This window comes from Lactuca sativa, chromosome 6, assembly GCF_002870075.4.
Source record: "Lactuca sativa cultivar Salinas chromosome 6, Lsat_Salinas_v11, whole genome shotgun sequence".
Classification (NCBI taxonomy): Eukaryota; Viridiplantae; Streptophyta; class Magnoliopsida; order Asterales; family Asteraceae; genus Lactuca; species Lactuca sativa.
Window position 1 is genome coordinate 111,819,940 of NC_056628.2, and position 72,089 is coordinate 111,892,028.

Genomic DNA, 72,089 nt, shown 5'->3' on the forward strand with positions numbered 1-72,089 from the left:
CTGACCTTGTAGATGAACTCTGACCTTGTCAATGACTTGTCCATTAGATAAGGGATCTTATATTCCTCCATTCTAGATATCATATGGACTGAGATATGGATTATAATCATTCTCTCTGTCCATTTGTTGTTTCCTGATTTCCGATTTATGACGACTGACTAATTGAACAAATCAAATCAGTCCTGGCCCGGCCGAGCACTTCCATTTGTCATCATCAAATCATCGAGGGGCCCACAGATATCACTTTTATCCCGAAGGTAAAAGGAACGGATAAACTTCGACTCATATGGCTTGTTCTACTACTTGTTGAATCATACACAAAGGCACGTTTTATAGCACAGAGTTACCAAATGCGGTTTCGTGCAATCAATGTACTATCAACTCATAGTAACAACTCATATCTCTAGGTTTGAAGAATATAAGATATTATCGTCTCATGATCACTCGTGATAAAATCCATGAAGTGATTCCAATGAGCGCGGGTTGAATCCAATACTCAGAACTTATGAGCACTCATGATTGTTGTAGCCTTGTCCAACACCTTAGACCTCTACAACCCATCATGACAGTCTTAATTCATATCTACTTCCAACATATGACCGACTGTGGATAGTTTGAATAACTTAGTCATTCCAGAAGAATAACCCAGTTTATTCGGGAAGTCAAAATATGCAAAGTGAAACACAATAATAATTGAATCCAATATGGTCTCAGAACTTATGAATATAAATAAAACACCTTTTATTTATCACCATATGATTACACATTATTCATTGTATACTGTTTCAGCTATCAACTTTATTCTTGAATTTAAAACAACAGTTGTCCCATGCTCCAAGCATGTACACTATGTTTTCTAAACACTAGTCATGCCATACACCAAGTATGCATACTATGTTTGTCTATGATCTTTACTTTGTGAACTAGATCAATTGAACATAACTTCAATGATTCTCTTTTCACACTCCCAAATCCTTACTGCAAATGCAAGAATTCCAAATTCATGCCATTTACTTAAATCTGTCAGATTCTAAACTTATATGCATTGATCCTCTTGTAACGATTATGCACAAACTCACAAAGACTTGGCAACAATCATTACAGAGTATTCCAAAGGAGATCAACTCCTTGGAAATATCCTTTTTGCATTAAGTTTCCTTAATCTTACCCAGATTGAAAAAATCTTAACTTTGAAACATTTCCAGATTCCATTCTGACTTATCACTTCTGAACAAGAGTTGCCTCCTTACAGATTATGTCAATATGGTCCTTCCAGAATTATCACTATACTTCCAATTGTCCTTGAGTAACCAATCTTTAGTAAACCTTAGATTGTCCTCGACAATTGTTTAATCCTTTTAGTCATATCCAGTTCTAAACCTTTTCCCTTCTTAATGCCCCAGGCATTTTGGAAAATTTTAGAGCGGATGAATATAGCACATGTAATCGATCCTATATCCGAAGCATATGGGAATCGATTCATGATGTCTCACATAAAGACTAAACCAGTCTTTTGCTATAACATTTCCATTTCTATTTGCCAAGTTCTCATAATTCAGATTATGAAAAGGGATGCCGTAATCATAATCGAATTTTAGAACGCAAATAATGGACCCATATACAGAATTTCCATGAAATTCATATATATCCTTGACTAAATGATTAAAACCTCACAATCTAAGCTTATAGATTTGAGATGAAGTATAATTTCCTCTCCCTTAATTATAGCAAAAACAACTTTTTCCCAATTGAAACTTTTGTTTTCTATAATTAACATTGCTAACTTGCAATACTTATCATAATTATCATGCTCCCACTAACATGATGATTATTAGCATAACACTTATGCTCCCACTAGCTTTGACATGTTCTCAGAAATCACCTGGACTTCTAGAAATCAATACTCCATTGACTTTCTTACCAAAGTTTAGATTTCTGATACTAGATTGTTTTGATAAAACTTTATCAAAAACATACACCTTTCCTTAGATAACACACTTGTGTGTCTAAACAATTATGAAGAGGTATGCCGTAATCATAATGGTTAGACCTTTTTGCGACTTCTCACAAGTCCATATTAGTGTGCCGGTTAACCACACGCGCTCCACTAACGACTTTGAAAATGCAAATATCACAATTGCTATCTAGATAAAATCTACTTAGTGAAAGTGTTTCCTCACCATCATTTTCATGAATCGGAGAGAAACCTTATGACACTTAGATTTTTATGGTGTATGAGTTCTTATCCATATGAATTGTCAAAACCATAGACACAAGACAAGGATGATGACAAATCCAAAACCATATGGATTGAACTCAATCTTAACTTCTTGCCACCTGGCAGCTCAAGGGCCTACCATTGCTTCCAAGTTGTTGTGCAACCAATTGAGAACTCTAAGAACTCATATGCAAAGCCAACTTTAACTGGAATGGGCACAGAATATGTCAACACGATAGGTTCTAAACCTCAAGTCGTGTGCTAGTGAAGAACTTCAGGTTTTATTCTTGATTAGTTCTTGAGACTTTCAAGACCTTTAAGACTCCCACTGTCCTCTTGACCTATAAGACTCCCTTTGTCAAACATCCAAGAGACAGTGTGGATTCTAATCAAGACAAACACTTCACACAATTGGCCTTAGTTGGTCTTTGTTTTATCCAAAACATCACAACTTACCAATTTCAAATGTACAAGAGTAGAAAACTTTTACTTTTACATTTGACACGTGTTTTAAACCTTCTTTAAGACATGTCACTCAAATTACAATCTTGGATCATGACTCTAAGACTTGTATTGGAACGAAGTACGACTCATCTTCTTGATTTAACCACTTCAACAATTCAAGTTCCTCTTCTTAGTCATAAGAATGCACTAAGATTTTCCTTAGAGAACTAATTGTGCTATGGTTTCTTAATCATTAAGATGATCACAGAACTGATACTAAAGTACTCTCCCATCTTTTCAGATTTGAGAAACTCTTATCCTTCTGCCATATTTGATTCTTCTTATTTGCTCTGCCATACATTGGAACCTTTTCCAATGTCTCAGAATTACACTTAATCTTGTAAGTATAACCATATTTACTGAGCTTTAGTAAACTATGACGAATAGTTTTATCAATCTTTTTGTGGTGGACTTAATCAGTGCACAAGAATGTGTACTCGATCCCTTAGTCCATTACTTGACTCACACATCCATGTGAACGAGTAATTAGTCTTAATTTTCCAAAACTTGAAAGTTTTCATTCATCATGCTATACAACTTGCATGATTCCAAGTTCCGGTCCAAATGAAACTTGGATGATGAGAATCTTTCCTTATTTGGTAAATTTAGACATTACCACAAATGAAAGAATCAATTTCATATTTCCACTCTTGCTCTTATTGGAATCACATAAGCAACAATTTTTCCTCAAATGCCATTGTAAGGATATTTTAAAATAAATAAAATCAAAAATTTTCCTTTATTTTAAAAAGCTTTGCGGAAAAACTTATCCTTACAATCCATATGAAAACTTGTTGTTATCTATTCCTTAAGCAATATCTCATAACTCCTAAGAAGTAGCTCAAGAATCCGATCATCAAAAAATGCGATAGAAATCCATCTACGCGATCAGATTCAACATATTCTTTCTTTAAGTTTCTTCACTTTTTCTTTGATTCTTAAAACATCACCATGTGACCCAGTCACATCATGTATCAAGAATCTCAGAATAGAAACTTAACAGAGTTAGATAGTGGAATTTACCTGAAGTATAGTCAAACTTATTGACTTTAACATCCTTAGGTAAATTTGGCAGCTTCGCAACCAATGCCCCTTCCTTTGGCAATATAAACATATGGACCCTTTGATAATGGTACACGGGACTATCACAGACTTAGCTTTTCTCTTTACCATTTGGTCAACCGAGTTGACTATGGCCGATCCCTTTCCATTGGGAAGAGAATGCTTTCCGGGATTTCCTGTGTCACTATTGTCAATGTCCATCAAGTTTTAAGAAAGTTGATCTTAACAAATAGATAAGATCATTAAGGGTCCTGTCATAGTCTGTTTCATAGGTGTTCCAAAAGAACTCACTATGTGACTTAGAAAGTAGTTGAACCACCAACTTTCTCAAGACTTTGACACCCAACTCTCCCGGCTTGTCAATATGTGACTACATCTCCAAGAGGTGTCCACACCTAGACCTTGCCTTGCCAATAGGGCTTGAGTGACGTTAAACTTTTTTCAAGAACTTGTGGGTTGGGGAGAATAATTGGAGGAGGAGAAATAAGTATGATATCCATGGGACATCATCTTCATTAGGAAACCTTGTTTCAAGAGATTTGGGAAGATCATAGGTGTCTATTACAGACATCTTTTGGGAGATATTCAAGATAATTGATTTAAAGTCCTTAATATGACACCCAATATGAAATGTTAAGGCTAGGACCCAACAAACTATTTTATAACTTAGAAGAGGTATGCCGTAATCCAAGCTATAAAATATTTGAAGGTAGGTGAATGACGATTCACCAATTTCCACCAAGATAAACGAAATGTATTATTAGGTTTTAATTGGTTTTGAAACTCCTAGATCTTTGAGATTCATTGAACTTTTCAAAGGCATGTTTCAATCTCGAGTGTGCCCTTTAGGTTTTGTGACTGGGATGCCTAGGATCACAAAACAAGGTGTGAAGTAACCATGCAAATCACTTGGTACCCTTAATAAATTACCCCTCAATCGATGTGCCGGTTAACCACACACGCTCCATCGATACTATGATAAATATTAAGTCACCCTTTACCTACCTTGTTAAGTCCAAGTTAGTGTGCCGGTTAACCACACACGCTCCACTAACGACTTAGACAAAGTGTAAAGTGTAATTTCATGGATTAGCACCTTATTCACATTTTTCTAAGTAACTAAGATTGGGTATTATTAAAAGTTTAGTTACTTAGTATTTTCATTAATACTTTTAATGAAGGGAGAATTATAGTCCTGTCAAACCCGTTCGGCTAACGACCCTCCACCGGTCAAGCAAGCGGTGGGTGAGAGTGGACACCCATTAAGTTGCCATTTTATAGGCAACAACCTTATACCCACCTTATAGAACGGCTTCGTGAATGAGGCGTACTAGCGGTAAGACTGACTTTACTCTTATACATATATATATTATTAACTTATAATATTATAAAGTATAAGGGTTGAATTTTAACATTTAAAATTCTAAGGGCTAACTTGGAATTAAAGTATTCATACTTGAAAACTTTTCAAATTCCAAAACTTGAGGGCAAGTTTTGAAACTATTCAAAACTAATTAATTCCATAACTTATGTGTTTAAAGTAGTTTTATTCCAAAAACTCTTCAAGTTCCATAACTTGAGGACAAGTTATGGAAGACTTTAAACTAATAAAAGAACTAACTTTTTCTTTATTTTATAACTTATGGATTTAATTATGGTTACATATTTTTCTTTTAATGAAGTGACTCTTGAACTTTCATAACTTGAGGACAAGTTATGGAGTCATAAAAATTATTCAATGACCCAAGACTCTTCATTTTGTAACCATTGCCAACTCTTATGAATTTTATGAAACTTAAATGTGACTTTTCATATAACTTGAGGACAAGTTACACAAACACATTTTAGAATCAACTCTTAGATTAATTTGGATTGAAAACAACTATTTCACTCAACATTTCTATTAATCTAAGCAACTCATAAGAACAAGATAATTCAAATCAAACTTTTTCATGTAATTAGTCTAAAACTTAAACTAATACAAAACATGAATCTATTGACAATTATCTTTGAAAATGGATTAGCATGAACATTACCACATCAAAAACAAGTTTATAAGTTCAAAAACAACTTAGGGTAATGTTCCTAGTCCATTTCTAGCCAAAAACGTCGAATATATGCTGTCTGGGGCTCCTACTCGGCGAGTGCATGAACCTACTCGGTGAGTAGGATGATTTTACTCATGGACTCGGCGAGTTCATCAGTGGACTCGGCGAGTCCAGTGCCCAGAAAGCCAGAAAATCGAGTTTTTCAACATTTTTCAGCAATTTGCACCAAGTATAAGAGAAAGCAAGCCTAGGCTCTGATACCACTGTTGGGTTATGAGCATTCTAACACTCCTAAGTGTACATGCAACCCTAAATACCTTGGATCTATGTTTTCTCTATTATACATGCAAATAAGAACTTCAAAGGTATTATCCTAATCTAGCATACAAAACAATAACTATAGCAAGATAGAATACATACCTCTTTGGTGTAGAAAGTCTTCATGAAGCTTGAGTGCTTAGTGCCCCAAGTGTGACACCTCAAATGGAATCACAATCATCAAAACACTTGGAATGACTTGAGAGAATTCTACACTCATCAAAATCGGCTAGCCCTTTCTAGAATAATACTAGTCACATTCTAGTCGCCGATTTGGTCAAGAATAAGATGCTTATATAGTTAGGGTTACACCATGTAAACCCTAATTGACATGGCCTTTCATTTCCATGATCCATGGGTACAAATACACCATGGAGCATCCATGGACCATCCTATGGGTTTTAGCCCAACTTGATTATCCATGGAGCATTAGCCCACTATACAAGTATGGATGATTTACACAATCAACCCATATATTTAATTAGTCTTCTTTTGATCACTTAATTAATCCTAGATTAATTCTTGATCAATACTAATTAAATAATATTATTATTCTTATTATTAATATACTAGAACTTATAATATATTAATAACCATAAGTGTCTTATTTCTCTCATTATAGTCTATCCAAGAGCATGATGGTATGCAACCCAAATGGACCATGCCGGGTCGGGTCAAGTCTTACCAATTATAGTTATGGACTTAGACATTAATCCAACACATATGATACCACAAAATCCTCAATTTCCACTGGGAGGGTCCAGACCAGGGCCTCACATAATCTCTGCCGAAGGGTCTCAAATGTCGATTACAGCTTAGGGCCCCATCGGAAATCTACCCCCTTCCTTATTAAACGAGTGAGGGGTACTACAATCTTAGAGAAATCCTGAATGAATCTTTCATAGTACCCTACCAAACCCAATAAACTCCTGTTATCCGACTGAGATTTCGAAACTTCCCACTACATCACGACCTCGATCTTGGCCGAATCGAACAATATCACATCCTAGTCAACAAGGTGTCCAAGGAACCGAACCTCTCGTAACCAAAACTCGCACTTCAAGAACGTAGCATAGAGTCGTTCTCGCCTCAAAACTATCAGAAGCTCACAAAGATGCTCCTCTGGCTACTATCTGTTCTTGGAATAAACCAATATATCATCAATACACACAATAGCAGAACGATCGAGTATCAGCCTGCATACTTGATTTGTCAAATCCATGAATACTGCAGGCACATTGGTGAGCCCAAATGACATCACCACAAACTCTTAATGCCCTTAATGAGTCTGGAACGCGGTCTTCTCCACATCCTCCTCCCTCACCCTGACCTGATGATACCTAGACCATAGATCTATCTTGGAGAACCAAGATGATGTTGGATTAGGTGTCTAAGTTCGTAACTATTGTTGGTATGTACTTGACCTGGTTGGCATGGTCCATTTGGGTTGCATGGCATTGCAGCACTTAGATAGACTAAATGAGAGAAAGGACACTTAAGGATTATTAATATATTATAAGTTCTAATATATTAATAATATTATTTAATTAGTATTATTCAGAGAATTGATTTGAAATTAAGTAAGTGATCAAAAAGAGACTCATTAAATATATGGGGTTGATTGTGTAAATAATCTATCCTTATATAGTGGGCTAATGATCCATGGTTTGTATGGATTGGGCTAAAATCCATAAGGTGCTCCATGGATAATCCATGGAGGTTACAAACCCATGGATCATGGAATATGAAAAGCCATGACAAATAGGGTTTACATGGTGTAACCCTACTTGTGCCACAACTATATTCAGACCCCAAGTCAAGCAAAATTGGCACTACTTGTACAAGATAGAGGGCTAGCCAATTTTGAGGTGTAAGTAAACTTCTCTCAAGTCTATTCCAAGAGTTGTAGTGTTGTGTGAGAAATTTGACGCATCACACTTGAGGTGCTAGGCTCACAAGGTTCTCAAGGAATCCAAACTACAAAAGGTATGTTCTTCTTCTAGCATTTATGTTTAAAAGTTCCTCATGGTATGCTTGATAGGTTAAGAACCTTGGAAAATTAATTTTGCATGTATCATAGTAAAACATAGATCCAAGGTTTCTAGGGTTACATGTACACCTTAGGAGTGTTAGAATGCTCAAAAACCCAATAGTGATATCAGAGCCTAGGCTTGTTTTCTTGATATTTGATGCAAACTTGCTGAAAAACTTGAAAAACTGGCTGTCTGGACAGTGGACTCCCCAAGTCCATGGGGGGACTTGACGAGTCCATGCCTATATTCAACCAACTCGATGAGTTAGTTCATGCACTCAGCGAGTTGGCTTGTCAGAGTTCAGTTTTTCGACTTTTGCTGCTGGAAATGGACTAGAAACATTACCCTAAACTATTTTGATCTTATTGAACTTGTTTTAGATGGTGTAATGGTTATGCTAATCCATTTTCAATAGCTATTATCAAAATTTCAAGCTCTATATGGTTAATTTTATGATTCTTGAAATTGTTGATATGCATGTTCGTGAACTTGTGAGTTGAGAAGATCATAAGAATTATTTGTAACTTGCCTGTTAGTTTAATTCTTGATCATTATGTGTTTTAATGGAATCCATAATTTGTCCTTAAGTTATGGATTACCAAAAGTCACACTTTGATAGTCCATTAAAGAAACACATAGGTTACATAAAATGAAAAGTCACTCATTTTACTAAACCATTTAACTCATAAGTTATGAAAGATAAAAAGTTTTGAAAGTTACAAACTTGCCCTCAAGTTTTGGAACATGTAAAGTCACTTTAAAAAACTTTAGTTCCAACACCTAGAATTTTAAAAGTTAAAATTGAACCCTTATACTTTATAATATTATAAGTTTAATAGTAATTATATATGTATAAGAAAAAATCGTTTTACCGTTAGTAGGCCTCATTCACGAAGCTGGTCTATAAGGGGTATAGGGTTGCTAGCTATAAAATGGTAGCTTAATGGGTGTCCACTCTCACCCACCACTTCCTTAATTGGTGGAGGGTCGTTTGCTGAATAGGTAAGACAAGGACTTTAAATCTTCATTAAAAGTATGATGAATATAAAGTAACTAAATGTTTTTATAAATTCCCAATCTTAGTTACTTTAGGAAAATGTGAATAATGTGCTAACCCATGAAATTACATTTTGCGCTTTGCTTAAGTAGGTTGGTGGAGCGCGTGTGGTTAACTGGCACACTAGCTGGACTTAACAAGGTAGCCAAAGGGTAACTTAATGTTTATCATAGTATCAATGGAGCGTGTGTGGTTAACCGGCACATCGATTGAGGGGTAAACATTAAGGGTACAAAGTAATTTTCATGGTTTCACACCTTGTTTTGTGATCCTCGACATCCCAGTCACAAAACCTGAAGGGCACTCTCGAGATTGAAACATGCCACTGAAAAGTTCAATGAATCTCAAAGAATCTAGGAGTTTCAAAACCAATTAAAACCAAATCATTTATTTCATTTTTTATGGTGGAGATTGGTGAATCGTCATTTACCTACCTTCAAATATTTTATAGCTTGGATTACGAGATCCCTTTTCTAAGTTATAAAATATTGTGTTGGGCCTAGCCTTAATATTTCGTATTGGGTGTTATATTAAAGACTTAATTCAACTAACCTGAATATCTCTTATTGTAGATGTTTGGTTTAGACAACTATGATCTTCCCAAATCTCAGGGAAATCATACTTCTCTACCTCCACCTCCTCAATTTATTCTCCCTAACCGCCAAGCTCGAAGACTGGAAAAATTCAAGGTCACTCAAGCCCTACTAGCAATGAAACATAAAGATGGAAGACCTGTGTGCACTCATGTCTTAGGAATAAAGTCACACATTGATAGGTTGAGAATGCTAGGTGTCGTTGTCCCAAGGAAGTTGGCTATTGACTGGGTTCTTCAGTCACTTCCTGAGTCATATAGTGAGTTCATTAAGAACTACTATGTGACATATCACGACATGACCCTAATAGATCTATCTTATTTGCTTGTTGTTGCTGAGTCAAAAATGATATGGCGTAATGGTCAAGCAAATATGGGTGGAAGGTCTATTTCTCAAACTTCCATGGACATTTACAATGGTAACATTGGTAGTCCATAAAAGCTTTCTCTTCCTCATGGAAAGGTATCGACCTTGGTCAACTGTTTGACCAAAAGGTAAAGGGAAAAGCTAAGTCTGTGATAGTCATGTGTACCATTCCCAAAGATTCTATATGTTTTCATTGTCAAGATAAGGGTCATTGGTTGCAAAACTGCCCTAACTACCTAAAAGATCTAAGAGAAAAGGAAAAATCAAAAAGATTTGACTTTGCTTCAGGTAAGTCTACTATCTAACACTGTTAAGATCCTTATTGATGATTCTTAATACAAAATGTTACTCGTTTACATTTTGGTGGTTGGCAGGATCAAGCAAAGGGAAGGAAAATTAAAGAAAGAGTATGCTGAATCTGATCTTGAAGATGGATTTCAATCGCATGGTTCGAAGATCAGATTCTTGAGCTACTACTTAGGAGTTATGATAGATTGCTAGAAAATATGTAATAGCATAGTTTTCATTTAAAGTTGTAATGTAAGGAAAATGTTTTTTCCGCATTTATAAATAAATAAAATTTTGTTTTATTTTATTATATCTCCATGCAATGGCATTTTATGAAAAACTGATGTTTGTATGGTTCTTGCAATAATGTAAATGTTAATTTGATTCTTTCATTTGTGATAGTGTTTAAATTTACCAAATAAAGGATATTCTCATCAACCAAGTTTCAATTGAACCGAAACTTGAAACCATGCTAGTTGTATAGTATGATGAATGAGAATTTTCATCTTTGAAAAATTAAGACTAATTCCTTGTTTACATCTATATGTGAGTCAAGTGAAGGACAAAGGGATCCAGTACACGTTCTTGTGCACTGGTCAAGGTCCACCACAAAATATCGATAGGACTATTCGTCACGATTTACTAAACTTGAGTAAATATGGTTATACTTACCGGTTTAAGTATAATTCTGAAAACTTTGGAAAATTTTTGATGTATTGCAGGACAAATGAGAAGAATCAAATTAGGCAGAAAGATAAACGTTTCTCAAATTTGAAAAGATGGGAGAGTACTTTAGTATCATGTTTTCTGATCATCTCAATGATTAAGAAACCATATCACAATTGGTCCTCTAAGGACATCTTAGTGCATTCTTATGGCTAAGAAGAGGAATCATGAATTGTTAGAGTGGTTAAATCAAGAAGATGAGTCATACTTCGTTCCAAAACAAGTCTTAGAGTCATACTCCAAGATTGTAACTTGAGTGACATATCTTAAAGAAAGGTTTATAACACTTATCAAATGTAAGAGTAAAATGTGTACTACTCTTGTACATTTGAAATTGGTAAGTTGTGATGTTTTGGATAAAACAAAGACGAACTAAGGCCAATTGTGTGAAGTGTTTGTCTTGATAAAGAATCCGCACTATCTCTTGAATATTTTCCAAGTGAGTCTTATATGTCAAGAGGACAGTGGGAGTCTTAAAGATCTTGGAAAAGCTTCCAGATCTAATCATGATGAAAAACCTATAGTTTATAACTAGCACACGAATTGAGGTTTATAACCTATCATTTTGACATATTCCTATTTCTGTGCCCATTCCAATTAAAGTTGGCTTTGTATATGAGTTATGAGAGTTCTCAATTGGTTGCATAACAACTTGGAAACAATGGTAGGCTCTTGTGCTACCAGGTGGCAAGAAGTTAAGACTGCACAAGTTCAATCCATAAGAGTTTAGGTTGTCACTAACCTTGTCTTGTGATTATGTTTTTGACAAATTCACATGGATAGGAACACATACACCATAAAAATCTAAATTTAATAAGGTTTCTCTCCGATTCATGAAAATGATGATGAGGAAATGCTTTCACTAAGTAGATTTTAAGTAGATAGCAATTGTGATGTTTGCATTCTGAAAGTCGTTAGTGGAGCGTATGTGGTTAACTGGCACACTAACATGGACTTGTGAGAAATGGCAAAGGTCTAAACAATTGAGACTATGATTACGGCATTCCTTTCTCATAGTTCTGAAATTGTTTAGACATACATGTGTGTTATCTAAGGAAAGGTGTATGATTTTGATATATTTTTAACAAAGCATCTCGTATCAAAAATATGAACTTTACTAAGAAGGTCAAAAAAGTATTGATTTCTAGAAGTCTACCTGATTTCTGAGTACATGTGAAAGCTAGTGGGAGCATAAGTGTTATGCTAGTAAGCATCATGAAAGTGGGAGCATGATAGTTATAATATATGTTGCAAGTTAGCAATGTTAATTATAGAAAACAAAAGGTTTCAATTGAGAAAAAGTTGTTTTGCTATAATTAAGGGAGAGGAAATTATACTTCATTTCAATTCTAAAAGTTTAGATTGAGGATTTAATCATCATTAGTCAAGGATATATATATATATATATATATATATATATATATATATATATATATATATATATATATATATATATAAATTTTATGTTGGAAGGGCTCCACATGTGACAACCCGACATTTTCATTCTATACAAACAATATCACTTCAATAGAAGTTATAACAATCACAGTAAATTTTCAGACTTTTCGTATAAGTTTGAGTAATTCAGGGTTTACACTTTAGGAGATATCAAGAGAATGGATGCACTAGGGTTTTGTGCAACACTGTTATTCCAACACTCTATTATATTAGAGATCATTTCAGGAATAAAAATATTTTCTGCCAAAAATCTCAGGACTATAAATAGAATTATGAACCAATTTCATTCATTATTCACATTTTCAACTAGAGAAAAGCCATTTTCTCTCTCATGGATCTTCGGGTTTTCATCCCAAATCGTGAGTACCTCTCTCTACTAGTGTTATATAGCTCTTAATGTGTTTATAACATAGATTAGATAGCTAAACAACTAGATTTAGGAGTTTACTCCCCAACGTGTTCTTGGGCGGTAAACTTCCGAAACGATGCCTAGCCTTTCCCCCGTGTTGTGTTACTACCTTAGGGTTGTATATAGGTGTAATTAAGACAAGAAAACATCAAAGAAACACCAAAGTTTAGACGTTTACGGCCCAAGAAGTTCTTGGACCGTGAACTCCAAAAACATGGACCAAAGAGTGTTTTTAACACTCCTAAAGCTTTGGACAATTACCTAGATTTACTCCTAGCTAATTGAGGGATTTAAAACATCAAAAACCCCTCTCAAAGAAAGATTACGTCCCTAAAATGGTTCTTGGGCGTAAACATGAATGAAGGGCACCAATGTGTGCCTAAGGCCTTCATTAGCCTTAGATAAATGTTTAGAACCTATCCTACATGAGTTTGGGACTTGAAAACACAAAAATATCCACTTCCATATGAGTTTATGGCAGTAAACTCAAAAGGAAATGCCCTTTAGGCCGTAAACTCCTCAAAGGAGTGTATTAGTGCCCTAAACCATTCCATGAATTGATCCACCAAATTGGAATGCTTCTAGGAATCATTTAGAACCTTAAAACAACAAAGGACATTAGGCCTTGTAGTTCACGGCCGTAAAATCAAGAGTTTACGACTGTAAACTCCTTGTGTCGGGTTATATGGAGAGTAAAATCAAGTATGAGGTCCCTTGGAACCCTAAACTCACTAGCCTTGTCCCACGACAACTTAGATGCAATTCTTATGGCTTATAACACTTATATAAGGTGTTTATTGTGTTCTAGGATGTCTTAACATTATCAATTACTAATTTAAGACTAATTGAGTGCATACATGTGTGATTATATATTCATTAGGATCGTAGTGTGTGTACAAGTCCTCACTTGACACCTAACAATTTTACACCGTTCAGTCCATCCAAACTACCATCTACAGGTGAGTTCAAACCCCTTAATCAATGTTTTAAATGATTTTAAATGCTTTAATGGGGGGAATACAAGTAGAAAACAGTATGTTATTAAATCACTCTTATGTATTTTATAACTGTGTTTTTACCCAGTAGATTTCACATACTTCAAAATGTGATACATGAAATGGTTTTCTATCTTAAAATACCTTGATAACAAAAGTATTAGTTTTGAAATGTTTATTAAAATGACATCAAGTCACTCTTAATTATTGTTCAAAACTCTTAGATATCTTACAAAACTATTATTATTACCTTCTTGAAAAAAAACTATACTTATACACTTATGTTCATATAAATGGTTTGAGATTATAGTTTTCATCCTTCATTCAGTTTCCCACACTCTTGTGTAGTAAGGGTGTATAAACTACTTGAACAACCAATTATCTTTCAGTTAATTATCATAGGGATAGTTAGAAGATACAAACCATAAATTCTATTACAAGGAATCACACAAGAGTCAGTTCATTCATGAGTCTGTACCAATACATTACCTGATACATGAGTACATTTACATATACTTACATGATACATGAGTACGTTTACATATGCTTACTTGATACATGAATACGCTTACATGAATACATTACATGAGTACCATTACATAGATACATTATCATGTATTCACTTACCTGGATACTTGTACCTAGAGTTATGAGGAAGATTTATTCGTACCTTCTGTGTAAATTTTCCTACCTATCCCAGTTCGATGGGATGTCTAGACGGGACTAACCATTCTGGAACCCAGCTGTTAGCACCAGTGGGTGATGAACATCTACGGATGCCTATAGTTACTACTTATATTAGGAGTCAATTACGGAACTAACCCTTCCTCCTCCCTGCTGTTACTACAGAGGACAATTGGACAATCTTCGGATGTTCATTAGGTTATTCATTTCACTTACCGCGATGTTGTGTTAGTCCTAGTACCCAGTGATAACACTTACATTAGTACTTTTCCTATTTTATTTTATTTTGTGATACTTTCACATAAACAAGGAGTTAGACTAAGTACTTTAGTACTAGTCAATATAAGGGAAAAACTATCATTTTACTTATAAAACATTCAGGTCTTGGTAGAAGACTACATCTCACACTAATAGGAAATAAGGGATTTCCTAGGTTTTTCATACTTATATCAACTTTCCATTTAGAAGATTTACATGGCATTCATAACAACTTTTCAAAAACAAGACAAGGACACTTAAATACTTATGAATTCACCAGCTTTAAGTTGATACTCTCTTTCAAAATAACTTGTATTCTCAGGTCACCAGTAGACAGGTACGATGGCCAGGTTTTGAGAAGACGGAGCACAGACAAGTCTCGTCTTTTATTTTGATTATATATATTTTTGGTGTTTTATTACAATGAAAGAACACACATGTATTAAAACTTTACTTATAATGCAATGGATGATGTTGTTGTTTGTTTACTATTTTACACTGTTGTGATATTGTACATGACGTCCTCCATCCCAAAACGTTTCCGCCGTTCTTGGTTTTGGGGTGTGAAAGATTGGTATCAGAGCATTGTTTATCGTGAATATGGTATATCAACCCATAAAAGATATACTAACTATAAATACATTGGGATTAAAACATTCTATCTAATAGTTATACTTTTAAATAATAAAATATTTAAGTAAGTATACGTGCCTGCATTCGTACTAAAACCAATGACAAGAACAAAAGTATTACAATTGTTGAATATCACAAGTAAGCCTGGGGATATATGGTCAGTCTTGGGAATGGCATAGCATGATCAACTATGCTGGTCCAAGGAGTGATTAGCATATGCCCAAGAATGGTTGTGATATGGCAACAAGTCTAAAAACTTACCAACACAACCATAAAGAAATACCATAGGGGTATTTGGTTTTATGGTAATTATTTTAGTTAGTTCGTCTATTTAGCTATATCTTATATCCCTTTTCTCACGTAGATTAAAATGGTTGGATTTCACCATGGCAACCCGTACTTCCCAAGCCAAGGCAATGTTGGTTGGCTAGAGGCAGAACCAGAGGATGATCACCAAATCCCTTTGGATGATCTTCATGCTGAGGGTTTTTCCGATAGTTCTGACTCGGAGCCTGAAGTCAACAACCTACCCCCAGCTACTCAAGACCTAAAGCTGAACCCCCGTCCCGCATTTGAAGGACCCACACCTCTGTGGGCCACAAACTTGAATACATGGAGCCAGGAACATGGTCAGCCCATTCCCTACAATGGAGACCGAAGTTTCTACAACCTCACTGAAGGAGGTTCTGCTGACAGAGTCCTGCCAATCATGGTGCGTAGGATTTCATGGAACACGATAATGGCTCAAGTAACTATCAATCAAGTCTTGGAGGTTGACGCCAACTTTGGCGTTAACACTATCCATATTCGCCAAATAGAGTCCGCTCATGAAAGGACTCTGGTCTGCAATGCAAATCTGCAGAGAAAACTTGCTGAAACTCAAGCCGAAGTTAGAGAACTTCGAGCTGACAGACGTATAAGGGACATAGAACGTCTACTGTCGGGATCAAGAACTCATGCTAGCGGTTCTCGTCGCCGATAGAATCTCGACGACTCATCTTTTGGATATAACCTAGTTTATGTAAAACTTTGGTCTAATTTCCTATCTTTATAAATCTTAGACCTGTTAGGTCTTGATCTAGTCATAGTTCTGTCCGAATTTTTCCTATTTTGGTTGATGTAAGGCCTACTTCTAGGCCATTTTTCCCGAACTTGTTACATTTGTAATCCCAGTATTATTGACAGATATCTAATCATATGGAAATTATTATCCAAATGTTGTCATCTTCATTTAGTCATACTATTCATTTGATGTTGGACTATGGGGAGTTAGTCCATGAGACACATTCATTATTCATTTATTCTGATCCATGTCGTCATCTTTTAAACATATAGTTAAAGATGTCGCCACGCAGAAATCCCAGGCGTAACTCAAACAACGAAGCACCGATACCACCACCTCCACCACCACCTCAACCACCTTCTCTTTTCGATGCCAATATGTTCCAGGCAGCTTTCACAACAGCAGTTGTAGCTGCTGTGTCAGCACTCAACGCCCCAGTCCCTAGTGGTTCAGGAACAGGTGCACCTCCCTCGAACCACGGCGAAAGCCACGGACACCCTCGGGAATGCAACTATAAGGAATTCACGAACGCCAAACCCCACATCTTCGATGGTACTGGTGGGTTTATGGTGTTAAGGCAATGGATTGAAAAGATGGAATATGTCTTTGAAATCTGCGCTTGCCAAGGGGGCAACAAGGTCAAGTTTGCAGCTTGTACCTTCTCTGACAGAGCACTAACATGGTGGAACGGCCATGTTAAGTATCTGACTTTAGTGGTGGCTTATCCCATCAGCTGGGAACACTTGAAGGTCATGCTAATGAAAGAATACTATCCTCAGGGTGAAGTACAAAAACTCGAGCAGGAATTATGGGGTCTACAAATGGTTGGATCCAACATCACAACCTACAAAAATAGGTTCTGTGATCTGCTAATCCTATGCCCTGATATGGTTGCTCTCGAGAGCAAGAAGATCGAGAGATATATCTGGGGACTGTCGCCCCAGCTCCAGGCAAGTGTGTTAGCTTCCAGGCCTATCACTTTTGATAGCGCCAAGGAACTGGCACAATCTCTCATAGATCATAGGAAACCTCAGAACCCAACAATCCCTACACCAGTGCCACAAAAGGTCAACAACAACAAGAAGGGGTGGAACAAGAGGAAAAGAGGGGCTTCGCAAGAATCCTCCAAGTGACAACAACTTGTGGTAATCAATGCTGCCACGGTAACTCCCGTTGTCCCTGCGAACCCCTTACCAGCAAAAACATATGCTGGAACTCTCCCGAAGTGCACCAAGTGTAATTTCCACCACCACGGACCCTGCAAGGAGATGCAGTGCTCTAACTGTAACATGAAGGGGCATACTGTCCGTTTCTGCAAGACTCCAACAGCTTAGGCCGCTCGGGTCCCTAACGCCGGTATGGGCCCTGCTTGCTATGGTTGTGGCGAAGTGGGCCACTACAAGAGGAACTGCCCTAAAGCAGGGATGGCTGGAGGAGTAGGAAGAGTTATGGCCCTAGGCCATGAGGATGTGGTAGCTGATCCCACGATAGTTACTGGTACGTTTCTCCTCGATAACTGATATGCTTGCATACTTTTCGACAGTGGAGCAGAGAGAAGTTTCGTAAGTCACAAATTTGCACACCTGCTTAAACAAAAACCATGTGCATTAGATAATTCATTCACGGTAGAAATGGCTAACGGGAAAAACAGAGAGTACTAACTACATATACGTAGGTTGTACTTTAACTTTAGATGGCCATACTTTCAAGATTGACCTCATGCCGGTCCCAATTAAATGTTTCGACGTTATCATCGGCATGGATTGGTTGAGTCTTCTCCGCGCCGAAATCTTATGCTTTTAAAAAGCAGTTCGTCTTAACCTTCCTAACAACGAAACTTTAGTTATGTATGGCGACAAACCTAGTACGAGCCTTCGCATCATTTCGTGCATTCAAGCCCAGAAGTGCTTGCGGAAGGAATACCATGCATTCCTCACACACGTCGTTGATATGAGTCAAGAAATGAAAGACATTCAGAACATCCCAGAAGTACGCGACTTTTCCGACATCTTCCCAGAAGAACTTCCTGGTTTACCACCACAACGCCAAGTCAAGTTTAGAATCGACTTAGTGCCAGGAGCTACCCTCGTAGCAAAATCTCCTTATCGTCTGGCACCGGCCGAGATGCAGGAACTTTCCAGCCAACTTAACGAACTTCTCAAGAAGGGATTCATTCGACCAAGCTTCTCACCATGGGGAGCACCGGTCTTGTTCGTCAAGAAGAAAGATAGATCGTTTCGCATGTGCATCGACTATAAAGAACTCAACAAGCTTACCGTTAAAAATCGTTATCCTTTACCCCGCATTGATGATTTATTTGATCAACTTCAAGGAGCCAACTACTTCTCGAAGATAGATCTACGATCCGGATATCACAAACTACGAGTGTTAGAGGAGGATGTTCCCAAGACAGCCTTCCGAACTCATTATGGGCACTACGAGTTTGTAGTGATGCCATTCGGATTAACTAACGCGCCCACAGTATTCATGGATCTAATGAATAGGGTGTATCGTCCTTACTTGGATCAGTTTGTCATTGTCTTCATCGATGAAATAGTTATTTACTCTTGAAGTAAGGAGGAACATAGTCAACATCTCCGTAGAGTCTTAGAAACATTACGAGCGGAGAAGCTCTATGCGAAGTTCTCCAAGTGTGAATTTTGGATCCGACGAGTTGAATTTTTGGGCCATGTTGTTAGCGAAGAGGGAATACACGTGGACCCTTCGAAAATCAAGGCCATTGAGAACTGGTCAGCACCGAAGACACCTACAAAAATTCGTCAATTTCTAGGTCTAGCTGGCTACTATCGCAGGTTCATTCAGAACTTCTCCCGCATAGCGAAGCCTCTTACGACACTGACCCAGAAGGGCGTAGCCTTTGACTGGGAAGAGAAACAAGAAAGAGTGTTCCAAACGCTCAAGCGAGCCTTGTGCACCGCACCAATACTATCCCTCCCCGAAGGGATAGAAGACTTCGTTGTCTATTGCGATGCATCAAATCAAGGACTCAGATGTGTTCTGATGTAGCGAGGTAAAGTCATAGCCTATGCCTCGAGACAGCTGAAGACACATGAGGTTAGCTACACCACCCACAATCTTGAACTAGGAGCAGTTGTGTTTGCTCTGAAGATCTGGAGACACTACCTGTATGGTACAAAAAGCACGATCTTTACAGACCACAAGAGTCTACAACACATTTTCGACCAGAAGGAGCTCAACATGAGACAACGACGGTGGGTCGAGCTACTTAGTGATTACGAGTGCGATATTCGTTATCATCCCGGTAAGGCCAATGTAGTAGCCGCCTCCCTAAGTCGGAAAGAATATGCTGGTCGTAGAGTCAAATCTCTGACTCTAACTATCCATTCACACTTGTCCACGCAAATTAAGGAGGCTCAGCTCGACGCTTTGAAACCTGAAAACGTGGCTAGTGAATCCTTTAGAGGGATGGATAAGAACTTGAAAGTCAAGGGTGGCAGAGCCTTATACCTCATGGATCGGATCTGGACACCGAAACACGGTGGCTTCAGAGACTTGGTCATGACGGAAGCTCACAACATTCGTTATTCCATCCACCCGGGTTTAGATAAGATGTATCTGGATCTTAAAAAGTTATACTGGTGGCCTAACATGAAAACAGATATTGCTACCTTCGTGAGTAAATGCCTTACGTGCGCAAAGGTCAAGGTCGAGTACCAGAAACCCTCTGGTCTTCTACAGAAACCGGAGATACCAGAATGGAAGTGGAAGCGGATCACTATGGACTTCATAACCAAGTTGCCCAAGACGACGGGTGGACTTGATTCCATATGGGCCATCGTCGATAGACTGACCAAGTCTGCACACTTCTTGCCAATCAAAGAAACAGACAAGATGGAGAAACTTACAAGAACTTACATTAGGGAGATTGTAAGACTGCACGGTGTTCCATTATCTATTATCTCGGACAGAGATAGTAGATTCACTTCGAGGTTCTGGAAGTCATTACAAAGTTCCCTAGGAACTAGGCTGGACATGAGTACAACCTACCATCCACAGACCGACGGGCAAAGTGAGAGAACTATCCAAACCTTAGAAGATATGTTGCGCACCTGTGTGATTGACGTTGGGAAAGCTTCGGATACCCATTTACCCCTCGTCGAATTTTCCTACAACAATTTATCACACGAGCATAAAGGCATCTCCATTCGAGGCCCTCTATGGCCGAAAGTGCAGATCCCCTCTGTGCTGGGCTGAGGTGGGTGATACCCAGTTAGCTAAGGGATGACTTCCCGAAAGCACTCTCACGGGTTCAGAAATCATTCGGGAAACGACAGAGAAGATCTTTCGAATTCGTGAACGATTGAAAGCCTCTAGAGACCGACAGAAGAGCTACGCTAACAAGCGAAGGAAACCATTGGAATTCCAGGTAGGCGACCGAGTTCTACTGAAGGTCTCAACCTGGAAGGGCTTGATACACTTCGGAAAGCGTGGGAAGCTCAATCCAAGATAAATAGGGCCATTCGAGATCCTTGCCCGAATCGGCCCCGTAGCTTACAAACTCAATCTACTGCACGAACTCAGTAATGTACATCCTACCTTCCACGTCTCGAACTTGAAAAAGTGTCTGTTCGACGAGACTCTTGTTATTCCACTTGACGAGATCGAGATCAACGAGAGCCTCAACTTCGTGGAGGAACCAGTAGAGATCATGGACCGAGAGGTCAAGCAAAAAAATCAGAGTCGTATCCCGATAGTGAAGGTTCGTTGGAATGCAAAGCATGGACCTGAATTCACTTGGGAACGAGAGGATCAGATGAAACTGAAATACCCTCATCTTTTCGCTTAGTTATTTGTAACTTCTTAATTGCTTAAATTCTAATTTTGGGATGAAATTCCTTCTAACAGGGGGATGATGTGACAACCCGAAATTTCCATTCTGTACAAACAATATCACTTCAATAGAAGTTATAACAATCACGGTAAATTTTCAGACTTTTCGTATAAGTTTGAGTAATTCAGGGTTTACACTTCAGGAGATATCAAGAGAGTGGATGCACTAGGGTTTTGTGAAACACTATTATTCCAACACTCTATTATATTAGAGATCATTTCGGGAATAAAAATATTTTCTGCCAAAAATCTCAGGACTATAAATAGAATTCTGAACCAATTTCCTTCATTATTCACATTTTCAACTAGAGAAAAGCCATTTTCTCTCTCACGGATCTTCGAGTTTTCATCCCAAATTGTGAGTACCTCTCTCTAGTAGTGTTATATAGCTCTTAATGTGTTTATAACATAGATTAGATAGCTAAACAACTAAATTTAGGAGTTTACTCCCCAAGGTGTTCTTGGGCGGTAAACTCCCGAAACGATGCCTAGCCTTTCCCCCGTGTTGTGTTACTACCTTAGGCTTGTATATAGGTGTAATTAAGACAAGAAAACATCAAAGAAACACCAAAGTTTAGGTGGTCATGGCCCAAGATGTTCTTGGACCGTGAACTCCAAAAACATGGACCAAAGAGTGTTTTTAACACTCCTAAAGGTTTGGACAATTACCTAGATTTACTCCTAGCTAATTGAGGGACTTTAAAACATCAAAAACCCCTCTCAAAGAGAGATTACGACCCTAAAATGGTTCTTGGGCCGTAAACATGAATGAAGGCCACCAATGTGTGCCTAAGGCCTTCATTAACCTTAGATAAATGTTTAGAACCTATCCTACATGAGTTTGGGACTTGAAAACACAAAAATATCCCCTTCCATATGAGTTTACGGCAGTAAACTCAAAAGGAAATGACCTTTGGGCCGTAAACTCCTCAAAGGAGTGTATTAGTGCCCTAAACCCTTCCATGAATTGATCCACCAAGTTGGAATGCTTCTAGGAATCATTTAGAACCTCAAAACAACAAAGGACATTAGGATGTCCTAGAACACAATAAACACCTAGAACACAATAAACACCTTATATAAGTGTTATAAGCCCTAAGGATCGCTCTAGGATGTCTTAACATTATCAATTAGTAATTTAAGACTAATTGAGTGCATATATGTGTGATTATATGTTCATTAGGATCGTAGTGTGTGTACAAGTCCTCACTTGACACCTAACAATCCTACACCGTTCAGTCCATCCAAACCACCAACTACAGGTGAGTTCATACCTCTTAATCAATGTTTTAAATGATTTTAAATGCTTTAATGGGGGGAGGGGAATACAAGTAGAAAATAGTATGTTATTAAATCACTCTTATGTATTTTATAACTGTGTTTTCACCAGTAGATTTCACATACTTCAAAATGTGATACATGAAATGGTTTTCTATCTTAAAATACCTTGATAACAAAAGTATTAGTTTTCAAATGTTTATTAAAATGACATCAATTCTTTCACACCCCAAAACCAAGAACAGCGGAAACATTCTGGGGCGGAGGACGTCATGTAGAGTATCACAACACAGTAAAAGTAAACAAGCAAACAACATCATCCATTGAATTAAATATATAATTTTAATACATGCGTGTTCTGTACAGTTATAGACACCAAAAATATAATGTAAATCAAAATAATAAGATGAGTCTTGGATGCGCTCCATCTTCTCAAAAGCTGGCCTCGGTACCTGTCTATTGATGACCTAAGAACACAAGTTATTTTGAAAGAGTTTATCAGCATTAAGCTGGTGAGTTCATAAGTATTTTAGTGTCGGTGTTTGTTATCAAAACGTTTGAACATGTCTCAAGTGTAAGTTTGTAAAATGTATGTAAATGTTTGTAAAATTTTGAATCTCTCAGAAAAACCTATATTTTCTATTTAAAGTAGCCTTCTACCAAGGCTTAACTGTTTTGTATGTTCGTTTGTTGTAAAAGTGTGTAATTTCCCAAGTGTAACTATCATTAACAAAATATAGTTTGTACATTAATGTTTAAGTTACATAATTACTAAATATATGTAATGGGTAAATTATTGTAGTACTGTAGTGTTGTATTATAGGAACTACTGTTATACTAACTACCTAAAACCGGATTTATATTAAGGTATCATGTGATTAATTGCACCATACTATTGACTGGCAACAACGACATACGAATGGTCGTAAAACGGAATGACGTTTGGCACCCGCAGACCTGCAGGTCCGGCTGTAGCTAGCAGAAAGGTGTAGGATAGTCAATCCAGTATAGATCTATACACAAACTCACGCTCTCCCTTCAAGAGACTCTGGCTACAACTCGGACCATGACATTTAAAGCATGCTCCGATACAGTGGATCACAATTGTTAACGTATTCATGTATATGTAATGTAATGTTACTTGTTATAGTATCGTTGTATATGTTCTCTTCCTAGTATAGTTGTACATGTTCTTCTCTAGTATAGTTGTATATGTTCTTCTCTAGTATAGTTGTATATGTTCTTATAGTAATGTATATGTTTTCATAGTAATGTAATGTATATGATTTCATAGTACTAAATATGGACTCATGAATGAACTGACTCATTGATCTAGCAATAGTATAAGTGTGATTCTGTGTTACCCCGATGGTAACTTACTAATGATGTACTGGTACGCATGAATAAAGGAGTACTTTTATGTCTATATATGTACATATGATATATAATTAATATTGAAACGACCCTCAGACGGCTAACCGACATCCCACCAGACCACATCCAAATCGAGGAAAAGGAAATAGGGCGGACGACCTTCCTAAGCCTTTTAAATATTTCTTATATATCTATACATATATGGGCATGCAATTTATAAGTAATATAATAAAGTTTAAATAAAAGTATTTAGTAAGGAAAGAGTTTGTAAAACATTTTGTAAAGAAGTTCTTGGGCCGTGAACACCCAAAGCTTGGTGTTTTTGATTGTTTTCTAGCCTCAAATATACATACATACAAGCCCAAGCTAGTTACTTAACAAGGAAATGGGACTAGGTAGCATTTAAGCTTCATTTTGGAGTTTACTCTCCAAGAACGTTCTTGGGCGGTAAACTCCCGAATCTCACAGATTTGTTATGTAATCTATGTTATTAAGCATATAATAAGCATTATAAAACAACTAGAGAAGTGTACTCACAATTTGGGACGAAAACCCGAAGATCCGTGAAAGAGAAAATGACTTTTCTCTAGTTGGAAATGTGAATAATGAATGAATTTGGTTCAGAAATCTATTTATAGTCCTGAGATATTTTTGACTGAAAATATTTTTATTCCTAAAATGATTTCTAATATAACAGAGTGTTGGAATAACAGTGTTGCACAAAATCATAGTGCATCCACTCTCCTGATATTTACTGAAGTGTAAACCCTGGATTACTCCAACTTATACGAAAAGTCTGAAAATAGACTATGACTGTTATAACTTCTATTGAAGTGATATTGTTTGTACAGAATAGGAATTTCGGGTTGTCACATCATCCCCCCGTTAGAAGGAATTTCGTCCCGAAATTAGAATTTAAGCAATTAAGAAGTCACAAATAACTAAGCGAAAAGATAAGGGTATTTTAGTTTCATCTAATCCTCGCGTTCCCAAGTGAATTCTGGTCCTCGCTTGGCGTTCCAGTGAACCTTCACGATCGGGATACGGCTTTGCTTCGTCTGCTTGACCTCACGGTCCATGATCTCTATTGGTTCTTCCACGAAGTTGAGGCTCTCGTTGATCTCGATTTCATCGAGTGGGATTACAAGAGTCTCGTCGGACAGGCACTTTTTCAAGTTAGACACGTGGAATGTAGAATGTACGTTACGAAGTTCGTCGGGTAAGTTGAGTTTGTAAGCCACGGGGCCGATCCTTGCGAGGATCTCGAAGGGTCCTATATATCTTGGATTAAGCTTCCCACGCTTACCGAAGCGTATCAAGCCCTTCCAAGGTGAGACTTTGAGAAGGACTCGATCTCCCACCTGGAATTCCAAAGGTTTCCTTCGCTTATCAGCGTAGCTCTTCAGTCGGTCTCTAGAGGCTTTCAATCGTTCACGAATTTGAACGATCTTCTCTGTCGTTTCCCGAATGATCTCCAGACCCGTGAGAGTGCTTTCGGGAACTCGTCCCTTAGCTAACTGCGTATCACCCACCTCAGCCCAGCACAGAGGGGATCTGCACTTTCGGCCATAGAGGGCCTCGAATGGTGCTGCCTTTATGCTCGTGTGATAACTGTTGTTGTAGGAAAATTCGAAGAGGGGTAAATGGGTATCCCAAGCTCTTCCAAAGTCGATTACACAAGCAAACAACATATCTTCTAAGGTCTGGATTGTTTTCTCACTTTGTCTGTCGGTCTGTGGATGGTAGGCTGTGCTCATGTCCAGCATTGTTCCTAGGGAGTGTTGTAGCGATTGCCAGAATCTGGAGGTGAACCTACTATCTCTATCGAAGATAATGGATATAGGTACACCATGTAGTCGTATAATCTCCCTAATGTATGCTCTCGTAAGTTTCTCCATCTTGTCAGTTTCTTTGATAGGTAGGAAGTGTGCAGACTTGGTCAATCTATCGACGATGACCCATATGGTATCAAGTCCACCCGTTGTCTTGGGCAACTTGGTTGTGAAATCCATTGTGATTCGCTCCCACTTCCATTCTGGGATCTCTGGTTGTTGTAGTAGACCGGAGGGCTTCTGGTATTGGACCTTGACCTTTGCGCAAGTAAGCCATTTACTTACGAAGGTAGCAATCTATGCTTTCATATTAGGCCACCAGTATAACTTTTTAAGATCTAGATACATCTTATCCGAACCTGGTTGGACGGAATACCGAGTGTCGTGCGCCTCGGTCATGACCAATTCTCGGAAACCACCGTGTTTCGGGGTCCAGATCCGGTCCATGAAGTATAGAGCTCCGCCACCGTTGGTGTGACAACCCCAAATTTTCCATTCAAATCAAACCATATCAATCCAATAGAAGTAGAGAAGTTTCAGTAAAAATTCAAACTTATGGAATAAGCTTGGCAGTTTTTAGGGTTTTACACCTAAAGTGATATTAGGAGAGTGGTCGCACTAGGATTAGGTGCAACACTGTAATTCCCTTACTCTAGGTCATTAGAATCCATTCCGAGAATAGAAATATTTTCTGCCAAAAATATCAGGACTATAAATAGAATTCTGAACCAAATTGGTTCATTAGTTAAATTCCAATTAGAGAAAAACAAATTTCTCTCTCACGGATCTTCAGGTTTTCATCCCAGATTGTGAGTCTACTTGCATAGATGTGTTTTAATACTTGTTATATGCTTAATAACATTTTTACATGTCCAAAGTACAAGATCCGGGAGTTTACCGCCCAAGAACGTTCTTGGGGAGTAAACTCCAGAATCAAGCCTAAAGGCCACCTAGTCCCATTTCCGTGTTAGGCATCTAGCTAAGGACCTTAAGTATGAACATTAGGGGCTAGAAACAAATCAAAACCACTTAGTTTGAGGAGTTTACGACCAAGGAACCATCTCTTGGGCCGTAAACTCCAAGTAAAGGGAACAAATGAGTGCCTAATGTTCCTTTAGCCTTAGAACAAGAACATAGAAGCCTTAAACTCATGATTTAGGCCAACAAAACAATTAGAAATCAATTTTGGAAGGGAGTTTACGGCCAAGATGCTCCTTAGGCCGTAAACTCCAAGATTTAGGGTCAAAATCCCTTCAAACTCTTCCTAAGGCTTAGTCTTCATTTTAGGCAAATACCTTAAAGTGTTTAGGACCTAGAAAACTCATGAAAAGCTCAAGTGTTGCAGAGTTTACGGCCAAGAGTATTTCTTGGGCCGTAAACTCCTATTTAGGTGTCAAAGGACACCCTAGACACTTCCTTAGACCAAGAGACTTTTAGGGCAAGTACCTAGATGAGTTTTGGTCTAGTTAAAATTCTTAGAACCTCATGTGTGAGGGAGTTTACGGCCCAAAGAGTTCTATGGACGTAAACTCCATCAAATGGTTCCATTTAGTGCCTTAAACCTTCCTTAAGCCAAGTGATGAAGCCTAGACTTGTTCCTAGAATTGTTGGAGACTTGAAAGAACAATAAGAGCCCTCCCAAGGGAGTTTACGGCCGTAAACTCCAAGGGAAAAGGGTCTTTGGGCCATAAACTCCCAAAAGGAGTCAATATGGTGCCCAAACACTTGTATAGCCTTGAAACAATTCCCCTCTAAGGTTGTAGTACTTCTAAACTCCATTTCATGACTTGGTTGAGAGTTTACGGCCAGGAGCTTACTCCCCTGGGCCGTAAACTCTAATGAATATGGTCTTTTGACCTTAAACTCCCATTAGGGGCATTGCACTCCGTTGTTGCAACCCATTAGCCTCCTAGCACTTGACCAAAAGTGTTGTCCTCACGCTTAAATGTTTATACTTGTATGGTTAGTGATTAAATCTCTAATTATTTATATACGTATGTCTTCATATGTAATTAGGATCATTGTGTGTGTCTAAGTCTCCACTTGACACCAAGCACTTGTCTGATCCTTCCGTACGATAACAGCCCGTTCAATTCCAGTCACTTACTGCAGGTGAGTTCATACCCCTTAACTAATGTTCTAGACTGTTTTAAATGTTTTATGGGGGGGGGGGGTACAAGTAGAATCATACTACTTATTATGTCAATCACATGTGATTAGTAAGTAGGATTATATTACTTATTACCTCAATCACATGTGATTAATATACAACATTCAAAAGATTTGGCTATTCATTAGCTGTTTTACCAAACAGTTTCCTTCAAATGATTTTTATAAACATTTTATATGTTTCAAACTACTTATTACACTGTACCTCTTACTCTGTTTATCATATTTCAAACTTATTTACAACTGTGTTTTCAAACAAATGTTCCTTGTACTTATATTGTTTTATCAAACAAATGTTCCTTGTACTTATATTGTTTTATCAAACTTATGCTTTCAAATTGTTTTATAGATTGACATCAAGTCGATCTTTCCTTAAACTAATATTTATGTTCCAAATGTTTTACCAAACTTATTTATGCTTTTATATTATAAATTGCATGCCTCTATATGTATAGTTATATAAGAAATGTTTAAAAGGCTTAGGAAGGCTATCCACCCTATTTCGTTTTCGCGCTTGAGATGTGGTCTGGTGGGATATCGGATACTCGTCCGAAGGTCGTTTAAAGATTAGTTATATATCATATATACATATATAGTCATAAAAGGTCCTTCCAATTCATCTTATGCCCTTGGATAACAAGGGTATACATCCACGTCCATACGTACCACTTAGATTACTAGTAAGCTACCATATGCGTAGTTCAGGAAGATACTAGAAGCATTACTAGAACGCGATATCATACAATGAGTCAGTTCATTCATGAGTCTATACTTTCTAGAACATTACTGTACATTACATATACAACTATACTAGGACGAGAACATATACAGCTATACTAGAATGATTTCATTACTATACTTGCTAGATAGGGAGAACACACATTACAACTAGCACACTTAGAACATTATAGTACAATTACATGATCACACTTACATGAGTACAATTACATGATCACACTTATATGAGTACAATTACATGATCACACTTACATGAGTACAATTACATGATCACACTTACATGAGTACAATTACATGATCACACTTACATGAGTACGCTTACATATACATAGAATAGACGTCACTAGGGGCTATAGCACGGAACCAGTTCAGGATCTAATTATACTGATAAATCATACCGCAATTGTGATTGTTATATCGAGTATACATGATCATTAGTAATGTGGATGCTCACGGCTTGCATTCATGCAGGGGTTGTGGGTAGGTCCCAAAATCCCTTTGATAGGGGAGTGTACAGTCTGGGATCTAGACATCACATTATACCTTATCCTTCAAATAAGGCAATTGAGTATCGATGTAGTTATTTATATATATATATATATATATATATATATATATATATATATATATATATATATATATATCAAATACTACAGTACTTGGAAGTATTACCCTAGATTTAAGGTAATAGGTACGGTTGTAGTTCGACACTACACCATAGTACTATTTCTTTTCCCATTACATTCACTTCGTGAATTTTTCATACGACGCACGGTAATGTAGAAACTATCTTTTGATAAATAGTAGTCAGACTTAGGAAAATATACACTCTTACAAGAGACACACACAGAACAATTAGGTCTTGGTAGAAGACACCTTCATACTAATAGGAATCATAGGGATTCCAGGGTTTTTCAAATACTTACAATTCATATACACTTACAAATTCTTACAATACTTACACTTACAAATTCTTACATACAAATTAAGACACTAAATACTTATGATCTCACCAGCTCAAAGTTGATACTCGCTTTCAAAAATTACTTGTATCCTCAGGTCATCATAGACAGGTACCGATGCAAGGAGAAAGGAAGATGGAGCTTATTCAAGACTTATCTTTCATTTTGATTTATGCTTAGTATTTATCAAAATTTGACAGAACCCAATTGTATAATAATTATTTTATTAATGCAATGGATGATGTTGTTGCTTGTTTACTACTTTACATTGTTGTTGATATTATACATGACGTCCTCCGCCACAGAACGTTTCCGCCGTTCTTGGTTTTGGGGTGTGACAGATTGGTATCAGAGCATTGTTTATAGTGAATTAAGTATATCAACCCATAAAAGATATACTAACTATAAATACATAAGGGATTAAAAATACTCTGACCAAGAGTTTATACTTTAAATAGTAAAATATTTAAGTAAGTATACGTGCTACATTCATACTAAAATCAGTGTCACTAGGACAGTACAAAAGAATTACGATTGTTGGGCAACACAAGTGGGCTTAGAGACATATGGTCAAAACTGGGAAGATATAGCCTGATCGCCTATATTATCCGAGGATTGACTAGCATGTGCCTAAGTTTATGTGTGTGGTTGCAACAATGCTAAAATCTTACCAACCCTACCCCAATGAGAACAATAGAACTTAACAATAAATTTAAAATACTATAGGTGTATTTTGGTGTTACTATAAGTACTTTATACTTGAGAATTAAAACGGGATCTTCATTACTAAGTTGATAGTTGCTAAGTGGATACACTGAGGCTACATGTAATTAGGATGTATAGACTCAGAATCTGTGATAATTTTGCCTTACCCCTATTCTGTGTGAATAAGGAGTTAAGGTCACTTATTTGAAGGTCTATCCTATTTAGATTACACATAGCTGGTATGCACTTCACGAATAGCGATGTAACTAATGAAGGTTTTCTAAATAATTATCTAGATAGTTCGTCTAATAATTATCCCTTTACCCTAAATTCTCGCATAGAAATCATAGCTGGACTCCATCCCCTTGACAACCAGTATCTTCCGAATGAAGTCATAGCTGGTTGGTTTGGAGAAGAACCAGAGAATGATCATCCTATTCCCTTGGATGATCACCATGAAGAAGACCTTTCGTATGATGCTGACTCCGAACCAGAGGTTGAGAACCTACCCCAAGCAGCTCCTTTTCAATTCCTAACCCTCTTCCAGCTTTTCATGGCTCGACCCTGAGTGAGTGGAATGCTTGGAGACAGGGAGCCAAGGACAGGATCAGTTTATGCTATTTGATGGCGACCGAAGCTTTTACGACTTGAGCAATGGGGGCTCAGCAGGTAGAGCCTTGCCAATCTTGGTCCGCAGAAGGGCCCAAAATGAGATTCAAGGCAGGACAGCCCTACGTCAGATTTCAGAAATAGTCGCCTATGCTAGAATGCATACCCTCCTCGCCATTCATCTAGAATATACTCACGAGAGACCAGTGAGAAACCATGAAACCTTGTTGCAAGCACCGACTGAATCACGAGCCGAAGTCATAGAGCTCCGAGTACGCCAGATGGTATACGAAAGACACCTACTTGACATGGAATGTCAATCGGTTGAACTAAGAGTTCACCATAGGGATGACCGTCGCCAGGAGTAGGCGCCTTACTTTATTTCCCTCATAAAAAGAAATCGTGTTTTCTGTCTATGCCCGATGTGGCATTTTCTATGAAATTATCTTGTACCGTAAGTACTTTAGTTAGGTCTTTATGCTGTCCGGAACTATCTTCTGTGCATATGATGTGAGACCTTTAAAAGGTCATCTTCCAGAACCTTTACATCGTGAATATCAAAGATATTGACAGCCGGCTAACTTCTATGTCATTCTTCATTCAAGTACTTTTATCTTACTTTCATTGGAGTCTATCTGAATCATACTTTAGTCAAGTCATTGGACTATGGTGATTTATCTCCAGAGGCATTTCCAAGTCTCTTTCAGTGGTTGGATCTTGTTATTCACCAACCCACGATACCTCAGCCCAAACGACAAACGTCTTGAGACCATTCTACGAACATACTTCCATTCCGTACTAGGACTACATCATGGAGATTTAGGTCAAACCTTCGCAAACATACTTTCATTCTTTAACCAGGACTGCATCATAAGGATGTAGGTCAAACTTTCAAGATCATACTCTTACTCTTTTCATGAACAATCTAAGTACATCAGGGTCAACCAGAATCGCTCATAAAATCCTTATCTTACATATTACAGGATCATGTCGTCATCCGGAAACGACCAGCCAAGCAACGAGACCTCTACTTTTCCGATGGACGCCGCTACCTTTCAAACGGCCGTTACAGCTGCCGTAGTGGCTGCCGTAACCGCGGTCATGGCGCACCGTAGCGCTAACAGCACAGCCAATGCTGCCGATGGGAATGAAGTTTCCAATCGCGATATCCATCCAGGAAGTCACCCAACAGAAACAGCCACAGGCTCGCAAAGTCAGAACGCAGAGAACAAGAAAAGAAAACGTCAAGCCAAAGTGGAACGCAAACGGTTTCAGAGAATTGCCAGGCAACAGCCACAAACCTCTGCCATCCCAGTACCGAGCAGACCATATAAGGGAACACTCCCGAAGTGCGACCGGTGCAATTACCACCACAAGGGAATGTGCCGAGTCTTGCAGTGCGTAAACTGCAACAAGAAAGGGCACATCGCTCATTCTTGTAGAGCTACCTCCACCACTGGGGCAAGCCTAAATTGCTATAACTGTGGTGAGTTTGGGCACTATAAAAGAGATTGCCCGAAGAAGGAAAACAAGGAAAGAACCCGTGTTCCCATAACTCCTACCTGACACTTCACTTCCTCCACTAATGTGGGTACTGTCCAGATATGTCACCAATGCGGTGAAATTGGACACCTCCAGAAGGATTGCCCGATAACGCAGAACTCTGGCGCAGACGGGAGAATTCTCAGGATCACAGCTGCAGGAGAGCCTGCTCAGGAACCCCGTTAATGTAATTAAGGCGTTCGTTGTAACAGACTTATAAACTATCTAGAACTAGTGCAACTAGAGTCTTACCTTTTGCGAAATCCTGTCTGTATAGGGAGTCTCGTGCTGCGTATACTTGTCTTTTGTAGTATATCTTATTCGCAGCAATAGTCTTGTGGTAAATCTAAAGTACTGTAACTCTTGTTCATGGTTGCACGGTTGTCCCTTGTCTGTAAACGTCTTATGTTCAAATCTAATGTCTTTAAATTTCAGTATGATCCCGACATTATCATACGACTCGATTAAATTTGATCCTCACGAAAACAGCTTCATACGTACATCTCTATCTTCTAGATCACTTTTCCAGCGAAGCCGTCATATCAGAACGCCGAAGTACTCAATCCAGGAGTACCTCCTAGTTAATTTCTTCCGAAGAAATCCCCAAAGTACTCATTCCAGGAGTACCTCTTAGTTATTTTCTTTCCGAAGAAATCCCCGAAGTACCACTCGTGCAGTATGTCAAGTCCAATCTAAGGATTCATGCAATTGATCTATCATTGAGGAAGGTATACGTAAGAGTTATATATAATCAAGCTTCTACAGGTTTAGAATTGATGATTCCACTTTAACTTCTTTTTCCTCCTTGGGATGTGAGGGTAAGGAAGAATCAGTTATTCGACTACCTTTTCAATCTTAATTATATATGACTCGTATACACGAAATTGTGATCGTGAAGCCCTATATGAATTCTAAAATGGACTTCAGGACGGAGAAACTGCCTAAGTATACGAGTAATCACATCGTCATGTGACCAAACTTAGAACCCAGTACGACTCCCGTAAAACAGATCGCCCTATAGTTTAACACCCACGGAGATACCAGAACAGTACAAACAACTTAGCGAACTACACAGAAACAGAATTAGAAGACTAGGTTTCTCACCCTAGAGAACCCCGGTCAGATTCTTCCAGAGACCGACGGATCGCATTGTATGTACCTCGAATATCGAGGACTCCGTCAAAGATTTCCATAGAAATCGTTATCTCTGCCTCGCATAGATGAAATGATTGAGCAAACACTAGGAAAGAATTACTTCCAGTAATGGATCTGAGATCCGAATATCACCAGTCCGAGTGTTAGGGAAGGATGTCAGGAAGACTATCTCCTGAACTCGATACGGACACTTCGAGTCCGTAGAGATAACCTTTCGGATAGGACCAATACGCCCATAGTTTTCATGAGCTAAATGAATAGGGTTACGTCTTTCTTACTTGGATCGATTCGTCATTTCTCCCTGAAATGACTTACTTATCTACCCTCGTAGTAAGAAGAGAACCCATGAAAACATTTCCTACCGAGAAACTTTTAGCAAAATTCTCTAGGCACGAGAATTGGAAATTGAAGAGTCAAATTTCTAGGACACACTGTTAGTAATGTGGGAAATTTTGGGTACTCTTTCAATTTGCCAAAACCATTGAGCATTCATCGACACCAGAGACGCCGACAGTTTTCGCCAAATTCTAGGTCTTACCGACCTACCGCCTTAGTTCAATCAGAACTCCTCGCAAGCTACAGAAAATCGTACGACTTTGACCCAGCGAGGGGTGGCCCTTGACTGGGAAGTTACGCAAGAAAAGGAACCTTTGAGATTCCGAGTGAGTGACCAAGTTCTTTAGGATAACTCACTCTGGGAATGGCTTAATACGCCTCGTAGAGCGTGGAAAGCTAAATCCAAGTTAGACAGGACCTCCGAGATTCTTATCAGAATCGGTTTTGTGCCTCGCGCAAACTAGACCTACTCCGCGAACTCAGTAACGTACACTCTACTCTTCGCATCTCGATCATGAAACCATACCTTACCGTTAGGACTCTTACAAGTCCACTCGTCGAGATCCTTGCCTTCGTAACAGAACCGTAGTGACCCTCGACCGAGGGGTCAAGCGGACAAAGCAACGCCGTCGCCAATTAGTGAAGGTTCGTTGGAATGCCAACCGAGAGGCCGATTTCACTTAAGTACGCTAGAACCAATCGATTAGGAAGTTTCCTCCGCACGACTCGATCATTCGTACATACTTCCTTGCCTAAATTCTAATTTCGGGACGAAATTCCCTTTAACAGGGGGATGATGTGACAACTCAAAATTTTCCATTCAAATCAAACGATATCAATCCAATAGAAGTAGAGAAGTTTCAGTAAAAATTCAAACTTATGGAATAAGCTTGGCAGTTTTTAGGGTTTTACACCTAAAGGGATATTAGGAGAGTGATTGCACTAGGATTAGGTGCAACACTGTAATTCCCTTACTCTAGGTCATTAGAATCCATTCCGAGAATAGAAATATTTTCTGCCAAAAATCTCAGGACTATAAATAGAATTCTGAACCAAATTGGTTCATTAGTTAAATTCCAATTAGAGAAAAGCAAATTTCTCTCTCACGGATCTTCGGGTTTTCATCCCAGATTGTGAGTCTACTTTCATAGATGTGTTTTAATACTTGTTATATGCTTAATAACATTTTTACATGTCCAAAGTACAAAATCCGGGAGTTTACCGCCCAAGAACGTTCTTGGGGAGTAAACTCCAGAATCAAGCCTAAAGGCCACCTAGTCCCATTTCCGTGTTAGGCATCTAGCTAAGGACCTTAAGTATGAACATAAGGGGCTAGAAACAAATCAAAACCACTTAGTTTGAGGAGTTTACAGCCAAGGAACCATCTCTTGGGCCGTAAACTCCAAGTAAAGGGCACAAATGAGTGCCTAATGTTCCTTTAGCCTTAAAACAAGAACATAGAAGCCTTAAACTCATGATTTAGGCCAACAAAACAATCAGAAATCAATTTTGGAAGGGAGTTTACAGCCAAGATGCTCCTTAGGCCGTAAACTCCATGATTTAGGGTCAAAATCCCTTCAAACTCTTCCTAAGGCTTAGTCTTCATTTTAGGCAAATACCTTAAAGTGTTTAGGACCTAGAAAACTCATGAAAAGCTCAAGTGTTGAAGAGTTTACGGCCAAGAGTATTTCTTGGGCTGTAAACTCCTATTAAGGGGTCAAAGGACACCCTAGACACTTCCTTAGACCAAGAGACTTTTAGGGCAAATACCTAGACGAGTTTTGGTCTAGTTAAAATTCTTAGAACCTCATGTCTGAGGGAGTTTACGGCCCAAAGAGTTCTATGGCCGTAAACTCCATCAAATGGTTCCATTTAGTGCCTTAAACCTTCCTTAAGCCAAGTGTTGAAGCCTAGACTTGTTCCTAGAATTGTTGGAGACTTGAAAGAACAATAAGAACCCTCCCAAGGGAGTTTACGGCCGTAAACTCCAAGGGAAAAGGGTCTTTGGGCCGTAAACTCCCCAAAGGAGTCAATATGGTGCCCAAACACTTGTATAGCCTTGAAACAATTCCCCTCTAAGGTTGTAGTACTTCTAAACTCCATTTCATGACTTGGTTGAGAGTTTATGGCCAGGAGCTTACTCCCCTGGGCCGTAAACTCTAATGAATATGGTCTTTTGACCTTAAACTGCCATTAGGGGCATTGCACTCCTTTGTTGCAACCCATTAGCCTCCAAGCACTTGACCAAAAGTGTTGTCCTCGCGCTTAAATGTTTATACTTGTATGGTTAGTGATTAAATCTCTAATTATTTATATACATATGTATTCATATGTTATTAGGATCATTGTGTGTGTCTAAGTCTCCACTTGACACCAAGCACTTGTCCGATCCTTCCGTACGATAACAGCCCGTTCAATTCCAGTCACTTACTGCAGGTGAGTTCATACCCCTTAACTAATGTTTTAAACTGTTTTAAATGTTTTATGGGGGGGATACAAGTAGAATCATGCTACTTATTATGTCAATCACATGTGATTAGTAAGTAGGATTATATTACTTATTACCTCAATCACATGTCATTAATATACAACATTCAAAAGATTTGGCTATTCATTAGCCGTTTTACCAAACAGTTTCCTTCAAATGATTTTTGTAAACATTTTATATGTTTCAAACTACTTATTACACTGTACCTCTTACTCTGTTTATCATATTTCAAACTTATTTACAACTGTGTTTTCAACCAATTGTTCCTTGTACTTATATTGTTTTATCAAACAAATGTTCCTTGTACTTATATTGTTTTATCAAACAAATGTTCCTTGTACTTATATTGTTTTATCAAACTTATGCTTTCAAATTGTTTTATAGATTGACATCAAGTCGATCTTTCCTTAAACTAATATTTATGTTCCAAATGTTTTACCAAACTTATTTATGCTTTTATATTATAAATTGCATGCCTCTATATGTATAGTTATATAAGAAATGTTTAAAAGGCTTACGAAAGCTATCCACCCAATTTCCTTTTCGCGCTTGAGATGTGGTCTGGTGGGATATCGGATACTTGTCCGAAGGTCGTTTAAAGATTAGTTATATATCATATATACATATATAGTCATAAAAGGTCCTTCCATTTCATCTTATGCCCTTAGATAACAAGGGTATACATCCACGTCCATACGTACCACTTAGATTACTAGTAAGCTACCATATGGGTAGTTTAGGAAGATACTAGAACCATTACTAAAACGCGATATCATACAATGAGTCAGTTCATTCATGAGTCTATACTTTCTAGAACATTACTGTACATTACATATACAACTATACTAGGACGAGAACATATACAGCTATACTAGAATGATTTCATTACTATACTTGCTAGATAGAGAGAACACACATTACAGCTAGCACACTTAGAACATTATAGTACAATTACATGATCACACTTACATGAGTACAATTACATGATCACATTTACATGAGTACAATTACATGATCACACTTACATGAGTACAATTACATGATCACACTTACATGAGTACAATTACATGATCACACTTACATGAGTACGCTTACATATACATAGAATAGACGTCACTAAGGGCTATAGCATGGAACCAGTTCAGGATCTAATTATACTGATAAATCATACCGCAATGGTGATTATTATATCGAGTATACATGATCATTAGTAATGTGGATGCTCACGGCTTGCATTCATGCAGGGGTCGTGGGTAGGTCCCAAAATCCCTTTGATAGGGGAGCGTACAGTCTGCGATCTAGACATCACATTATACCTTATCCTTCAAATAAGGCAATTGAGTATCGATGTAGTTATTTATATATATATATATATATATATATATATATATATATATATATATATATATATATATATATATATATATATATATCAAATACTACGGTACTTGGAAGTATTACCCTAGATTTAAGGTAATAGGTACGGTTGTAGTTCGACACTACACCATAGTACTATTTCTTTTCCCATTACATTCACTTCGTTAATTTTTCATACGACGCACGGTAATGTAGAAACTATCTTTTGATAAATAGTAGTCAGACTTGGGAAAATATACACTCTTACAAGAGACACACATAGAACAATTAGGTCTTGGTAGAAGACACCATCATACTAATAGGAATCATAGGGATTCCAGGGTTTTTCAAATACTTACAATTCATATACACTTACAAATTCTTACAATACTTACACTTACAAATTCTTACATACAAATTAAGACACTAAATACTTATGATCTCACTAGCTTAAAAGCTGATACTCGCTTTCAAAATTACTTGTATCCTCATGTCATCATAGACAGGTACCGATGCAAGGAGAAAGGAAGATGGAGCTTTTTCAAGACTTATCTTTCATTTTGATTTATGCTTAGTGTTTATCAAAATTTGACAGAACCCAATTGTATAATAATTATTTTATTAATGCAATGGATGATGTTGTTGCTTGTTTACTACTTTACATTGTTGTTGATATTATACATGACGTCCTCCGCCCCATAACGTTTCCGCCGTTCTTGGTTTTGGGGTGTGACAGTTGGCTTCTAAATTCTTATCCATTCCTTTTTGGGATTCACTCGTTACATTTTCAGGTTTCATGGCTTCAAGTTGGGCCGCCTAAATTTGCTTAGACAAGTGTGAATGGATGGTTATTGACAATGACTTGACGCTGCGACCAGAATATTCCTTCTGACTTAGGGCGTCTGCTACTACGTTGGCTTTACCCGGATGATAACGAATATCGTATTTGTAGTCACTGAGTAGCTCGACCCACCGTCGTTGTCTCATGTTGAGCTCTTTCTGGTCGAATATGTGTTGTAAACTGTTGTGGTTGGTAAAGATAGTGCTTTTCGTTCCATACAAGTAATGTCTCTAGATCTTTAGGGCAAACACAACTGCTCCTAGTTCAAGATCGTGGGTCGTGTAGTTAACTTCGTGCGTTTTCAGCTGTCTCGAGGCGTAGGCGATGACCCTACCTCGCTGCATCAGAACACATCCGAGCCCTTGATTCGTCGCATCGCAATAGACTACGAAGTCTTCTATTCCTTCGGGGAGGGATAGTATTGGTGCGGTGCATAAGGCTCGCTTGACGTTTGGAACGCTCTCTCCTGTTTCTCTTCCCAGTCAAAGGCCACGCCTTTCTGGGTCAGGGTTGTCAGAGGTTTCGCTATTCGGGAGAAGTTCTGTATGAATCTGCGGTAGTAGCCAGCGAGGCCTAGAAATTGACGAATTTCTATGGGCGTCTTCGGTGCTGACCAGTTCTCAATGGCTTTGATTTTGGATGGGTCCACGTGGATTCCTTCTTCGCTTACCACGTGCCCTAAGAATTCGACTCTTCGGATCCAAAATTCACATTTTGAGAACTTCGCATAGAGTTTTTCCGTTCGTAAAGTTCCTAGAACTTGTCGCAGGTGATCGCCATGCTCTTCCTTACTTCAGGAGTAGATCAGGATGGCGTCAATGAAAACGATAACGAACTCATCTAATTAAGGTCGGCATACTCTATTCATCAGATCCATGAAGACTGCGGGCGCATTGGTCAATCCAAATGGCATCACCACGAACTCGTAGTGTCCGTAACGAGTTCGGAAGGCTGTCTTCGGGACATCCTCCTCTAGCACTCGTAACTGGTGATATCCGGATCTTAGATCAATTTTGGAGAAGTAGTTCGCCCCTTGCAGTTGGTCAAATAGATCGTCTATGCGAGGCAGAGGGTAACGATTTTTGACCGTCAATTTGTTGAGTTCTCTGTAGTCGATACACATACGGAATGATCCGTCTTTCTTCTTAACAAACAAGACTGGTGCTCCCCAAGGTGAGAAGCTTGGTCTTATGAAGCCCTTGCTGAGCAGTTCGTTAAGTTGACCGGATAGTTCCTGCATCTCAGCTGGTGCTAATCGGTAGGGCGACTTGGCTAGTGGGGTAGCTCCTGGGACTAAGTCGATTCTGAACTCGACCTATCGTTGCGGAGGTAATCCTGGTAGCTCTTCTGGGAAAATGTCGGGAAAGTCGCTCACTACTGGAATGCTCTTTAGCTCTTTCATCTCTAGGCTCGTATCGACGACGTGAGCAAGGAATGCATGGTATTCTTTACGCAGATACTTTTGTGCTTGAGTACTTGAGATAATACGAAGACTCGCACCGGGTTTGTCGTCAGAGACTATAAGAGTTTTGTTAGACGAGAGGTTTAGATGGACTGCTTTCTTGAAGCACATGATGTCGGCGCGATGAACACTTAACCAATCCATGCCAATGATAACGTCGAAGCTTTTTATTGAGACCGGCATAAGGTCGATTAGGAATGAATGGTTATCTAGAGTTAGGGTACAGCCTAAGTATATGCTATTCGTACTTTCTATTTTTCCATTAGCCATTTCTACTGTGAATTGCTCTTTGAGTGCGTGTGGTGGTTGTTTAAGCATGCGAGCAAATTGATGATTCACGAAGCTTCGCTCCGCTCCACTATCAAACAGAATGCATGCATAGGAGTTATCGAGGAGGAACGTACCATTCACCACTGTCGGGTCATCAACTGCTTCCCCATGGCCTATTGCTAGTACCCTCCCTGCTCCTCCAGCATTCTTCGCTTTGGAACAGTCCCTCTTATAGTGGCCTGCTTCGCCACATCCATAGCAGGTCGGGCTCGCGCCAGAGCCGGGGACTTGGGTGATCGGCCTCGCCGGGGATTTACAGAAACGGATGGTGTCTCCTTTCCTGTTGCAGTTAGAGCACTGCATTTCACGGCAGGGGGGCGTTGTGATGGAAGTTGCATTTGTTGCACTTAGGCAAGCTTCCAGCATACTGCCTCACCGGAGCAGTATCAGCAGCAGGGGTTATCGTGGCATGCACAACCACCACTTGCTGCTTTTTAGCAGCTCGCTGTTTCTTCTTGTCTTCCCAGAACTTCCGTTTAGTGTCAGCGGGTTTAGAGGGTTCCGGGATGGCTAGGGTGGTTGTTGTTGCAGGGTTCTTGACTCCATGGTCAATGAGTCGCTGTGCCAGTCGCTCGGCACAGTCGAAGGTAGCGGGGTTTGATGATAGGACATTCCCCTGATACGGAGGCACTAGCCCCCATATGTACTTTTCGGTCTTTTTTCCCTTCAGTGGGAACCATATTGGGGCAGAGGGCCACCAGTTCGCTGAATCTGGCGGTATAAGCAACCACGTTGGTGCCCTTCATGGTCAGGCTCCAAAGCTCCTGCTCCAATTTCTGGATTTCGCCCGTCGGGCAGTATTCCTAAATCATGAGGTCTTTCATCGTTTCCCAGCCCATGTCGTTGGCTACAACGAGGGTTAGGGCTTTAACATGGCTGTTCCACCACGTTAGGGCCTTTCCTTCTAAGGTGCAGGCGGCGTATTTAACCTTGCTCACCGCAAGGCATGAACAAATTTCGAAGACCGATTCAGTCTTCTCGAACCATTGCGAGAGAGCAATGACTCCGCCGGTCCCATGAAAGGACTTCGGCTTATAGTTGGTGAAATCCTTGTAGGAGCACTCTCTCGAGCGCACAGGGGTTTCAACCGGAGTTGATTCAACAGGGTTCCACCTCTGCTGGCATCAGAGGAGTGATACTGAGCCATGGCAGTTGCCACTGCTGCAGCTACGGCAACATTCAAGGTTGCAGTATCGATGATCGGAGGAGGAGGTGGAGGTGGTACACGGTTTCGCCTTGTTGACCTTCACAGAGGCATCTTTCAACTATAAGTTTATAAAGATAAGCAAAGTGGTAAGAATCAATTCGTAAGTAGGGTGAGAGTGACACATGGACTAACTAACCATAGCCCAACCATTGAATGAGTGTTTGAGATCGCAACAAAGAATATTTGTAGCAAAACACAAGTGTACAGATTTTTCCCACAGATTAGATAAACGTCAATATTACTGGTATTACCGATGTAACAAGTTCACGGAAAATCGATCAGAAAAGCCTTCTGCGAGGTGATCATCCAAAGGGATTGGATGCTCATCTTCGGGCTCTTCTTCGATCCACCCGGCATTGCCTTCATTTGGAAAGTACGGGTCACCGTGATGGAATCCAGCCATTTCAATCTATGCGAGAAGAGTGGTATAAGAATATAGTATATATGTAGCTAGTAGTACAAAATACACCTATAGTATTTTAAGTTTAGGTTCTACTGATTCTTCTTGTGGTATTGTTGGTAACTTTTCTTTTTTGACTTGTTAACATATCACAACCATTCTAGGGCATATGCTAATCACTCCTCGGACCATCATAGTTGATCATGCTATGCCATTCCCAAGACTGACCATACATCCCCGAGCTTACTTGTGATATTTAACAATCATAATACTTTTGTTCTTGTCATTGTGACACTGATTTTAGTATGAATGCAGACTAGTATACTTAATTAAATATTTTAATATTTAAAGTATAGACTCTTGGTCAGAGTGCTTTAATCCCTAATGGGTTTATAGTTTAGTATATCTTTTATGGGTTGATATACTTAATTCAATATAAACAATGCTCTGATACCAATCTGTCACACCCCAAAACCAAGAACGGCGGAAACGTTCTGGGGCGGAGGACGTCATGTAGAGTATCATAACACAGTAAAAGTAAACAAGCAAACAACATCATCCATTGAATTAAATATATAATTTTAATACAAGCGTGTTCTGTACAGTTATAGACACCAAAAATATAATGTAAATCAAAATAATAAGATGAGTCTTGGATGCGCTCCATCTTCTCAAAAGCTGGCCTCGGTACCTGTCTATTGATGACCTGAGAATACAAGTTATTTTGAAATAGTTTATCAGCATTAAGCTGGTGAGTTCATAAGTATTTTAGTGTCGATGTTTGTTATCAAAACGTTTGAACATGTCTCAAGTGTAAGTTTGTAAAATGTATGTAAATGTTTGTAAAAGTTTGAATCTCTCAGAAAAACCTATATTTTCTATTTAAAGTAGCCTTCTACCAAGGCTTAACTGTTTTGTATGTTCGTTTGTTGTAAAAGTGTGTAATTTCCCAAGTGTAACTATCATTAACAAAATATAGTTTGTACATTAATGTTTAAGTTACATAATCACTAAATATATGTAATGGGTAAATTATTGTAGTACTGTAGTGTTGTATTATAGGAACTACTGCTGTACTAACTACCTTAAACCGGATTTATATTAAGGTATCATGCGATTAATTGCACCATACTATTGACTGGTAACAACGACATACGAATGGTCGTAAAACGGAATGACGTTTGGCACCCGCAGACCTGCAGGTCCGGCTGTAGCTAGCAGCAAGGTGTAGGATAGTCAATCCAGTATAGATCTGATGGGTTTTGAGCATTCTAAGACTTCCTAAGTGTACATGCAACCCTAATAACCTTGGATCTATGTTTGTCTAATTATCATGCAAAGTTGAATTTCCAAGGTTATATTCCTATCTAGCATACATGGGGAACAATTTTAACTTGAATGAAAGATAGAATAACTTACCTTGTTGTTGCTTATGTTCCTTGAAACCTTGTGAGCCTAGCACCCCAAGTGTGATGCCTCAAATGCTTCACACAACACCAAATGCTCTTGGAAAGACTTTTGAGAGAATACACACTTCTTAAAGTCGGCCAAGCCCTCTAGTTTCTTATGTGTAGTCGATTTTGGTGGAGAATGGGACTCTTATATAGTGTTGACACATCTAGGGTTACACCATGTAAACCCTAATGTGTCATGACTCTTCATTTCCATGACCCATGGGTTTGTAACTCCCATGGAGCATCCATGGAGCATCCTATGGGTGGAACCCAACTTGATAATCCATTGAGCCTCTTAGCCCACTATACAAGATATGAATGATTTACATAAACAACCCATATATTTAATTAGTTATCCTTTGATCACTTAATTAATTCTAAATTAATTCTTGATCAAACTAATCAAATAATATTATTAATATATTAGAACTTATAATATATTAATAATCTCAAAGTGTTATTACTCTCATTTAGTCTATCCAATTACATGGTGTCATGCAACCCAAATGGACCATGCCGGGTCGGGTCAAGTACTGACCCAAAATAGTTATGGACTTAGACGCCTTATCCAACAGTCTCCCACTTGGATAAGTCTAATAACTATAACTCCAGTACTTCAGGAACCGACTGACAATCGTAGCTCTTTCAAGGTCTCTCGGAACTGAGAAGATGATGGTACGCCATTTAAGATAAGGGATCTAATCCTTTGTTCTAGATATCAGCCGGACAAATACATGGAACAATGTCTTACTTATTGTCCAGCAGTTTGTTTCTCGATTTCCGATTTGTTTGACAGAGAACTTAATTGAACACATCAACTTAGTTCTGACCGGTACATAGGTCAAAACAAAATCATCGAGGGGCCCAGATATCAGCTTCTAATCCAAGAAGGAACAGATAAACTTCGACTCATATGTTTGTTCTACCACTCATTGAATTACACACAAAAGCACGTTTTATAACATCGAGTTACCAATGCGTTTTCGTACAATCAATGCATAACCAACTTGTAAGTAACAAATCATATATCTAGGTTTGAAGGCTTATATGATATTACCGTCTCACGATCACTCAAGATAGAATTCCATGAAGTGATTCCAGTGAGCGTGGGTTGAGTCCAATGCTCAGAACTTATGAGCACTCATGATTGTTGTAGCCTTTTCCAACACCTTAGACCTCCGCAACCAATCATGACAGTCTTGATTCATACTTACTTCCGACATATGACCGACTGTGGAGGTTTGAATAATATGTTATACCAAACAAAATTATTCTGGAAGTCAAAACATGCAAAAGAAATATAGTAAACGATCGACAAGAGATAGCAACACTTTACTCATAAATAAAACACCTTTTATTCATCATCTAATGTCAATTACACTTTACAAATTTCTAGGTTATCTAACTACTAAATCTAATATCATCCTTCAGCCCTATGCTCCGAGCATGCTGGAGATGCTTAACCCGAGTCAGTCCCTTCATGAGGGGATCTGTTGGGTTCTCATCCGATGATAGCCTCTTTGCCACGAGGAGTCCTTCTTCTATTCGATGTCTGATAAAATGGTATTTTCTGTCGATGTGTCTGGATCTCCCGTGATCCCTTGGTTCCTTGGCTAAGGCAACAGCACTTTCACTATCACATAAAATTTCCATTGGCTCTTTAATAGTTGGTACAACTCCAAGGTCTCCAATGAAGTTCTTTAGCCATATCGCCTCCTTTGCCGCCTCGCTAGCTGCAATATACTCTGATTCACAAGTTGAATCAGCCACGGTCTCTTGCTTGGAACTCTTCCAAGAAATTGCTCCTCCATTTAGGGTAAAGACCCAGCCCGACTGAGAGCGGAAATTATCCCTATCAGTCTAAAAGCTAGCATCATTATACCCTACAACTCTCAAGTCATCACTCCCACCGAGGGCAAGGACCCAGTCCTTAGTCCTCCGTAGGTACTTGAGGATATTCTTTACCGCAATCCAGTGTGCCTTGCCAGGGTTCGCCTGATACCTGCTAACCATGCTCAGGGCAAATGCTACATCAGGTCGAGTACACGTCATAGCATACATGATCGATCCTACAGCCGAAGCATAAGGTATTCGACTCATTTCTGCTATCTCAGCCTCAATGCTAGGGCTTTGTGTCTTACTCGGTCTGGTGTTACTCTGGATGGGTAACTCTCCTTTCTTGGAATCCTGCATGCTGAATCTCTTCAGCACCTTATCCAAGTAGGTAGTCTGACTAAGTCCAATTAGTCTTTTACTCTAATCTCTCAAGATCCTTATCCCTAGAATATAGGTAGCTTCTCCTAGGTCCTTCATAGAGAAACACTTCCCAAGCCAGGACTTAACTTCCTGCAGAGTTGGGATGTCATTTCCTATGAGTAGTATGTCATCCACATACAACACCAAAAAACTAATTATACTCCCACTAGCCTTGACATACACGCAAGACTCATCTTCACTCCTAGAAAAGCCAAATTCCTTGACCTTTTCATCAAAGCAAAGATTCCATCTGCAAGGTGCTTGCTTCAATCCATAAATGGATTTCTCAAGCTTACACACTCTATTAGGGTACTCGTTGCTGACAAAACCCTCTGGCTGACTCATGTAAACATCTTCAGCCAACTTTTCATTAAGGAAAGCGGTTTTGACATCCATTTGCCATATTTCATAATCATGAAATGCAGCTATGGCTAACAGAACCCGAATAGACTTAATTTTGGCTACTGGAGAAAAGGTCTCATCATAGTCCACTCTAGGAATTTGAGAGAAACCCTTTGCAACCAGTCTGGCCTTATATGTGTGTACATTACCATCCATGTCGGTCTTCTTCTTGAAGACCCATTTGCACCCTACTGTCTTACGACCTGGTACATTCTCAACCAAGTTCCAAAATTGATTGTCATACATGGACTGTATTTCGCTGTCCATTGCCTCTTTCAACTTGGTTGACTCAGGGCCTGCCATGGCTTCCACGTAACTGTTAGGTTCATCCAGACCTATCAATGTCTCATCACTGATAAGTGTATCTCCTTCTGTAGTAATATGGAATCCATAGTAATGCTCAGGAGCATTCCTAACCCTTGTGGAACGCCTCAGAGGTACAGACTTGTCAATTTGCTCAACAGGATTTTCCTCCTCAAGTTGAGTGCTGGGGTTTGAAGTTCCTTCACCGCTTGACTTTTGAATTTCTTCAAGATTAACTTGTCTCCCACTGTTTCCGTTGCTTATGAACTCTCTCTCTCTAAAGAAAGCCCTCCTAGCTACAAAGACCACATTTTCACTAGGTCTGTAGAAGAGGTAACCTAAGGATTATTGTGGATAGCCGATGAAAATACACCTCTCGCTTCGGGGTTCGAGCTTATCATGAGTCTTGCGTCTCACGAAATCCTCGCATCCCTAAATCTTGATGTGGTCTAGTTTGGGTACTTTACCAGTCCACATCTCGTGAGCAGTTTTGGAAACTTTCTTTGTAGGGACTAGATTAAGGATATGGGCGGCAGTCTCTAAGGCATACCCCCAGAATGAGATTGGAAGCGAAGCTCGACTCATCATGGAACGAACCATATCTAACAAGGTTCGATTACGCCTCTCAGCCACACCATTCAACTGTGGTGTCCTGGGAGGTGTCAATTGTGAGACTATCCCACATTCCCTTAGATAGTCAAGGAACTCTGAACTAAGATACTCACCACCACGATCGGATCGAAGCATCTTAATGTTCCTGCCCAATTGATTCTCGACTTCCTGTTTAAATTCCTTAAACCTTTCAAAGTCTCTGACTTATGCATGATCAAGTAGACATATCCATATCTATTTTAATCATCAGTAAAAGTCAAATAATAACGATTAGCATCCCTTGTGGCATGTTTGAATGGTCCACACACATCCGTATGTACAAGGTCCAACAAACCTTCACCCGTCTCACAAGAACCTGTGAAGGGTGACTTTGTCATCTTTCCAAGTAAGCATGATTCGCAACTATCATCTGACTTTAGTTCAAATGACTCCAAGACTCCATCCTTTTGGAGTTGGCCTATGCGTTTCTTGCTTATATGTCCAAGACGACAATGCCATAATGATGCTTTATCCAAGTTATTATTATTAATAGAATCAATACACAAAACATTATTTCCTAAGTTATCTATAACAGATACAGCTTCATACACACCATCACAAGGTAATGCTTTAAAATAAAGAACATTATTAAAGAAAGCGTCAATAGAACCAACTTCATTATTAAACGAAAAGGTAAACCCTTATTTGTACAAAGCATGAAAGGAAATAATATTTCTTGCCATTCCTGGCGAATAACAACATTTATTCAAATCTAAATTAAACCCACTACTTAGCGATAAAGTATAAACTCCAATCTTGGTAACAAGTAAAGCTTTCCTATTCCCCATGATTAAGTTTAATCTTCCTTGCTCCACATTCTCACTTTTTCTTAGTCCCTGCAAGTCACAACAAATATGAATACCACAACCGGTATCAAGGACCCAAGATTTAGAATGGGGTGAGTTATTAGAAATGATAATGTAAATACCTGCATGGTTGGGTTTAATTTTCCCATCCTTCACATCTTGCTGGTATTTTGGGCAGTTCCGCTTCCAATGTGATTTTTCATGGCAATAGAAGCATTCAGCCTCTTTTGGGTCAGAAGAAGGAGTGATGAAACCTTTCTTGGTTCCACTTGAAGAAGAGCCATCAAGGGTCCGAGCCTTGGTACCCTTCGAAGAGCTCTTTCTTTTCTTCACTCGACTTTTCCCGATTGCCAAAACTGGAGTAGAGTTTGGAGTAGGAGTGTTAACAACCGACTTCCCCTTAAGACGTCTTTCTGCGGTCTTGAGAAGTCCCTGAAGTTTGCTGAGTGTGACCTCTTCCTTATTCATGTGATATGTCATGCGGAATTGGTCATAGCACGATGGTAAGGAGTGCAAAATGATATCTATTGCAAGCTCCTCAGGGAAGTTCACATTAAGCTTCAGCAAACGATCCACATACCTTTGCATTTTCTGCATGTGGCTCGTGACGGATTCCCCGTTCTTCATCATGGCTGTTATCATGGGGTAGATGATTTCATACCTCTCTTGTCGTGCACTTTAATGGTATTTTTCCATCAAATCCTGGTGCATTTCATAAGGGTAGAAATCCTCATAAGACTTTTGGAGTTCCGCTGTCATCATGGCCATCATGATGCATGCCACTTTCGTAGCATCCCTTTCATGTGCCTGGAAGTCAGCGATCTCCTGAGGAGTTGCAGTGGTCTCGTTAATCTCCTTAAGCTCCTTGTCAAGGACATATTCTTTGTCCTCGTAGCGGGTAATCATCCTGATGTTTCTGATCCACTCATTGAAGTTCGATCCATCAAAAGTGACTTTCCCACACAAGTTCATAAGGGTAAAGGAGCTATTAGGGTTAGAGCCAGAAGCAGCATTGTTTGAAGACATCTGAAAGAAATGGACAAGATTAACTTAGATATTAGGAGAGTCCTTAATAAAACACCCAAATCTAATATTAAGGCTAGGATCCAATCACAATATATTATAACTTGGAAGAGGTATGCCGTAATCCAAGCTATAACATATTTGAAAGGTAGGTGAATGACGATTCACCAATTTCCACCACGAAAACCGAAATATTAGATATTAGGTTTTTGATTGGTTCTTAGAAATTCCTAGATTCTTTGAGATTCAATGAACTTTTCAAAGGCATGTTTCAATCTCGAGTGTGCCCTCCAAGTTTTGTGACTGGGATACCGAGGATCACAAAACGAGGTGTGAAGTAACCATGCAAATCACTTGGTACCCTTAAAGTTTATCACTCAATCGATGTGCCGGTAAACCACACACGCTCCACCGATACTATAATAAACCTTAAGTCACCCTTTACCTACCTTGTTAAGTCCAAGTTAGTGTGCCGGTTAACCACACACGCTCCACCAACGACTTACACAAAGTGTAAAGTGTAATTTCATGGATTAGCACCTTATTCACATTTTTCCTAAAGTAAGTAAGATTGGGAATTTAATAAAACATTTAGTTACTTTATAATATTCATCATACTTTTAATGAGAATTTATAAGTCCTTGTCTTACCCGTTCGGCTAACGACCCTCCACCGGTCAAGCAAGCGGTGGGTGAGAGTGGACACCCATTAAGTTGCCATTTTGTAGGCAACAACCGTATACCCACCTTATAGACCGGTTTCGTGAATGAGGCGTACTAGCGGTAAGATGACTTTGTTCTTATACATACATACATATATATATATATATATATATATATATATATATATATATATATATATATAATTATTAAATCATAATAATATAAGTATAACGGTTGAATTTTAACTTTTAAAATTCTAAGGGTTGGAACTAAAGTTTTAACTTGACTTTACTTGTTCCAAAACTTGAGGGCAAGTTTTGTAAACTTTCAAAACTCTTCATTTCTTGTAACTTATGAGTTTAATAGAGGAATAAAATGAAGACTCTTCATTTTTCTAACTCGTGTGTTCTTTTAATGGTTTTTAACTCAAGTGACTTTTGATTTTCCATAACTTGAGGACAAGTTATGGACACCATTAAAACACATTATGATCAAGAATTAAACTACCACATAGGTTACAAATAATTCCTATGATCATCTAAACATCATAAGATCAAGAACATGAACATAAGCACTTTCATGAATCAAAACTACACTTAAAACTTTGTAATTTTGATAACTAGTTGTTGTAAATGAATTAGCAAGACATTACACCATCTAAAAAAAGTTTTCAAGTACCAAAACAGTTTAGGGTAATGTTTCTAATCCATTTCCAGCAACTAAAGTCGAAAATCTACACTCTGTTGACCCTACTCGCCGAGTGCATTAACCTACTCGACGAGTAGGTTGAAGATACAAGTGAACTCGACGAGTCCCCCCATGGACTCGACGAGTCCAGCAGTCAGACAGCAAGTTTTTCAACTTTCTTCAACTTTTTAGCACAAATAACAAACAAACAAGCCTAGGCTCAGATACCACTGATGGGTTTTGAGCATTCTAACACTTCCTAAGTGTACATGCAACCCTAATAACCTTGGATCTATGTTTGTCTAATTATCATGCAAAGTTGAATTTCCAAGGTTATATTCCTATCTAGCATACATGGGGAACAATTTTAACTTGAATGAAAGATATAATAACTTACCTTGTTGTTGCTTATGTTCCTTGAAACCTTGTGAGCCTAGCACCCCAAGTGTGATGCCTCACATGCTTCACACAACACCAAATGCTCTTGGAAAGACTTTTGAGAGAATACACACTTCTTAAGGTCGGCCAAGCCCTCTAGTTTCTTATGTGTAGCCGATTTTGGTGGAGAATGGGACTCTTAATAGTGTTGAGACATCTAGGGTTACACCATGTAAACCCTAATGTGTCATGACTCTTCATTTCCATGACCCATGGGTTTGTAACTCCCATGGAGCATCCTATGGGTGGAACCCAACTTGATAATCCATGGAGCCTCTTAGCCCACTATACAAGATATGAATGATTTACATAATCAACCCATATATTTAATTAGTTATCCTTTGATCACTTAATTAATTCTAAATTAATTCTTGATCAAACTAATCAAATAATATTATTAATATATTAGAACTTATAATATATTAATAATCTCCAAGTGTTATTACTCTCATTTAGTCTATCCAATTACATGGTGCCATGCAACCCAAATGAACCATGTCAGGTCGGGTCAAGTACTGACCCGAAATAGTTATGGACTTAGACACCTTATCCAACAAGATCTATACGCAAACTCACGCTCTCCCTTCAAGAGACTCTAGCTACAACTCGGACCATGACATTTAAGGCATGCTCCGATACAGTGGATCACAATTGTTAACGTATTCATGTATATGTAATGTAATGTTACTTGTTCTAGTATCGTTGTATATGTTCTCTTACTAGTATAGTTGTACATGTTCTTCTCTAGTATAGTTGTATATGTTCTTCTCTAGTATAGTTGTATATGTTCTTATAGTAATGTATATGTTTTCATAGTAATGTAATGTATATGATCTCATAGTACTAAATATTGAGTCATGAATGAACTGACTCATTGATCTAGCAATAGTATAAGTGTGATTCTGTGTTTCCTCGATCGTAACTTACTAAATATGTACTGGTACGCATGAATAAAGGAGTACTTTTATGTCTATATATGTACATATGATATACAATTAATATTGAAACGACCCTCGGACGGCTAACCGACATCCCACCAGACCACATCCAAATCGAGGAAAAGGAAATAGGGTGGACGACCTTCCTAAGCCTTTTAAACATTTCTTATATATCTATACATATATGGGCATGCAATTTATAAGAAATATAATAAAGTTTAAATAAAAGTATTTAGTAAGGAAAGAGTTTGTAAAACATTTTGTAAAGAAGTTCTTGGGCCATGAACACCCAAAGCTTGGTGTTTTTGATTGTTTTCTAGCCTCAAATATACATACATACAAGCCCAAGCTAGTTACTTAACAAGGAAATGGGACTAGGTAGCATTTAAGCTTCATTTTGGAGTTTACTCTGCAAGAACGTTCTTGGGCGGTAAACTCCCGAATCTCATAGATTTGTTATGTAATCTATGTTATTAAGCATATAATAAGCATTATAAAACAACTAGAGAAGTGTACTTACAATTTGGGACGAAAACCCGAAGATCCGTGAGAGAGAAAATGGCTTTTCTCTAGTTGGAAATGTGAATAATGAATGAATTTGGTTCAGAAATCTATTTATAGTCCTGAGATATTTTTGACTGAAAATATTTTTATTCCTGAAATGATTTCTAATATAACAGAGTGTTGGAATAACAGTGTTGCACAAAACCATAGTGCATCCACTCTCCTGATATTTACTGAAGTGTAAACCCTGGATTACTCCAACTTATACGAAAAGTCTGAAAATTGACTATGACTGTTATAACTTCTATTGAAGTGATATTGTTTGTATAGAATGGCAATTTCGGGTTGTCACAAAGTCACTCTTAATTATTGTTCAAAACTCATAGATATCTTACAAAACCATTATTTTTACCTTCTTGAAACAAAACTATACTTATACACTTATGTTCATATAAATGTTTTGAGATTATAGTTTTCATCCTTCATTCAGCTTCCCACACTCTTGTGTAGTAAGGGTGTATAAACTACTTGTACAACCAATTATCTTTCAGTTAATTATCATAGGGATAGTTAGAAGATACAAACCATAAATTCTATTACAAGGAATCACACAAGAGTCAGTTCATTCATGAGTCTATACTAGTACATTACCTGATACATGAGTACATTTACAAATACTTACATGATACATGAGTACGTTTACATATGCTTACTTGATACATGAATACGCTTACATGAATACATTACATGAGTACCATTACATAGATACATTATCATGTATTCACTTACTTGGATACGTGTACGTAGAGTTACGAGGAAGGTTTATTCGTACCTTCTATGTAAATTTTCCTACCTATCCCAGTTGGACGGGATGTCTAGATGGGACTAACCATTCCGGAACCCAGCTGTTAGCACCAGTGGGTGATGAACATCTACGGATGCCTACGGTTACTACTTATATTAGGAGTCAATTATGTCAATTACCGGACTAACCCTTCCTCCTCCATGCTGCTACTACAGAGGACAATTGGACAATCTTCGGATGTTCATTAGGTTATTCGTTTCGCTTACCGCGATGTTGTGTTAGTCCAAGTACCCAATGATAACACTTACATTAGTACTTTTCCTATTTTATTTTATTTTGTGATACTTTCACATAAACAAGGAGTTAGACTAAGTACTTTAGTACTAGTCAATAGAAGGGAAAAACTATCATTTTACTTATAAAACATTCGGGTCTTGGTAGAAGACTACATCTCACACTAATAGGAAATAAGGGATTTCCTAGGTTTTTCATACTTATATCAACTTTTCATTTAGAAGATTTACATGGCATTCATAATAACTTTTCAAAAACAAGACAAGGACACTTAAATACTTATGAGTTCATCAGCTTTAAGCTGATACTCTCTTTCAAAATAACTTGTATTCTCAGGTCACCAGTAGACAGGTACGATGGCCAGGTTTTGAGAAGACGGAGCACAGACAAGTCTCGTCTTTTATTTTGATTATATATATTTTTGGTGTCTTATTACAATGAAAGAACACACATGTATTAAAACTTTACTTATAATGCAATGGATGATGTTGTTGCTTGTTTACTATTTTACACTGTTGTGATACAATACATGACGTCCTCCACCCCGGAACGTTTCCACCGTTCTTGGTTTTGGGGTGTGATACAACATAAGGAAATTCTATATATGGATCCATTATTTGCGTTCTAAAATTCGATTATGATTGTGGCATCCCTTTTCATAATTTGAATTATGAGAACTTGGCAAATAGAACGAGAAATATTATATCAAAAGACTGGTCTAGTATCTTGTCTTTATGATTCGTGTCCCATAGCTTCATATATAGGATCGATTGCATGTGCTATAATATTCATCTATTCTAAATTTTTCCAAATGCCAAGAGTATTAAGATGGAAAGAGTACTAGAACTAGATATGACTAATTTGACTAAGTAATTGTCGAGGACAATCTAAGGTTTACCAAGGATTGGTTGTTCAACGACTGTTGAAAGTATAATGTTAATTTTGGAAGGACCATATTGACATATTCTGAAAAGAGTCAACTCCTGTTCAGGAGTAACAGTCAAATGGGGAATATGGAAATGTTCCCATAGGTGGAAGTTATTCATTAAATATTAATTTACGATTAAGAAACTTAATGCAAGAAGAATGTTCGTTTCCATGGAGTTGATCTCCATTGGAATACTCTGTAATGTTTGTTGACAAGTCTTTGTGACTTTGTGCATAATCATTACAAGAGGACCAATGCATATAAGCTTAGACTCTAACAGATTTAGGTAAATGGCATGAATTTGGAATTCTTGCATTTGCAATAAGGATTTGGGATGGTGAAATGAGTATCATTGGAATTATGTTCAATCGATCTATTTCACAAAGTAAATATCACAAACAAACTCATTGTGCATACTTGGTGTATGGCATAACTAATGTTTGGAAAAACATAGTGTGCATACTTGGTGTATGGCATGACTAGTGTTTAGAAAAAACCATAGTGTACATGCTTGGTGTAACGCCCCGATTCTCAGGTATTGACTTAGTCTGTGAGTTCTTGATTTCAAGGTCTACTCGACGAGTTGATTGCCCTACTCGTCGAGTAGCATCAGGTTGGCCACATATTTTAATTAGCTACTCGCAAAGTTCAAGAAGGGACTCGACAAGTAGGAGCTGGCAGATGAAACCCTAAATCTCGGGGTTTTGCACCCTATTTAAAGGATCATTGGTGTAACATCGTGAATTTTCAAAATAATTTTTCGCAATTATAAAAAAAACATTTCTCATTTAATTTCATAAAACATTAAGTTTAACATTCCAATTTGTATCATACAAATCCCAAGATCACATAAATGTATATCAAAAGTCCCCTGCGTGTGTACAGATCAAGTCGGCGCCTTCCCACGGTCATCGCTAGTACCTGAAACAACAACACTAACACTGTAAGCACGAAGCTTAGTGAGTTCCCCAAAATACCACACATAAACACATATTAGCCACTCGAGGCTATAACTCTATGGGTCCGTGCACCCAAACTCTGTGAACCCTCCGGTTCTAACTCTAGGAACCTTCCGGTTCCAACTCTGTAAACATGCACAACATATATCACATAAAAATAATGCAGTACAACATATAACATACATAACATACAAATACTCTGTCACATAACTCTGGTTACCTACTCAAGGTAAAGTATAGTGAGAAGACTCACCTCATGTATCTCGGTATCTCACGAATCCTGGAAATCCCTCGTGCTCGATCCTTCGAGCTCTAATCCTCCTATCACATCATATGTCTCTAATTAACACTTTTTATCTCTAAGGTTGACAATCCCTAAGAAGTCAACACAGGTCAACTCTGGTCAACGGTCAACGGTCAACTTTGACCGGACTCGGCGAGTGCACAAGGGCAACTCGGCGAGTCTAGACGTTTTCACCAACTCTCTAGGATTCCCTTCTTACACGTCGAGTACTCCCCCCTGTCTCGACGATTTCCACCTAGAAGAATCGCGGGGCCACCCTGACTCAACTCGCCGAGTCTCAAGAACAACTCGGCGAGTCCCAGCTCGACTCAGTCCACCTGTCAACCCTCTCTATCTCACCCTGACTCACTGAGTCGACCTATGACTCGACTGGACCACTCACTGAGCGAACTCAAGGCAATCTTCAAGCTACTCGCCGAGTCTACTCATCGGACTCGGCGAGTCCATGCCATGCAATCACTCAAACTCGCTTCTAAGGTCAGATCTGCTCTAACAATTCATAGATCTGGCCTTCCTAGACTGATTTATCACGTAAAGCCCCTAACTTGGTGTCCATAACACACCCCATGGCTCATAAATAGCAATTTGACCTAAGGGATAAGGATTCCAATCCAAAACCTCTATTGATCCCCAAAAAGCTTGGGCAAAGGGACACTCTGGACCTCCAAGGGTCCAGATCTATGGTCTAAATCGCTTAAGGGACCAAGGGAGCACTATATCTAGCCACAAAAGGGTTCAATAAACCCTAAGTCAATGTAAACATCAACATAAAAGAGGATAGCTCGAAGGTATTACCACAATAGTGATGCTCTGGACTCCAAACTCTCAGAAAATGGCTCCTCTTGCATTCCCCTTAGCTGATTCTCCCTTTCCTTGCAAAATGACACCTCCAAGATCAATAATGGCCTCCTACTTTGCTCCAAACGCTCACACTCGATTAGGGTTTCACTCAAGGGACTGGTGAGCACAAATGACGGCCATAAGGCCCTTTAAATAGGGTTTCATTAAACAGCACGGACTCGCCGAGTCCATATCTTGGACTTGCCGAGTCCAGGCGAATCCCACGTCTAGAATCGCGATCCTACTCGGCGAGTCTGGGCTCCAACTCGCCGAGTCCCTTCTCAAAACACCAAAATCATAAACATAAAAGATACCTGGAAATCCGGGCTGTTACAATTGTCCTCCCCCAGCCTCCCCTTTACTTCCCTTTGTCCCTCTCAAGCCCTAAATCGTGTGTGTGTGTGTGTGTTCTTTTGGTGTGTTCAAGCTTTGAGGAGGAACTTTGAAGAATGAAATACTCAGGGAAGCAAGGAAATCAAGGCTAGGAACTCGTGGGGAGCTAAGAGGTTCATCACTTGTCACTCCCTGGAAGGTGGTGGAGTTCGTGTTGGTGATCCGGGAGTTGAACTTTCTAGTTTCAGACGACAGTTGCAAGGTGAGCTATCCTCACTATACTAAGGGGTCTAAGGCACCAAGGCTAGACCATTGGATATGTTATCCTAGACGCGTTAGATGTTGAGTATGGGTTAGTCTTGCATGCTAGTGGTTATGCCAGTTAGGTAGACCTGTAGGACTACTTGTGATGTTATATGATTATTACATGCTCAGTGGTTATGTTATGTGTTTGTCATATGGGATGGGTTGAGGTTGTACTGCTTCGTGCGGTAGCCAACAAACCCTAGGAGCATACCAGTTACGAGCTAAGGGAGGCTCGTATTGTGGGCTCGGGATCATTCCGGTTACGGACTGAGGGAGACTCGTATTGTGAGCTCGTGGGAATTAGACTCTATAGGGTTGTGGACCTGTTACGTGTTGTTCTGTTTAGTTTTTATGATATTTTATTGTTGACATGGTTTTGTGGACTGTATGTGTATCGGTATTTTGGGGGTAACTCACTAAGCTTTCGGGCTTACAGTTTCAGTTTATTGTTTCAGATACATCAAGGGATCGTGGCAAGGCGAAGGCATGATCGTACAACTCCTCATATTATGTTTATGTTTCTGGGAATACTCTGATAAATAAGATTTTGAAAACAAAGTTGTAATATTTTGATGAACTTGACATGTTTTAAAAGTTTAAATTGGTTTGAAATTTTTGGGTGTTAAAAGTTGGTATCAGAGCCTTGGTTTGAGTGAATTGGAGGAACACTCGAGTAACTACAGTCTCAAATCAAGGAAAGGAGTTTCAAAATGATTTTTCTAAAAAGGTTTTCAAAATAAATAAAGGAGGATGTAGGGTGTACGATCAACTGGAGCCAGTAAGTAGACCCCAAAATACCATACAAGTTATTGGATTATGTAATATGTTAGAACAACATGTTAGTACTAGGCTAGGGATCTTCATCAATTGCATGGTAGAATTGTCTTATTTCATGATGCCTGCTAGCCTAGGGCTTCCTTTATATGAAATTGACATCATTACTGTAGTTGCTTAGTGTATGCATCACAGTTATATATAGTTAAGATGTTATAGCCTAAGAATGTTTGATTTGGCCTTATGTTCTGTTCTTGTTTGATTGGGAGCTTAGGGTAGGATTGGATATTCGAAAGTCAATAGGGTCTAGCATTATGTATGGCTAGCATACACTAGTGCTACAGGGTTGGTGGAAGTTTCATGGATAGGTGGGGTAAGTGAGGCCGTGAGGTCAGTTATGAGATGTTTATCACTCCTCTAGGGTGAGAATTTAGCGCTCGCCATGTTGTGTATTCAGTTAGGGCATTGTGATGATGCTTGAGACAAATATGGGTAGGTGTGGAAGGTAGTATGGGCCCGTACTACTGAAAGCACAGGACCATTCAGCGTGTCAAGTAAGTCACAATCCCTAGGGTTAGTAGGGAGTTGGCCACTAGCTATATATAGGGATTATATGATATCTTGTGGTATGTTTCAGAATGGTGATGAGGAGGCGCTTTGTGGCTGGATCCGGTTCAGGATCAGGATCAAGGGACAGAGGCCAGGAGGGGTTGACAACACCTGAGCTGGTGGTGCTGATGGGTACAGAGGAGTTGGATGCCAGGATTTGAGAGATCCTACATGATAAGGTTGCTGCTGCATTCTGGGCTCAGTTACTGGAGATGTTCGGGTCGATTAAGACCGCCATGGTGGAGTATTTTGATGAGCGCTACGCAGCACTTGCAGAGACAGCCGTTGCTGTTGTTGCATAAGGTGTCTAAGTCCATAACTATTTCGGGCTTGTACTTGACCCGACCCGGCATGGTCCATTTGGGTTGCATGGCACCATGTAATTGGATAGACTAAATGAGAGAAATAACACTTGGAGATTATTAATATATTATAAGTTCTAATATATTAATAATATTATTTGATTAGTTTGATCAAAGAATTAATTTGGAATTAATTAAGTGATCAAAGGATAACTAATTAAATATATGGGTTGATTATGTAAATCATCTATATCTTATATAGTGGGCTAAGAGGCTCCATGGATTATCAAGTTGGGTTCTACCCATAGGATGCTCCATGGATGCTCCATGGGAGTTACAAACCCATGGGTCATGGAAATGAAGAGTCATGACACATTAGGGTTTACATGGTGTAACCCTAGATGTGTCAACACTATATAAGAGTCCCATTCTCCACAAAATTGGCTACACAAGTTGAACACTAAGAAACTAGAGGGCTTGGCCGATTTTGAGAAGTGTGTGTTATCTCAAGAGTCTTTCCAAGAGCATTTGGTGTTGTGTGAAGCATTTGAGGCATCACACTTGGGGTGCTAGGCTCACAAGGTTTCAAGGAACACAAGCAACAACAAGGTAAGTTATTCTATCTATGATTCAAGTTAAAATTGTTCCCCATGTATGCTAGATAGGAATATAACCTTGGAATTCAACTTTGCATGATAATTAGACAAACATAGATCCAAGGTTATTAGGGTTGCATGTACACTTAGGAAGTGTTAGAATGCACAAAACCCATCAGTGGTATCAGAGCCTAGGCTTGTTTGTTTGTTATTTGTGCTTAAAGTTGAAGAAAGTCGAAAATTCTGCTGTCTGACAGATGGACTCGGCGAGTCCATGGGGAGGACTCGTCGAGTTCATGTGTATCTTCAACCTACTCGGCGAGTAGGTTTATGCACTCGTTGAGTAGGGTCGACAGAGTGCAGAATTTCGACTTGAGTTGCTGGAAATGGATTAGAATCATTACCCTAAAATGTTTTGGTACTTGAAAACGTATTTTAGAAGGTGTAATGTCTTTTCTAACTAATTTACAACAACTAGTTATCAAAATTACAAAGATTAAATGTGATTTTGATTCTTGAAAGTGTTCATATTCATATTCTTGTTCTTATGATGTTTAGATGATCATAGGAATTATTTGTAACCTATGTGGTAGATTAATTCATGATCATAATGTGTTTTAATGGAGTCCATAACTTGTCCTCAAGTTATGGAAAACCAAAAGTCTCTTGGATTAAAACCCATTAAAAGAACACAAGAGTTAGAAAAATGAAAATTCCTCATTTTATTACTCTATCAAACTCATAAGTTACAAGATATGAAAAGTTTTGAAAGTTTACAAAAACTTGCCCTCAAGTTTTGGAACAAGTAAAGTTAAGTTAAAACTTTAGTTCCAACCCCTAGAATTTTAAAAGTTAAAATTCAACCCTTATACTTATATTATTATGATTTAATAATTATATATATATGTATAAGAACAAAGTCGTCTTACCGCTAGTACGCCTCATTCACGAAGCCGGTCTATAAGGTGGGTATAAGGTTGTTGCCTACAAAATGGTGACTTAATGGGTGTCCACTCTCACCCACCGCTTGCTTGATCGGTGGAGGGTCGTTAGCCGAACGGGTAAGACAAGGACTTATTAATTCTCATTCAATGTATGATGAATATTATAAAGTAACTAAATGTTTTGATAAATTCCCAATCTTAGTTACTTTAGGAAAAATGTGAATAAGGTGCTATTCCATGAAATTACACTTTACACTTTGATTAAGTCGTTGGTGGAGCGTGTGTGGTTAACCGGCACACTAACTTGGACTTAACAAGGTAGGTAAAGGGTGACTTAGGGTTTATTATAGTATCGATGGAGCGTGTGTGGTTAACCGGCACATCGATTGAGTGATAAACTTTAAGGGTACCAAGTGATTTGTATGGTTACTTCACACCTCGTTTTGTGATCCTCGGTATCCCAGTCACAAAACCTGGAGGGCACACTCGAGATTGAAACATGCCTTTGAAAAGTTCATTGAATCTCAAAGTATCTAGGAATTTCTAAGAACCATTCAAAAACCTAATACTAAAATATTGCGGTTTTCGTGGTGGAAATTGGTGAATCGTCATTCACCTACCTTTCAAATATGATATAGCTTAGATTACGGCATACCTCTTCTAAGTTATATTATATTGTGATTGGATCCTAGCCTTAATATTACATTTGGGTGTTTTATTAAGGACTCTCTTATCTAAACTAATCTTGTCCTCTTTTCTTCAGATGTCTTCCAACAATGCTTCTGGCTCTAATCCTAATGGCTCCTTTACCCTTATGAACTTGTGTGGGAAAGTCACCTTTGATGGATCCAACTTCAATGAGTGGATCAGAAACATCAGGATGATTACCCGCTACGAGGACAAAGAATATGTCCTTGACAAGGAGCTTAAGGAGATTGATGAGTCCACTGCAACTTCTCAGGAGATCGCTGAATTTCGGGCACATGAAAGGGATGCTACGAAAGTGGCTTGCATCATGATGGCCACGATGACAGCGGAACTCCAAAAGTCTTATGAGGATTTCTACCCTTATGACATGCACCAAGATTTGATGGAAAGATACCATCAAAGTGCAAGACAAGAGAGGTATGAAATCATCTGCTCCATGATAACAACCATGATGAAGGACGGGGAATCCGTCACGAGCCACATGCAGAAAATGCAAAGGTATGTGGATCGTTTGCTGAAGCTTAATGTGAACTTCCCGGAGGATCTTGCAATAGATATTATTTTGCATTCCTTACCATCGTGCTATGATCAATTCCGCATGACATATCACATGAACAAGGAAGAAGTCACACTCAGCAAACTTCAGGGACTTCTCAAGACTGCAAAAACAGGTCTTAAGGGGAAGTCGGTTGCTATCACTCCTACTCAAAACTCTACTCCGGTTTTGGCAATCGGGAAAAGTCGAGGGAGGAAGAGAAAGAGCTCTTCTAAGGGTACCAAGGTTCGGACCCTTGATGGCTCTTCTTCAAGTGAAACCAAGAAAGGTTTCATTACTCCTTCTTCTGACCCAAAAGAGGGTGAATGCTTCTATTGCCATGAAAAGGCTCATTGGAAGCGGAACTGCCCAAAATACCAGCAAGATGTGAAGGATAGGAAAGTTAAACCCAACCATGCAGGTATTTACACTATCATTTCTAATAACTCACCCCATTTTAATTCTTGGGTCCTTGATACCGGTTGTGGTATTCATATTTGTTGTGACTTGCAGGGACTAAGAAGAAGTGAGAATGTGGAGCAAGGAAGGATAAACTTGATCATGGGGAATAGGAAAGCTATACCTGTTACCAAGATTGGAGTTTATACTTTATCGCTAAGTAGTGGGTTTAGTTTAGATTTGAATAAGTGTTGTTATTCGCCAGGAATGGCAAGAAATATTATTTCCTTTCATGCTTTGTACAAACAAGGGTTTACCTTTTCATTTAATAATGAAGTTGGTTCAATTGATGCTTTCTTTAATAATGTTCTTTATTTTAAAGCATTACCTTGTGATGGTGTGTATGAAGTTGTATCTGTTGTAGATAACTTAGGAAATAATGTTTTGTGTATTGATTCTACTAATAATAACTTGGATAAAGCATCTTTATGGCATTGTCGTCTTGGACATATAAGCAAGAAACGCATAGGCCAACTCCAAAAGGATGGAGTCTTGGAGTCGTTTGACCTAAAGTCAGATGATAGTTGCGAATCATGCTTACTTGGAAAAATGACAAAGTCACCCTTCACAGGTTCGTGTGAGATGGGTGAAGGTTTGTTGGACCTTATACACACGGATGTGTGTGGACCATTCAAACATGCCACAAGGGATGCTAATCGTTATTATTTGACTTTTACTGATGATTATAGTAGATATGGATATGTCTACTTGATCAAGCATAAGTCAGAGACTTTCGAGAGGTTTAAGGAATTTAAACAGGAAGTCGAGAATCAATTGGGCAGGAACATTAAGATGCTTCGATCCGATCGTGGTGGTGAGTATCTTAGTTCAGAGTTCCTCGACTATCTAAGGGAATGTGGGATAGTCTCACAATTGACACCTCCCAGGACACCACAGTTGAATGGTGTGGTTGAGAGGCGTAATCGAACCTTGTTGGATATGGTTCGTTCCATGATGAGTCGAGCTACGCTACCAATCTCATTCTGGGGGTATGCCTTAGAGACTGCCGCCCATATTCTTAATCTAGTCCCTACAAAGAAAGTTGCCAAAACTCCTCACGAGATGTGGACTGGTAAAGTACCTAAACTAGACCACATCAAGATTTGGGGTTGCGAGGCTTTCGTGAGACGTGAGACTCATGATAAGCTCGAACCTCGAAGCGAGAGGTGTATTTTCATCGGTTACCCACAGCGATCCTTTGGTTACCTCTTCTACAGACCTAGTGACAATGTGGTCTTTGTAGCAAGAAGAGGAGTCTTTCGAGAAAGAGAGTTTATAAGCCAAGGAGACAGTGGGAGGCAAATTGATCTTGAAGAAATTCAAGAATCAAGCGGTGAAGGAACTTCAAACTCTAGCCCTCAACTTGAGGAGGAAACTCCTGTTGAGCAAATTGACAAATCTGTACCTCTGAGACGTTCCACGAGAGTTAGGAGTGCACCTGAGCATTAGTATGGATTCCATATTACTGCAGAAGGTGAGACACTTATTAGTGATGAGACACTAGTAAGTGAAGATGACCCTAACAGCTACGAGGAAGCCATGGCAGGCCCCGAGTCTGCTAAATGGAAAGAGGCTATGGATAGCGAGATACAATCCATGTATGATAATCAAGTTTGGAACTTGGTTGAAAATGTACCAGGTCGTAAGACAGTAGGGTGCAAATGGGTCTTCAAGAAGAAGACCGACATGGATGGTAAAGTACACACTTATAAGGCTAGACTGGTTGCAAAGGGCTTCTCTCAAATTCCTGGAGTGGACTATGATGAGACCTTTTCTCCGGTAGCCAAGATTAAGTCTATTCGGGTTCTGTTAGCCATAGCTGCATTTCATGATTATGAAATATGGCAGATGGATGTCAAAACCGCCTTCCTTAATGGAAAGTTGGCTGAAGATGTTTACATGAGTCAGCCAGAGGGTTTTGTCAGCAACGAGTACCCTAATAGAGTGTGTAAGCTTGAGAAATCCATTTATGGATTGAAGCAAGCACCTCGCAGATGGAATCTTTGCTTTGATGAAAAGGTCAAGGAATTTGGCTTTTCTAGGAGTGAAGATGAATCTTGTGTGTATGTCAAGGCTAGTGGGAGTATAGTTAGCTTTTTGGTATTGTATGTGGATGACATACTACTCATAGGAAACGACATTCCAACCCTGCAGGAAGTAAAGTCCTGGCTTGGGAAGTGTTTCGCTATGAAGGACCTTGGTGAAGCTGCCTATATTCTAAGGATAAGGATCTTGAGAGATCGGAGTAAAAGACTAATTGGACTTAGTCAGAGTACCTACTTGGATAAGGTGCTGAAGAGATTTAGCATGCAGGATTCCAAGAAAGGAGAGTTACCCATCCAGAGTAACACCAGATTGAGTAAGACACAAAGCCCTAGCACTGAGGCTGAGATAGCAGAAATGAGTCGAACACCTTACGCTTCGGCTGTAGGATCGATCATGTATGCTATGACGTGTACTCGACCCGATGTAGCTTTTGCCTTGAGCATGGTTAGCAGGTATCAGGCGAACCCTAGCAAGGCACACTGGACTGCGGTAAAGAATATCCTCAAGTACCTACGGAGGACTAAGGACTGGGTTCTTACCCTCGGTGGGAGTGATGACTTGAGAGTTGTAGGGTATAGTGATGCTAGCTTCCAGACTGATAGGGATAATTTCCGCTCTCAGTCGGGCTGGGTCTTTACCCTAAACGGAGGAGCAATTTCTTGGAAGAGTTCCAAGCAAGAGACAGTGGCTGATTCTACTTGTGAATCAGAGTATATTGCAGCTAGCGAGGCAGCAAAGGAGGCGATATGGCTGAAGAACTTCATTGGAGACCTTGGAGTTGTACCAGCTATTAAAGAGCCAATGGAAATTTTCTGTGATAGTGAAAGTGCTGTTGCCTTAGCCAAGGAACCAAGGGATCATGGAAGATCCAGACACATCAACAGAAAATACCATTTCATTAGACATCGGATCGAAGATGGACACCTCGTGGCAAAGAGGGTATCATCAGATGAGAATCCGGCAGATCCCCTCACAAAGGGACTGACTCGGATTAAGCATCTTCAGCATGCTCGGAGCATAGGGCTGAAGGATGATATTAGATTTAGTAGTTAGATAATCTCGAAATTTGTAAACTGTAATTGACAATTGATGATGAATAAAAGTGTTTATTTATGAGTAAAGTGTTGCTATCTCTTGTCAATCGTTTACTATATTTCTTTTGCATGTTTTGACTTCCAGAATAATTTTGTTTGGTATAACATATTATTCAAACCTCCACAGTCGGTCATATGTTGGAAGTAGATATGAATCAAGACTGTCATGTTTGGTTGTAGAGGTCTTGGACAGGGCTACAACAATCATGAGTGCTCATAAGTTCTGAGCATTGGACTCAACCCACGCTCACTGGAATCACTTCATGGAATTCTATCTCGAGTGATCGTGAGACGGTAATATCATATAAGTCTTCAAACCTAGAGATATGATTTGTTACTTACAAGTTGGTTATGCATTGACTGTACGAAACCGCATTGGTAACTCGATGTTATAAAACGTACTTTTGTGTGTAATTCAATGAGTGGTAGAACAAACATATGAGTCGAAGTTTATCTGTTCCTTCTTGGATTAGAAGCTGATATCTGGGCCCCTCGATGATTTTGTTTTGACCCATGTACCGGGCCCAGTCAGAACTAAGTTGATGTGTTCAATTAAGTTCTATGTCAAACAAATCGGAAATCGGGAAACAAATGCTGGACAATAAGCAAGATAATGTTCCATGTATTTGTCCGGCTGATATCTAGAACGGAGGATTATATGATCACTTATCTTAAATGGCGTACCATCATCTTCTCAGTTCCGAGAGACCTTGAAAGAGCTACGATTGCCGGTCGGTTCCTGAAGTACTAGAGATATAGTTATTAGACTTATCCAAGTGGGAGACTGTTGGATAAGGTGTCTAAGTCCATAACTATTTTGGGCTTGTACTTGACCCGACCCGGCATGGTCCATTTGGGTTGCATGGCACCATGTAATTGGATAGACTAAATGAGAGAAATAACACTTGGAGATTATTAATATATTATAAGTTCTAATATATTAATAATATTATTTGATTAGTTTGATCAAAGAATTAATTTGGAATTAATTAAGTGATCAAAGGATAACTAATTAAATATATGGGTTGATTATGTAAATCATCTATATCTTATATAGTGGGCTAAGAGGCTCCATGGATTATCAAGTTGGGTTCTACCCATAAGATGCTCCATGGATGCTCCATGGGAGTTACAAACCCATGGGTCATGGAAATGAAGAGTCATGACACATTAGGGTTTACATGGTGTAACCCTAGATGTGTCAACACTATATAAGAGTCCCATTCTCCACAAAATTGGCTACACAAGTTGAACACTAAGAAACTAGAGGGCTTGGCCGATTTTGAGAAGTGTGTGTTATCTCAAGAGTCTTTCCAAGAGCATTTGGTGTTGTGTGAAGCATTTGAGGCATCACACTTGGGGTGCTAGGCTCACAAGGTTTCAAGGAACACAAGCAACAACAAGGTAAGTTATTCTATCTATGATTCAAGTTAAAATTGTTCCCCATGTATGCTAGATAGGAATATAACCTTGGAATTCAACTTTGCATGATAATTAGACAAACATAGATCCACGGTTATTAGGGTTGCATGTACACTTAGGAAGTGTTAGAATGCTCAAAACCCATCAGCTGTAACAACCCAAAGTTGTTCATCACTGAAAACCCATTCTACCTGTATAACTCGCTGTATGTCAATTCGTACCGATGTCGTTTTTGGGTTAAATTAATTAAACTTATATGTTTAAATGATGCTAATGAGTGTCCAAACCTATTAGGAACTCATGAAATTAGCCCAAATTGTATAATTTAGAAATTTTAGAAACGTCCCCGTCGAGTTACGGAAACTTAATCGGGTGCGACCAAAAGCCCCGTTTAGTGCCGGTATCGGGTAGAATTCCATCGTGTCCATGTTTTGGGACCTATTTAAACGTGTTCAAGCTTTCATATGAAGCTTTTTGCTTCATCTCTCTACTCTCTCTCTAACCACTCTCCTAAATCCAAGTTTAAGGGTCTAAATCACAATTTTAAGGCTTCCAATCACCAAGGTACCTTCCTTAACTCATTGTGTATCATGTTTAGCCTTCAAATTCGAGTTTAAACCATGGATTAGGGCCATTATCATGGGTTTACGGCCCTAGAACTATCCTAGGCCGTAATCTCATTTAAAGGGGGTTTTTGAGCAACAAAACCCTTCCAAACCACAACTAGATTTTAGATATGGCTAAATGACTTCATGGATTGGACTTAGAACATTTTAGACATGGATTTTGAGGGATTTGAAAGAGTTTACAGCCCAGGAAGGTTCCTAGGCCGTAAACACTAAATTAAAAGGGTTTTTAGCCCTTAAACCCTTCCTAGACTCAAACAAGGCTTATATATGAATTTTAGAATAATGGTATTTGCCTTAGAACATCATAAACATAATTTTTGAGGAGTAAATAGGAGTTTACGGCCAAGGCTCATGCTTAGGCCGTAAACCCCTCAAAAATGGAGAGTAAACCCCTTTTAACTTGTCCAAATGCCTTGAAACTCAACCAATAGCCTTGTGGTAAATCCTAGAGCCATCTAAAAATAGTTTGGGGACCATAAACTCATCAAACATCCTCTTAATAAGAGTTTATGGCCATAGATCATGCTCTTAGGTCGTAAACTCCTAAATGTGAGTTAAATGGTGCCCTAAATTCATAACAAGGCTTGGAAAATTAACTAGAATCACATGTGATTGTTCCTTGTGCCCCAAAATAATTATTCTTGACCATAGGAGAGTTTACGGCCGTAAACTCCAAATTTGCAGTCGTGAACTCCCTTAGACATGGTATAAGTCCCATAATTTTATTCCAAGGCATTTTAGAAGTCCATTCCAATATTCCCCAAGTCCAATCAAGCCATTAAACACTCAAAATCGCACCAACATGAGTTCACGGCCGTGAACTCATGTATGTATGTATGTGTTTTATGGTTGTAAACTCCCTAAAATGTTTACTCTTGGGGAGTAAACTCAAATCCCAAGTCCTTAGTACCATTACACGTCCGTAGATGTCACCCGGGTCACTCCAAACACTCGTTTTGAGGTGTTTAATCTCATTGGAGTATAATGTTCCATATAATTAGTGATTGTAAATCTAATTAGATATATATGGACATTATTTCATTTTACATAGGGACATCGCGAGTAATCAGGCCCCGAGCCGACGTTTAGTGTCCGAAATCGTCACATTTCCGCGTCCGGTGAGTTCATACCCCTACCCTTTTTCATGTGTTTTTCAAATGGTCTTCAACGTTTTCAGGGGGGAATACAAGCAAAAGTACAAGAAATCTTGTACTTAAACATATTTTCATTTCAAATGTTTTATTTCATGTATGATTTTAATAATGAAAATTGTGATAACTAATGGTTCGAATTGTAGGCTAAACAGTTAGACTAAACATAGATTTCTTTTAAAAGTGTTATAACTATATTCTCTTTGAATATGAAATCATACTAGTCATAACTAAGATTAATACTAAACGAATGCAAATACGATTATAACTAATAGGATAGAGCGAATACGAATATAACTATTAGGTTAGTACGAATACGAAAGCGAATACGAATATAACTAATAGGATAGAACGAATACGAATATAACTATTAGGTTAGTACGAATACGAATATAACTAATAGGATAGAATGAATACGAATATAACTATTAGGTTAGTACGAATACGAATGTGAATACGAATATAACTAATAGGATAGAACGAATACGAATATAACTAATAGGATAGAACGAATACGAATACGAATCTAACAAATAGCATAGTACGAATACGAATAGAAATAGGAATACGAATGCAAATTAACGCCTTTGGATGACACCAAGACTTCGAATATACAGCTAGTGTACCCCTTGAGTGTCACCAGAGTTTCGAATTAAATACGAAAATACGCCTCTGGACCTTTTCTGAGTTTCGAATATATCCGCCTCAAAATGTCAACAGAGCTTTGATTATACAACTAATGTACTCTTTTGGAACTCAACAGAACTTCAAAAATACTATAATGTACGCTTCTATGTGATTCCAAATATTCGAAAATACAACTAAGTTAGTAGATAATAGTCATTCGAATGTAGAATATCTAAGGGTTTAGAATACTTAACTAATACTATACACATGGTAATTACTAGTACTTCGAAATCAATCCTAGGAACCAACCAGTAACGAACTTAGATACAAATAGGCAACTCAACACATAGGAAAATATGGGATTTTCCTGGGATAACATAACAACCAGTAACGAACTTAGATACAAATAGGCAATTCAACACATAGGAAAATATGGGATTTTCCTGGGTAGCACATCAACTCATAAACGGATAAAGTAACAAACGAATAACTAAAACTATAAGGAAAATATGGGATTTTCCTGGAATGACATAACCAACCGTTTTTTAAATTGTAACAAAGGAAACTCGATCTTTTCAAAACTAAACCGCTTATTAACTCACCAGCTTTATGTTGATTTTCAAACCGCTTGTATTCTCAGGTCAGCGTTAGACAAGTACACCGCCACCTTTTGGAGAAGACGGAGCGTTCCGAAGACTCGTCTTTACTTTTGTTCATATTAAATATGTAAAACACTTGTACAACTTTACTTTCAAACAGATGTAAACAATATTATGTAATGTAATGTTTTGTGATTACTACTTTACTATGTGCATTGGATTTGATACTCAACATGGAGTCAACCCCGGAAATGTTTCCGCCTTTGGTTTTCGGGGTGTGACAGATTGGTATGAGAGCCCTTGTTTATAGTGAACTAGTATACCAAAGCTTACATGGTATAAGACTATAAACATTAAGGGGCGTAAGTGCTCTGAACTAAAAGTATACTATACGAATATAAGTATTTTCTAAAGTATACAAGTATACCGACCGTCGAAATCCGTAACTACAAGTAGAACAAAATATAAGTAAATGGGTGTTGTACACTGCGGTTAAACTAGGGCAGTTATGTAGTCGTGTCTAGGATCAATATAGCCTGGCCAACTATATTCATTCGAGACACGGCCAACATGTGCTTGGGAGTGACTGTGGTATGCAGCATGCCTAAAACTTACCTAATATCCTAAACAACGAGTCCTCGCTGCAGCGAACCATCAAATACTATGAGATTATTTCTCGAGCCGATCCTTTGTAGAAATCCTCGTATACGTGTTGTTCCTTGATCATTCCTCTAGCGATAAAATTTTTTGCCTTGATCACTCTTTACTGCTTTATCGCTTAATATAATGTTATAGCTGTCTCAATGAGATATCCCCTGATCCATATCTCTTGATTCAATTCAGAGGACTTATGATCCTCTCTTTCCTGATCTTTTTAGATCAAGATGCCTCCGAGGAAAAGACCCAGCTCAAAGAATAGCAACAACCCTCCGCCGCCACCACCTCCTCTTCAAATCGATCTAGAAACACTTTAAGCAACCATTTCTGCCACCATATCAGCTCTCCTACCTCAACTAAACCCCAATGGTTCAGGAGGTGGTTCCCAAAACCAAAACCAAGAGGGTAATCAGGGACACCGGAAAGAGTGTTCCTATAAAGACTTCATGAACGCAAAACCGACATTCTTCGATGGCACAGGGGGTGTCATTGCTCTAGCTCGGTGGTTAGAGAAAATCAAATCTATCTTCGAGATTTGTGCCTGTTCGGAATTTGACAAGGTAAAATTTGATGCCTGTACGCTCACCGACAAGGCTTTGACTTGGTGGAACGGCCAAGTCAAATCCCTGACTTTACCTGTAGCCAATGCTATGGGATGGGAAGTTATGAAGGAACTACTACGTGCAGAGTATTGCCCTCGGGGTGAAATCCAGAAGTTGGAACATGAGCTATGGAACCTGAAGATGAAAGGTTCTGATATCGCCGCTTACACTTCAAGGTTTGACGACTTGGCACTTCTCTGTCCGGGAATGGTTACCCCGGAGAGCAAAAATGTAGAAAGGTTCATCTGGGGATTAACCCAACCAACAAAAGGGAATGTTATAGCAGCAAAGCCGAATACCTATGACAGCGCTAAATGTCTCGCACAAACCCTGATCGATCACAATGATAACCAAGAAGAAGCAGACACCACTCCCGAGCCAACAGAAAAGGGTGGCGAGAAAAGAAAGTTTTGGAGAAAGAAGAAGAAGAGTCAGTCTTCCCCAGAACCCTCGAAGAAACAGCAAATAGTGGCAGTCCACACTGCCACTATTCCTGCTGTTGTTTCTGTTGTTAATTCCACATCCTAAGTACCTGTCACCGGATATGCCGGTATCCTCCCGTGGTGTGACCAATGTAACTACCACCATCGCATCCCTGGCCCTTGTCGTGCAAAGTTCTGTAGAAGTTGTGGCCAGGAAGGTCACCTCGCACGAACCTGCAAAACCCCAACCCCGTCAACTAGTCAAGCTTTCGGAGCTGGTATCGGTCAAACCTGCTACACCTGTGGAGAGGTCGGGCACTATAAGCGAAACTGTCCAAAGACAGTAACATCTGGCAACACCGGGAGAGTCCTAACTATGGGGCAAGAAAGGACATCCACCTATCCCACCGTTGCCACAGGTATACTTCTTCTCGATAAATCTTGTACATGTGATCCTTTTTCATTCTAATGCTGAAAGAATTTGCTAATCATTCATTCAAAATATCTTTCTAAACTAAATCCTTCGTTAGTAGTCGAGACGTGCACCATCGAGATGACCAACCAGTGAGAAAGAGAATGTTAACATCATACCTAGAGAGCGTATCCGCAATCCGGATAATTAACCCTTTCCATTCGATCTAATGATAAACT